The sequence below is a fragment of the Schistocerca americana genome, chromosome 3 (genome assembly GCF_021461395.2).
Source record: "Schistocerca americana isolate TAMUIC-IGC-003095 chromosome 3, iqSchAmer2.1, whole genome shotgun sequence".
NCBI classification, from domain to species: Eukaryota; Metazoa; Arthropoda; class Insecta; order Orthoptera; family Acrididae; genus Schistocerca; species Schistocerca americana.
The window spans coordinates 90580202-90652290 of record NC_060121.1 but is presented as its reverse complement, the minus strand read 5'-3'; the positions used below and the strand labels follow the sequence as shown (position 1 = coordinate 90652290).

The 72089-nt window shown below is 41.6% G+C and overlaps 1 non-coding gene across 1 annotated transcript; it reads left to right on the top strand.

The window, feature by feature from the left end:
- The first annotated feature begins 39441 nt into the window (after nt 1-39441).
- Trnas-uga lies at nt 39442-39516 on the top strand. The gene has a single exon. It is a non-coding gene; the product is annotated as a tRNA-Ser (tRNA).
- Nucleotides 39517-72089: the final 32573 nt, after the last annotated feature.

Sequence of the window (72089 nt, the reverse complement as noted above, 5' to 3'; positions counted from 1 at the left end):
TTATGACTATAAATACGAAATATGAAGAACTTCGGCAGAAATATCAAGAACTGGAAACGAAACACAAAGAGATAGAGCGAGATCATTGTCCAGCACAAGACAGTGTTGTTAAACGTCGTTCTGCGCAAAAGACGTGGCATGTGCCGAAAAAAAACAAATAAACAGACAATTCCATCGTAAATCTGGAGCTTGATAAAGTAAACAGACAGTTCAACAAAATATGCAAGTCCCAACAAAATGTAACATTTTTTGATGTTCCACATGCAAGAGATTTATTTACGAAACATGGACTACATTATAATAGCGCTGGCAAGTCATACGTTGGCAAAATGCTAGCGAAATTAATACAAAAAGACGACGACGTTGCAAGAAAACCAATTGCTATGCAACCAGTTTAGACCAAGGAAACGGATCAACGGGAAAACAATTTCAAAATATCAGCCACAGCGCTGTACATTTCTCACATCTTTTGATATGACTTGTGGCTATTGGAATATCAGTTTGGTATCGGAATCTAATGCCAAGTACAGGATTCTTACATGAAGGTAAGTGTTTAGTACACTGTGTGATGCCATTTGCTCTGTACTTGTCTGTGGTTGTTTATCAGAGCTGTTGACAAGATGCTGGGTGAGATATTAACCCATGAAATAACGGTCTATGTGGATAATATCCTCGAAGTGACTGCAGAATGGTTCAAGAACTCTAACATTTTCAATAAAGTAATGACAACTATGTACAGAGAAAGTATGAAACTAAAAATCAGTAAAGATGAATATGGATAGAAGGCGATTTCATTTGTGGGTTAGTGGATTAACAATAAGGGCATACAGACGAATGCAGAATAGCTTGCTACTACTGCAGGTATCCCACCACCGAAGCTGGAGTACAGCTTTCAGTTAGTAATAACACGAGCACACAACGGAAATGTTACCATAGTGTTGGACACAGAAGATTATAACAAACAAATGGGGGATCTTCTCAGTGAATCCATTTACAGAAACTTCATAGAGATCCGATGGCCAAGACAATCACACTCAAGCAAACACTCTGAAACTAAAATAAAACGAACTTCGACACCCCCAGAAGACTCATCCCACAACTTCCACAGGCAACAAGAGTATATGGTGTACAGAAGGTCCTTACACACTGTGTGTACCATTAATTCACCACAGTATGGTGTACCAATGGAACATTTGGTGGGCCACACAAATTCAAACATGAAGGACTCCACCCATTTTCTCTAACTTTTAAGAAGACTGTATGTGGCCCACTGACATGATGGTTCTGTTAGACGTGATGTCTTTCTTCATGAATGTACCTATACAAGACACAATGAACAAGGACTCATGGCACCTGGTATCTGCGATCTACTGCTCCACTCCTTAACGACCATGTATTTCAACTAGAAAGGGTAATTTGATGAACAGACAGGTGGAGTAGCAATCGAGTCCACTGTTTCGCCTATTGCAGCATACTTCTTCATGGAAGAATTTGAAGAAACAGCGATCCACTCCGCACCATTACGCCCAGAATTTTGGCTCCAATATCTTTAATGTACTTTCTTTATCTGGCCACATGGAGAGTAAGAGCTGCAAAATTTCCACCAGCACATCAAATAGTAACACGAAGTATCCAATTTACTATGACGATGGAAAAGAATCGGATGCTGCCTTTTCGCCAGTACAAACTGAGAAGACGGGCACCCACTTTTGACATCTTGGTTGCCAGCAATAACAGCACTACGGGACAACAGATAACCTGAAGCCACACAGAGGCGCACAGAACCCCACAGCGGCTGTAGGATAGGTTAGGTTATCTTACGTCGTAGTGGCACGCTCTGGCCAGCACTAAAATTCAGGGAAACAACGCAACGTCATAGTTGTCGCCTGGTTTTCCATTAGCCGATTTCCAGAAATCACAACCAGTAATGCAGACATCAAACAAAATGTACGGTTTCCACCAATTAAAGGAAATAATAGAAACACCAATAATGATTTCTAACATCCTTCCCTTTCATCTTAAACAGCCTATTACAATTACACAACATCCGAACCTACCCATTTATAGGAAACAGAGGTTTCTCACTCAGCAATAAACAAACAATCCGGAAAAATGTCGCTTACATTGACGACCAAAACATCCGTGGTCTTACATTTATCGGCAATATGGTCACAAGCCCAAAAAAATTTTACTGAATGTTTTACAAATGGTCAAAGGGATGAACTAAAAGGTATTCTCCTGAGCAACTGTAAGCCATTTACAGACAGGCCAGCTTTCGTAAAAAGTTGAAGCATCTGGAACCGTTTTCCAAGCAACCTCATATCACTCCAGTTACAAAAAAACAAATGGTGAGAAAAAAACATTCAATAGGTGCCCTCATGGGGGATCATTTAATGGTCAACAAGCGGGAATAATCAAGCCATTTTCAGAAAGGCCAGGCTTCATAAAAGATTTTGAGTGAAAAATAAAGTTGAAGCACCTTGAGCTGTTTTCCAGGAGGCCTTATATAACTCCAGTTAAAAAAACAAATGGTGAGAAAAAAAACATTCCATAGGTGCTCTCATAGGGGATAATTTAATGGTCAACCAGCAGGAATAATCAACCACTTGTAGTTCAATGAAGAATAACGGTGGTGTCAGGTTAGTTCTGGAAGCACGGAAGTTAAATGAAATTGTAGTAAGAGAGAGTGACAGACTAGCTAACATAGATGAAATTTTGCAAAACTTCCACTGCTGTACATTTCTCACATCCTTTCATGTGACTTGTGGCTATTGCAATATCAGTTTGGCCTAGGAATCTAATGCCAAGTATAGGATTCTTACATGAAGATAAGTGTTTAGTATACTGTGTGATGCCATTTGCTCGGTACTTGTCTGTGGTTGTTTATCAGAGCTGTTGACAAGATGCTGGGTGAGATAGTAACCCATGAAATAACGGTCTATGTGGATAATATCCTCGAAGTGAGTGCGAATGGTTCAAGAACTTTAACATTTTCAATAAAGTAATGACAACTATGTACAGAGAAGGTATGAAACTAAAATCAGTAAAGATGAATCTGGAAAGAAGGAAATTTCATTTGTGGGTTACAGGATTAACAACAAAGGCATACAGCCTGATGCGGAATACCTTGCTGCTACTGCAGGTATTACACCACAGAAGCTGGAGTACAACTTTCATTTAGTAATAACACGAGCAGACAAAGGAAATGTTACCATAGTATTGGACACAGAAGATTATAAGATACAAATGGGGGATCTGTTCAGTGAATCCATTTACAGAAACTTCATAGAGATCCGATGGCCACGACAATCACACTCAAGCAAACACTCTTAAAGTAAAATAAAAGTAACTTCGACACCCCCAGAAGACTCATCCCACAACTTCCACAGGCAACAAGAATATATGGTGTACAGAACGTCCATACAGACTGTGTGTACCATTAATTCACCGCAGTATGGTGTAGCAATGCAACATTTGGTGCGTCACCCAAATTCAAACATGAAGGGCTCCACCCATTTTCTCTAACTTTTAAGAAGACTGTATGTGGCCCACTGTCATGATCGTTATGTTAGACATGATGTCTTTCTTCATGAATGTACCTATACAAGACACAATGAATAAGGACTCATGGCACCTGGTATCTGCGATCTACTGCTCCACTCCTTAACGACCATGTATTTCAACCAGAAAGGGGAATTTGATGAACAGACAGGTGGAGTAGCAATGGGGTCCACTCTTTCGCCTATTGCAGCATAATTCTTCATCGAAGAATTTGAAGAAACAGCACTCCACTCCGCACCATTACACCTAGAATTTTGGCTCCAATATCTTTAATGTACTTTCTTTATCCGCCCACATGGAGAGTAAGATCTACAAAATTTCCACCAGCACTTCAAACAGTAGCACGAAGAATCCAATATACTATGACGATGGAAAAGAATCGGATGCTGCCATTTGTCAACCTGGAAGTTAACAAAAAGTCTGAAGGTTACTGCACCATACAAAACATAATAAGCCAACCTGTCCGGCCAGGCACCTGTATGCCTCCTCCCAATAACACCCTACACAAGAGACATCCACCCTGCACACTTTAACCAAGAGGGCTCTCAGGGTTAGCAATGAGGATATCTGTAGGTTGATCTACAAAACCACAAGCCCATTTTTTGTGCCAACGGTTAAGGAATGAATGTAGTATATAAAACTATGGCGACATAGTATGAAGGCTATAGAGGTTAACAAAAGGAAGCACAAAAGTGTTAAAACCTTTAATCACTAATAAATTGCGTGGATATACAAAATTAGAAACAATAGCAGGTTACATGCTACTAACGCCGTATCTGTCATTCGGCTGCCGTGCCGTGACATGCGGCCGGCGCCGTTCATAGCCAGGTGGCGCTCCCGCGCTCGGCCGAACTGCGGAGCGCCTCTATCGCCGTGTTCGCGTACTGACGTAGCGGCACTCGGCACTTTTAAATCTCGTGGCACTGTCACAACACTTTTCCCCCCTTGAAAAAAAAAAAAACACTCACTTCCTTGGAGACAAGGACAGTGCAGAGACATCCATGGCCTCTTGGGACTTCCCGAGAAGATCCCGTGGAGAAACACGAGAGTATGGCCGAGAATGTCCAGGAGGGAAGCTTGCGCGTGGAACGTGCCTCCTGGACGAGATGATGGGCGAAAACTCCGGAGCAGCACCCACAGGTGTCGTGGACCTGGGGGTGTGCTCCAGCGAGATGGGTCCCGGAGAAGGCGGCGTCGCGACTGGGGCCGGTTCCGGCGTACTCGGAAGCGGTAGCGACGTCGGCTGCAGCAACGCGCACGGAAGATAGGCAGCAGCGACAGGACTGGCTTCTCGGGCTGGTGGAGGCGAAAGAAGGGGCGGTGGCACTGGCGTGGCCACCACTCGTGGGCGCATCTGGTCGTAATGGCGAACAACCGTGCCGTCGTCCGTACGTATTGCACAAAGCCGGCGGCCGCGAAGAGCCTTGACCACCCCTGGAATCCATTCAGGGCGAGATCCATACCCTCGTGCCCACACGTCGGCGCCCACCGAGTGTTTTCCCGCACTAGGGGACACAGCACAAGGCCTGACAGGGTGAAGCAGGTGCAGTAGAGTGCGCGGTTGGCGGCCATGCAAGAGTTCAGCAGGGCTGCGATCACCCAGAGGTGTGAAGCGATAAGAACTCAGAAATTGCAACAGAGCGTCATCTGTGGAAAAATCACTAAGGAATTTTTTCATCTGGCTTTTGAAAGTGCGGACAAGGCGCTCGACCTCCCCATTCGAGTGTGTGTGTTGGGGTTTATGGGCGCTCAACATCGAGGTCATCAGCGCCCTGACACACAGTAAAAGGAACGAATGTGGAGAAACCTAATAAAACTGAAAAACACACTCAAAGCAGGAAAAGAGGGAAAATACGACCTGAGAAGGTAAAACCTAAGGTAAGGGATAACATAGCGACAAGAATGACATAGGAAACCGTCAGTGTCTGGCCACTTACATAAAATATGGGCGAGCTTGTCACACAGGAAACAAGCTAAAATCCCCTCCCTAAAATCTTTGTAAAAACATTCGACATGGCACAGAACTTTAAAACTTTAACCACATTCGTCCGAGTGTTGCCTAAAAGAGTTGGCAGGTCCGCTGGCAAGGCAGCCGCGGCCCGCTGGTCAGAAAATAAAACGCAATCCAATAAAACGTGGCGCACAGTGACCTGGACGCCGCAAGCACCACACAGTGGAGGGTCCTCCCGCCGGAGCAGGAAGCCATGCGTCATAGGGCTGTGGCCTATTCGAAGCCGAGTGAGGAGAACCTCGTCCCGTCGATGGGGCTGAAAGGAAGTACACCACACTCGCGTTGTGGGCTTGACTATACGGAGCTTATTGTCAGTCACTTCCAGCCACTCATCCTCCCACTGACGCATGACCCGTGAGCTCAACAGCGAGGTGAGTGCGTGCAAGGGGATAGCACACTGAGATACGTGTGGATCGAGACACGCTTCCTTGGCTGCGAGATCTGCCCCTTCATTCCCAGCAATGCCAACATGCCCCGGAACCCAGCAGAAAGCTACAACCTTCCCCAGTCGCTGTAGTCGGAGGAGGGTATCCTGGATGGTCTGGACTACTGTAACTGCCGGATACAAATGGTGCAATGATTGAAGGGCACTGAGGGAATCGGAACAGACAAGAAATTTAGGAGAGGAAGAATGTCTCATCTCCTCCAGCGCCCGCAAGATCGCAGACAATTCTGCATCAAAGACCGTGAAAGGCGGAGGCAGTCGGACCTTAAGGACACGATCCGGAAAAACAATGGAGCAGCCAACGGAATCCCCTTGTTTCGACCCATCCGTAAAAACCGCTACATAGTCGTGGTGCTCAGATAAAACAGCAGAAAATGCTGCATGAAAAACGGTGGCAGGAGTGCAACCCCTCTTGTACTGCAATAAATCTAAAATCACTCTGGGCCTCTTCAGTAACCAGGGTGGCAGGTGGTTAAAACCTTGGATTTGGGGTTGTACAGACTCCACACCAAGCGACTCTAGAACACGTTGCACACGGATCCCAAACGGCAACGTAGCCCGGGGACGGCGGGAAAAAAGGCGTTCCAGAGGTGGATGGGCAACAAGGCGGTGAGCAGGCGAGCTGGGAGCCGCAAGAAACTTACAAGCCTGGCGCACCAGAAGGAGCTGCCGCCGGATGGTAAGTGGCGGTTCGCCAGCCTCAGCACAGAGACTTGGTATGGGACTGGTCCGATAAGCACCCGTGGCCAGTCGAATCCCAGCATGGTGGACAGCGTCAACGATCCGCAAATAAGACGGCCTCGCTGACCCATATACTGTGCACCCATAGTCCAGCCGCGAACGCACAAAAGCCCGATAAAACTGAAGGAGACGCGCCCTGTCCGCGCCCCAAGACCTGTGGCTGAGGCACTTGAGGATGTTGAGTGCCTTCAGGGATCTGGCTTTCAAGTCACGTAGGTGTGGCAGCCATGACAACCTGGAGTCAAAAATTAGTCCCAGAAACCGCACTGCGTCTCTAAAATGTAGGACAGCATCCCCCATATTCAAGGCAGGCAAAGTAAAAAGACGACGAGAACGATTAAAAGGAACACAAACACACTTATCGGCAGAAAACCGAAAACCTGTCTTTGCAGCCCACTCCTCTAACCGCCGCACTGTTAGCTGCAACTGACGGCTCACGGTTGCAACACTGGAGGAGGAACAGAAAACAGCAAAGTCGTCCACAAACAAGGAGCACTGTACTGGACTCCTCACTGTAGACGTTATACTGTTTATGGCTATGGCAAAGAGGGTAACGCTTAAAACACTGCCCTGGGGGACACCGTTCTCCTGCTCAAAGCGATCAGACAGTGTGTTACCAACGCGGGTCCGAAAAAACCGCTGAGACAGGAAAGACCGAATGAAAATGGGGAGGCGGCCACGAAAGCCCCATTGATGCAGTTGTGCAAGAATACAGTGTCTCCAAGTAGTATCATATGCCTTGCTGATATCAAAGAAGATACCGATACAGTGATGCTGACGGAGGAAAGCCTGCTGAATAGCCGCCTCGAGGAGTGTCAGGTTGTCGACTGTGGACCGAAATTTTCGGAATCCACACTGAAAGCGGCTAAGGAGCTGCCTGGTCTCTAGCAGCCAGACCAGACGGCGGTTAACCATTCGTTCCAGGGTCTTTCCGACACAGCTTGTCAAGGCAATACTACGATAACTACTGGGACATGTGCGGTCCTTGCCTGGTTTGAGGAGAGGGATGAGGATTGCCTCCCTCCACGAGGTGGGGAAAACTCCCGTCCGCCATATGAGATTAAAACATTCGAGGAGGATTTCCTTTGACGCCGCTGGCAGATGGCGAAGCATGGAGTACCGGATGCGGTCGTAACCTGGTGCGGTGTCAGAAGCCGCAGTAAGTGCCGATTCAAGTTCCCACATGGAGAAAGGGGAGTTGTAGGCCTCAGAATTGTTCGAACGAAAGTCCAGCTTCGCTCGTTCGACAGTCGCACGGTAGCGACGAAATGCTGGATCCTGGGTTGCAGTGGCAGTAGTTTGTGCAAAATGCTCTGCCAGCGTCTGAGCAATGGCTCTGGGTGTTGTTTGGAGGCATCCCTGGTTCAGGACTGCAGCTATTGGTAGACGGCTGCGTTTACCGGAAATCCTCCGGATGGCTTCCCATACTTTTGTGGAACAAGTGGAACGGTTGATGGAGTCCAGGAACTCCTGCCATGACCTTTTCTTGCTCTCTTTAATGACACGGCGTGCCCTGGCTCTCGCGATGCGAAAGGCGGTAAGATTGACTGCTGTTGGGCGGCATTTAAATCGGCGAAGAGCCGCACGCCTGTCCCGGATGGCTGAACGGCACTCATCCGTCCACCAAGGCACAAGGCGCCGCTTAGGAGGGCCAGAAGACTGTGGCATGGACAGGTCAGCAGCATGATGGATCACAAGTGTGATGTGATCCACCCATTCCTGTACGCTGTTGTGGCGTTCAAAGACAGCCAATCGAGTGAACAGAGGCCAGTTAGCCCTGCCAACCATCCACGATGGCGGCCTCTGCTCCAGCAATACACCATCCAGGAGATGAATGAGGATGGGAAAGTGATCGCTGGAATGAAGGTCGTCAATGACCTCCCAGTGAACAGAGTCGGTGAGGGTTGGAGAGCAGAAAGATAGGTCAATGGCTGAGAATGACCCTGTAGCAGTAGAGAAATGAGTCGGAGTACCTGTGTTGAGGATGCACAACACTTGAGATGTGAGGAGGCTCTCCAAAATTCGACCTCGAGCGCAAAGAGAAGTGGAGCCCCACAGGACATGATGGGCATTGAAGTCTCCCAGGAGGAGAAAGGGGCGCGGGAGTTGGTCGATAAGATCTGTGAGAGCGTCTAAGGTCATTGCATCCAGAGGGGGTAAATAAAGGGAGCAAACAGTAAGCCTTCGACGGGAATGAATTGCAACTGCAACTGCTTGCAGGTCAGTATCCAGGGGGAGAGCAGAGGAGTGGTGGTCATTAGTGACAAACACGGCGACTCCGCCTTTGGCTCTGTCTCCAGTCAGGTCATCTTTGCGATACAACGTATAGCCCCTGAGTACAGGAGCATCAGAGGGTTTTAGATGTGTTTCCTGTAAACACAAGCACAGGGGGCGTTGCCGTGCTAGGAGGTTCAGTTCCTCCACATGTGCCCGGAATCCATTCATGTTCCACTGTATAATGGGAGCCATCGATCAGGGTGGGAGGACCTTCAGTCGCACTTTCTGTCGGGGAGGAGAGGCCACAACGGGTGGAGGCTCAGTTTTGGGGCGAGATGATTGCCCCAGTCTGACATCAACCTCCATCGCCTCTGAAGAGGAGTCGAGAGAGACGGCAGAAAGAACGACATCAACATCAGCAGACTGTAGAACTTCAGTCTCCTTGAGCGGTCGAGTCTTCACCTTTGGTTTGGGCTTCGATTTTCTGGCCAGAGGTGGCAGTGGAGCCAAAACCTCAGAAGCAGTAGGGGGTGTAGCAGCGCTGGGCATTGCACAAGACTGGACCTGGGAAGGGGCAGGAGGTTCCATAACGTCAGCGACCACGGCCCGGTCAGAAGGCCGGGGAGGAGCAGCAGGCTTCACAGGAACAGCAGCAGCACACGTACATTGACAAACGCAGGTGCTAGTGCTGACAGTAGCAACCTCCGTTTGTGTAGCGGCATCAGTTTTCAAGACTGGCTGTTTCAGAACGGAAGAAAAGGAAGCAGCGAACGTGGGCGGCTGCAGGGACTTGTAAATTTTCTTTGCCTCACCGTACGGGATGCGTTTGGTGGTTTTAAGTTCCTGGATCTTCCGTTCCTCAAGGAAAACTCTACATTCCCTACTCCACACAGGGTGATCCCCAGAGCAGTTGACACACTTGGGAGGAGAGGAGCAACCATCTCCCTCATGGGCGGCTTTACCACACTTCCCGCAAGTGGCTTCCCCTTTACAGCCGAGAGTAGTGTGTCCAAAGCGTTGGCACTTAAAACACCGCATGGGGTTGGGGTAATAAGGCCGTACACTGAGACGTAGGAAACCTGCCTTCACATACTCGGGCAATTTGGTGCTGTTAAACGTAAGGATGAACGAGTCAGATTTCAGGAGAGCACCATCCACCCGTTTCATAACGTGTTGCACGTCGACAATTCCTTCCCGGGACCATTCAGCCTTCAGTTCGTCTAGGGGAATATCAATGAGATCTCGGCAAGTCACAACACCCTTGCTGTAGTTCAAGGTGTTGTGAAATTCAGTCTCAATCGCAAACTCCCCAAGAAATTGTGCCTTCTGAAGGTTCTGGACTTGCTGGAAGCTAGATGTTTCAACCAACAAGGTGCCATTTCGCAAGCGCTTTACAGATTTTAATGTACCAGCAATACCTTCTAAGCCTTTCTGGATGTAAAATGGCGAAACTTTGTCGAAACTCCCATCTTTTCTTTTAATTATAAGAAACACATTCTGCGAAGCAGCATGCGTTCTGTTACTACTACTACCTGAATCAGGAGGACTGGCTACACGAGCCCTCTTGTGAGATTGGGTGTTAGAACCTACCAGCGGCCCACCCTTTCCGCTGGGGGGAGAAGAAGAAAAGTTCGAGGGTTCCATCTCGGTCCCACGAGCAGCTAGGGAACTAGGAGTCCACCTAGACAGAGCCCCGCATGCCTAGGTAAGCCTTATACAACTGAGGTGCGGCAGACTCCCCAGAGGTCGCCCGCTAACGACTGTTCCACCTCAACAGCCATGCATCTCATCGGCGCGCAGCACACCTTGAGATTGAGGGGTTTTTTATAGAGGTGTATTCCATCCTCGCGACCCGGGCGGTCAAGCCAAGATCCCCATTCCCTGAGACACACAACATTCCACCGCCGCGCCGCACGGTGGTCGTTGAAGTATGCTTAGAGGTTACGGTGACAGGGGACTGGCGGCGCTTACCAGTCCCCAGCTCAGGAACCCCGGGGTCGCCAAGCCCGTACCCAGCAAACGAATGCTGAGCCCCTGGGGGCACCCCATTCGATTGCGGATGGAAGGGCGGTGCTGTAACATGATGAATCCCTTGTCCAGTACAAAAATCACGGAAGACCTGCGAAGAGAACTGAGGACCATTGTCCGTGACAATCGCGGATGGAAGACCTTGTAGCGCAAAGATTTTGGACAAAGCCAGCGTCGTTGCCGCAGTGGTGGGTGACGGACATCGAACAACAAACGGAAACTTCGAGAAGCCGTCAATCAACAGTAGCCAATAAGTGCCGAGGAAGGGGCCGGCAAAGTCAGCGTGCACCCGTTCCGACGGCTGCGCCGGATCAGGCCACGGAGAGGGCATTGTACGGGGTGCAGCCAGTTGTTGAGCACACTGACCACACGCAGCGACCATGTGGGCGATGTCCGAATCAATACCGGGCCAATAAACGCGCCTGCGGGCCAGGGACTTAGTCCGAGAAATCCCCCAATGGCCTTCATGCAATAGTTTGAGAACATCTTTGCGAAGAGAGGCTGGCACCATGACCCGTGGAGATGCGCCATCCGTGGCCAGAAGAACAACACCCTCACGAACAGACAGACGAAGGCGCAAGGCATGGTAGTTGCGAAGGGGATCCGATGCCTGGCCCTTGGTCCTGTCCGGCCAACCCCGTTGAACAAAACCGATCACCTGACGCAGGACCGGGTCCCGCGCAGTAGCCGACACGACCTGCGAACCTGTAAGTGGAAAACCCTCGACCGCACAACGTTCTTCCTCATCAATGTGGAAACAGAGTAGTTCATCTCGATCGAAAAGCGGGTAAGGGCCCATCGGCAAACGCGACAACGCGTCAGCGTTGGCGTGCTGGGCCGTGGGGCGACAGTGAATCTCATAGGCCCAACGTTGCAGGTGGTGAGCTGCCTTATCCGGAAGCGACGCCGAGGGGCTGAACAGAGAGACCAGCGGCTTGTGGTCGGTGATGAGGTGAAACTTAGAACCATACAAAAAAAACGCTGAACTTTTTTAGAGCATAAATGATAGCGAGCGCCTCCTTTTCGATTTGAGAGTAACGCCGTTGGGCATCGTTGAGGGTCTTGGAAGCGTAGGCGATGGGTCGTTCCGACCCATCCCCATACCGATGGGCGAGAACAGCCCCTAGGCCATACTGTGACGCGTCAGTCGCCAGAACCAAGTGCTGACCCAGACGGAATGTGGCAAGACAAGGCGCCAACTGCAAATGAGCCTTCAGGCGGACAAAAGCCTGCTCACACTCGTCGGACCAACAGAAAGGAACGTTTTTGCGTAACAGCTGATGCAGAGGATGAGCCACCGCCGCCGCAGATGGAATGAATTTGTAATAATAAGCAATCTTGCCTAGAAACGCCTGAAGTTCTTTGACCGTAGACGGCCGGGGTAGAGCGGTAGTGGCCGCAACGTGCTGTCGTAGAAGACGTATACCCTCACGGGTCAAGTGGAAACCAAGATACACAATGGAGGGTTGGAAGAACTGTGACTTGTCCAGATTGCACTTCAACCCAGCCGAATGCAGAACCCGAAACAGTGAACGCAAATTGCGAAGGTGCTCCTCAGTGGAGGCCCCCGTGACAACAATGTCATCCAGGTAGTTGATGCAGCCGGGAACGGAAGCCGTCAGCTGTTCCAAAAACCGCTGAAAAATGGCCGGCGCGCTAGCGACGCCAAATTGTAACCGCTGGTACTGATTCAACCCACAAGGAGTGTTGATGACAAGAAATTCCTTGGAAGACGCATCCAACGGCAACTGATGGTACACACCGATAAGTCAAGTTTGGAAAAGAACTGGTCCCCAGCGAGCTTGGTAAATAACTCCTCAGGACAGGGAAGAGGATAAGTGTCAATGAGGTTCTGAGCATTGACAGTGGCTTTAAAATCACCACACAATCGCAGACTCCCGTTTGGTTTAGAAACCATCACGATTGGCGATGCCCATTTGCTGGAGGTAACAGGAAAGAGAATCCCTGAAGCTGTTACCCAGTCTATCTCAGCCTTGACAGGCGCAAGCAACGCCATCGGAATAGGGCGTGCCCAGAAAAACTTAGGGCGAGCTGTAGGTTTACGAGTAATGTGGGCTTCAAAATCCTTGGCACGACCCAGACCAGCAGAGAACACGGACGAGAATTCAGAACACAATCCATCCAGCTGTTGATACGGAATATCCTCAGATATGAGGTGCACATCATCAATGGAGAACCCGAACAACTGGAAAGCATCATAACCTAACAGGTTTTCCGTGCTCGCATGATCCACCACATAAAACGTGAGGGGGCCTAACAACAGACTTGTAGGCAGTGGAAGCATCAAACTGGCCAACGATGGGAATTTTCTGCTTATTATAAGTTCGCAGATTTCGCATAACTGGTGACAAGGGATGGGGGGATGGGGGGGGGAGCCCAACACCAAATACGTGCGAGAATTAATGAATTAATGAGAGTTACTGCAGAGCCAGTGTCCACTACCATGCGAATGTCTTTATCCAGAACACGAACAGTAACAAACAACCTATTTGTTTGAGAAAGCACAGAGTTAACATCCATGTCCGATGCCTCGTCCCCGTCGACAGGAACTTTAAGGGATTGACACACAGAAGCAATGTGGCCTTTTTCCCTACATGAATTACACATGGCCCAACATTTTGGACACGCGGCCCTGTCATGCTGTACGAAACAACGTGGACAAGAAGGAAGTGCAGAACGAACCTGCTTCTGTGGTTGCTGTTTTCGCTGCGAGCGTGGCGGCCCAACGCGACGTTGTTGACGCGAGTGAACCGCCGCCACATCGTCGTTCCCCTGTGAAACAGGCATATTGTCCGCGTCGAAAGTGGTCTGTACAGCGCCTACATCACACCACGCGTCTATTTGCGCACCAGCAGCGTGAGACACTTCAAAAGATTGAGCGATGCTGAGAACTTCCGACAACGACGGGTTTGGCAGTTGTAAGGCACGTTGCCAAACTTCTTTATCAGGAGCAAGCCGTAGAATAGCGTCCCAAACCATTGAATCAGCATAAGACTCATGATGAGTGTCCGTGACAAACTGATATTTCCGACTCAGACCGAGTAGTTCCGCCGCCCAATCCCGGTAAGATTGATGGGGCTGTTTACGACACCGGTAGAACGCCACGCGGGCGGCAACGACGTGGGTGTTTTTTCGGTATTAGTTAGACAATAAGTCACACATTTCTTGAAAGGACAGAGTGGCAGGTTCCCGCAGAGGGGCTAACTGAGATAGCAGCTGATAGATCCATGGGGAAATCCAAGATAGAAATAACGACTTACACATAGGAGCGTCGACAACGCCGAAAGCCAAGAAGTGTTGCGGCAAACGCTTCTCATAATCCTCCCAGTCTTCAGCGGCCTCGTCGTAAGGAGGGAACGGAGGAGGAGAAGAGGAAGACAGACGATGAGTAAGCGACGTCGACAACGCCTGAATAGCAGCTGTCAGCTGTGTTTGTTGTGCCTGAATAGCAGCCGTCAGCTGTGTTTGTTGTTCAATGAGCGCTTGCATAAGCTGTTCCATGTCTGCCCCGACACGAACACAAAATTCCACAACGCAGGAAAAAAATTATCCGACCTCGTCGCCAAAAAGTGTTATAACCTTTAATCACTAATAAATTGCGTGGATATACAAAATTAGAAACAATAGCGGGTTACATGCTATTAACTCCGTATCTGTGGTTCGACTGCCGTGCCGTGACATGCGGCCGGCGCCGTTCATAGCCAGGTGGCGCTCCCGCGCTCGGCCGAGCTGCGGAGCGCCTCTATCGCCGTGTTCGCGTACTGACGAAGCGGCACTTTCAAATCTCGTGGCACTGTCACAACAAAAACATTGCTTCATTACCATATGTTCAAGGTGTCACTCAACCAGTGGGCAGAATTCTCCACCCATAGAGGCGCACAGAACCCCGCAGCACCTGTAGTATAGGTTAAGTTATGTTACGTCGTACTGGCACGCTCTCGCCAGCTCTAAAATTCAGGGAAACAACGCAACGTCATAGTTGTCGCCTGATTTTCCATTAGCCGATTTCCAGAAACCACAACCAGTAATGCAGACATCAAACAAAATGTACTGTTTCCACCTGTTAAAAGAAATAATAGAAACACCAATAATGATTTCTAACATACTTCCCCTTCATCCTAAACAGCCTATCACAATTACACAGCAGCCAAGCCTCCTCATTTATAGGAAACAGAGGTTTCCCACTCAGCAATAAACATACGATTCGGAAGAATGTCCCTTACATTGACGACCGAAACATCCGTGGTCTTACATTTATTGGCAATATGGTCACAAGCCCAAAAAAGTTTTATTGAATGTTTCACAAATGGTCAAAGGGATGAACTAAAAGATATTCTCCTGAGCAACTGTACGCCATTTTCAGAAAGGCCAGATTTGGTAAAAGATTGAAGCATCTTAAACTGTTTTCCAAGCAACCTCATATCACTCCAGTTACAAAAAAACAAATGGTCAGAAAAAAACATTCAATAGGTGCTCTCATGGGGGATAATTTACTGGTCAACCAGCAGGAATAATCAACCACTTGTAGTTCAATGAAGAATAATGGTGGTGTCAGGTTAGTTCTGGAAGCACGGAAGTTAAATGAAATTGTAGGAAGAGAGAGTGACAGACTAGCTAACATAGATGAAATTCTGCAAAACTTCCACTGCTGTATATTTCTCACATCTTTTCATGTGACTTGTGGCTATTGCAGTATCAGTTTGGCCTAGGAATCTAATGCCAAGTACAGGATTTTACATGAAGGTAAGTGTTTAGTGTACTGTGTAATGCCATTTGCTCCGTACTTGTCTGTGGTTGCTTACCAGAGCTGTTGACAAGATAGTGGGTGAGATATTAACCCATGAAATACCAGTCTATGTAGACAATATCCTCGTAGTGAGTGCAGAATGGTTCAAGAACTCTAACATTTTCAATAAAGTAATGACAACTATCTACTGAGAAGGTATGAAACTAAAATCAGTAAAGATGAATTTGGAAAGAAGGAAATTTCATTTGTGGGTTACAGGATTAACAACAAAGGCATACAGCCTGATGAAGAATACCTTGCTACTACTGCAGGTATCACACCACACAAGCTGGAGTACAGCTTTCATTTAGTAATAACATGAGCAGACAATGGAAATGTTACCATTGTGTTGGACACAGAAGATTATAACAAACAAATGGTGGATCTTCTCAGTGAATCCATTTACAGAAAGTTCATAGAGATCCAACGGCCAAGACAATCACACTCAAGCAAACACTTTTAAACTAAAATAAAATGAACTTCGACACCCCCAGAAGACTCATCCCACAACTTCCACAGGCAACAAGAATATATGGTGTACAGAACGTCCATACTTAATTCACCACAGTATGGTAGAGCAATGGGACATTTGGTGGGCCACACAAGTTCAAACGTGAAGGGCTCCACCCATTTTCTCAAACTTTTTAAGAAGACTGTATGTGGCCCACTGACATGATCGTTATGTTAGACGTGATGTCTTTTTTCATGAATGTACCTATACAAGACACAATAAACAAGGACTCATGGCACCTGGTACCTGCGATCTACTGCTCCACTCTTTTAACGACCATCTATTTCAACCTGAAAGGGGAATTTGATGAAAAGACAGGTGGAGTAGCAATGGGGTCCACTCTTTCGCCTATTGCAGCATAATTCTTCATCGAAGAATCTGAAGAAACAGCACTCCACTCCGCACCATTACACCCAGAATTTTGGCTCCAATATCTTTAATGTAATTACTTTATCTGGCCACATGGAGAGGAAGAGTTACAAAATTTCCACCAGCTCTTCAAATAGTAGCACGAAGAATCCAATTTACTATGACGATAGGAAAGAATCGGATGCTGCCTTTTGTCAACCTGGAAGTTAACAAAAAGCCTCATGGTTAACTGCGTCGTCCAAAACATAATAAGCCAACCTGTCCGGCGAGGCACCTGCATGCCTCCTCCCAATAACACCCTACACAAAAGACATCCACCCTGCACCCTTTAACCAAGAGGGCTCTCAGGGTCAGCAATGAAGATATCTGTAAGTTGATCTACAAAACCACAAGTCCATTTTTTGTGCCAACGGTTAAGGAATGAATGTAGTACATAAAACTATGGCTACATAGTATGAAAGCTGTAGAGGTTAGCAAAAGGAAGCACAAAACATTGCTTCATTACCATATGTTCAAGGTGTCACTCAACCAGTGGGCAAAATTCTCCATTGCGCAGGCATCAAACCAATTATGCGAGGCAGCAACAGTATCAAAGATGTTCCTCACACAACGAAACACACAGCTGACAAACTACACGCTGCTCAAGTTCAAAACATCGGGTGCTAATGTGGATTAGTGTATGTCGGTGAGATGGGGTGACCCATCAGCACACAGATATCTCAACACTAACGACATGTCCGAGTATGACACCACACCAGGATCCGTGTGGCAAACAGTCGATTTTGGTAAAGCAAGCATGTTGTGGGAACACCTCTTACTTTCAGGAGGAAGAATAGAGAGGCAACAGAAATAGCCAGGCGACTGGCCAGTACAAACAGAGAAGACGGGCACCCACTTTTGACATCTTGGTTGCCAGCAATAACAGCACTACGGGACAACAGATAACCTGAAGCCACACATAGAGGCGCACAGAACCCCACAGCGGTTGTAACATAGGTTAGGTTATGTTACATCGTACTGCCACGCTCTGGCCAGCACTAAAATTCAGGGAAACAACGCAACGTAATAGTTGTCGCCTGGTTTTCCATTATGTGATTTCCAGAAATCACAACCAGTAATGCAGACATCAAACAAAATGTACGGTTTCCACCAATGATAAGAAATAATAGAAACATCAATAATGATTTCTAACATCCTTCCCCTTCATCCTAAATAGCCTATCACCATTACACAACAGCCAAGCCTGCTCATTTATAGGAAACAGAGGTTTCTCACTCAGCAATAAACATACGATCAGGAAGAATGTCACTTATATTGACGACCGAAACATGCGTGGTCTTACATTTATTGGCAATATGGGCACAAGCCCAAAAAAAATTTATTGTACGTTTTACAAATGGTCAAAGGGATGAACTAATAGATATTCTCGTGAGCATCTGTACGCCATTTTCAGACAGGCCAGATTTGGTAAAATCAGTAAAGATGAATTTGGAAAGAAGGAAATTTCGTTTGTGGGTTACACGATTAACAACAAAGGCATACAGCCTGATGCAGTATACCTTGCTACTGCTGCAGGTATCACACCACACAAGCTGGAGTACAGCTTTCATTTAGTAATAACACGAGCAGACAGTGGAAATGTTACCATTGTGTTGGACACAGAAGATTATAACAAACAAATGGGGGGATCTTCTCAGTGAATCGATTTACAGTAACTTCTGAGAGATCCGATGGCCAAGACAATCACACTCAAGCAAACACACTTAACAGAAATTTATATATGGGAAACGTAATGCTCTACGAAAACTCGCCGAATGCATTATTTTGGTAATTAATGGAAAAAAATATTTTACTGTGATTTCAATAGTTTTTCAGTAATGATGTGATAAGTTAGAAGCTGTTTGCGAAATCGAGAATTTAAATGGTATCAAACAAATCAACGTAACTCTTGTCCTAATTAAAATTAAGAATAGATATTTGACAGTTTGAGAGATATTGTAGAGATATACATCATACGTGGGTTTGAAATTTTTTACTTACTTTTTGTAGAAGTTACAGGCTTTAAACGATTTTCTACCGCCGGGGGTAGCGATGCGCTGAGATGGCTACCTCCAGCCAATGCTTGACGTGACAACACCGCAACTTCGCAGCGCAAACTTCAAGTGACATCTATTTTAAATCAGACTATAGTCAGTGTATAGCAGTCATATATAAACAGTTCTTTTTGTACTCTGCACCAACTACAAACATATATTGTCATTCAAGTCAACACCTAATGCATCTAAGTTAGTTGGTTGATATGGGAGAGGGGAACAAACAGTGAGGTCATCGGTCTCATTGGATTAGGGAAGGATGTCGGCCGTGCCCTTTCAAACCAACCATCCTGGCATTTGCCCGGAACAATTTACGGAAATCACGGAAAATAGTAAAATAAACTAATATTACATGTGCACTGTTGCAACGGCTCAACCTCCACCTGCATTAACTATAGGATTGCTACAACTCACAGAAGTGGCAAAATAATTCTTTGCTTTCAGGTAGTGTGGTTATTATGACAGAACAATCATAGCAAAAACATAAAATTGTATGAAATAAACAAACAAATAAAATAATAAAGAAGCAGCAGCTCTATGTTAGCCTACCCTGTGCATGACTCTCTAAATCAGTATATCTATTGAAACCTACATCCATCTGAATTCACTTATCACTGTCAAACCTCAGAATTTGTCTAAAATTCTTAGCTGTCACATACAAATTAATTTTTGCTTCATGCCTTTGGACACGTCCTAACAACCAATATGTTCTTCTAGTCAAGCTACACCACAAAGTTTTACTCTCCCCGAATCTATGCAGTACCTCAACAATACTTACTTTATCTACCCACCCAATCTTAAACATTCTTCTGTAATATCTCATTTAATAAGCTTCTGTTCTCTTCTTAAATATGCTGTTTATTTTCCACATTTCACCTCCATATAATATTGCACTCTTGACTAATACTTTCAGAAAAGACTTTATAAAACTAATATATATTAGATATTGACAGTTTTTTCTTTTTCAAGAACGCTTTTCTGGCTACTGCAAATCTGCATTTTATGTCCTCTTTTCTGTCATTCATTTTGCTGCCCAAGTAGGAAAACTCATCTATAACTCTGTAAGAGTCGGTGGGTTGTCACCTTTACAGATGCTGGACGATGAAGTGTGGAGCACAGTAGTGAGCACCTGTCATGCACATTGACTGCTAATGAGAGAGACAGCATTAGCGGTTTAGACATCAAGGCTGCTAGCACAGCAGAAGTGATGTCACGCAGGCCACTTTACTAACTGGCAGCAGGCATCGTTCGTCCGGTGGTGGTGCCCTACAGCTTGATGACACAGTTTACTAGGGCACACTCGTGGATAGCTAATGAGCATTCTAGAAAGCTTCTTGTAGCTCTGTACGGTATGGCGGTGGTGGCAGTGTCAATTAACCGGAGGAAGGCAGTGGATGCCATTGTCCACTTACAAATGCAAGTGGGGGTAGCAGCAGCTATCACGTCTCCCCAATACAGTGACAGTTTGACAGTGTGCCACACACCGTCAGTTTGCCCCCAAGCCAGCTGGTGGTAGAAGACTCCAAGTCTTCACATCAACAGAGAAGAGGCGAGCAGTTCATAACAGTTAAGTTCAACAGACGGGGCTGGCTGCAGTCTCGATGGTAGTAGTTGCAAATGGTGTCAGCATGAGAGTCACTGGTCCTGCCTCTGTGCTGGCTCACTGCAACTGGAATAGAGAGAGGCTCGGGGGCCAAGTATAACTGGCTGTGGGAGGTAATGACATTATCCCTCGGCGAGGATGACTGAATGTGGCCCAGTTTTCTGGGCTCGTCAGCATTCTTAACCACTCTTCTAAGTCTCAACTGTGGCTTGCAGCTCTTCAGCTTGGCACCTTCTCCAATGTCAGCAGGTTGAAAGGCATTTTTGTGTAAGATTTACATATAGTTACTGCACCTTGCAGTGCTGTCAGAATGACATTATGTTACCTCCAAAGCAAAGTCATACTGCCGAACTGCCAATTCTGACATCTTGTTCAACCGATGTGTGGCAATGACCTCGGCTGTGAGTCACAATATTTGCAGTTCTGGTTCTCCTGCCTGTTTGATATTCCTGACATTCCTGTTGTGATACTGAGCTCAAGCCTGTCTTGGCTCGGATCAGCGCTGGCTGTGAAAAACTTTTATAAAAATTATATATTCACCCAGTATATCTTTCTGCAATGCAACAACTTTTAGCATTTCATTTCCTAATTTCATTCCATCAACATCAACTGATTTAATTTGACTACTGATCTTCAAAGTCCTCCACTGTCTTTGACAGAATTGCAATGTCAGTGACAAATCTCAAACCCACAAATTTAATTTCCTTTCCGTATTTCTCGCTGGTTTCCTTTACTGCTTGCTCCAAGTCATATCGAATAACGTGGAAGACATGCTACAACCCTGTCTCACCCCTTGCTCAACTGCTGCTTCCCATTCACGTGTTTTGATTCAGGGCTGCAGTATGGTTGTCAAATATGTTGTAGACAACCTTTTACTCCCCACAGTTTATCCCAGATAACATTATAACTCCATGGAGTGTACACAGACAACACTGCCATAAGTTTTTTCTAAACCTACTAATGTTGTTTCTGTTCACAGAATGTGGAAAAAAATTATTTGAGATTCTAGCAACCAATTGTTCACCAAGTGGTGTACTTCTTCTTTGGAATGGAATTTCTTTGTGTTGTTTGCTTCTATGGTGGATCCAATTACATGGAAATCAGTGGTGTGAGGTCTCATCAGTATAACCAATGGGGAAGTACTGCTGGCCATGGAGTGGATTTTCTGGAGTATTGGTTGGTTGGTTGGTTGGTTGGTTGGAGGGTTAAGAGACTAAACAATGAGATCATCAGCCCTACGGTAAAGAGACAGGTCATCTAGAGTTGTGACAGCAGACAGAAATTTGACTCAATTATGAAAGTATGTAGGAATGGTAAAATTGAGTCACTGAAACAAGATGTCATTTAAAGAGATGTAAATTTGTAAGGCCAATATGAAGCTCAACGAGTAGATGAGGATGGCTCCAGCATTCATCTGTGGTTAGAGAAACCTCACTTGCACCTGAACTCCACCAATCAATTAAGGGCTATAACAGTTATGGAGTAAGGAATGCATTCTAGCGTGGAAATTCATAATAATACAAGTGAGACGTCTAAAACTGCATAGAATATCAGTTGGACTGACAATGATAAAATAAGGTGAGGGAAATATTCAGGTCAGTGAGTGTTTCCTGGCACTAAGCATATAATGGGACCCGTCCCACCCATAGTTGTCCTACCCCAGCTCCGTTATAGCAAAAGTATTAAAGACACGAATAATAATAACTATTATGAAGGGAACATAAAAACCAGCTCAGCTGTCTTTCCTCATAAAATAACATCAAGGATAAGAAACCCTTAACACGCTGTGTTTGTCAGAGTGCTACCCTTATAAAGTTACATGGGATGCAGCAGTGAAAAGAGCTAACCCCATTGAAATATGATTAAAATTGAGTAAAAGAGGAATGACAAAGGTAGATGATAAAGGACACAGGGTTGAGGGTCCCCCAGGCCCAGCAAGCAGTGGGAGATGACCCAATCCCATTCACACTGTCCCCACCCCAGCAGTAGTTTAAAATGTTATATCCATGAATAAAAACCACTTTCATGTAGAAAACACAGAAACAGATTAGCTTTCCATGAATTGTCTCACAATGTTAGAGGCAAAGGATCTGGAAGACAATGCTTGGCACAGAGAGTGAGAATAGGAGTCATACCATGAGGATGTGAGCTACTGTCTGTAAGGTTCTGCAACCATAATGTGGTGGTGTTTCGTTAAATAAAATAAAAGTATCAATGTGGTGAAAACATAGGACAAGGAATAGGAGTATGAGCGTCATGCTGCAGTAGTCTCCTTGATGGTGCAGAGTTTATTAAAAGAGACAGCAATCCACCAGATGTTCCAACTTCAAGTGAGGACAGGTCTTATCTGCATATGGAACTCTGTTCCTGCAATCATCAAAGAAAATATACGAGAAGTAATTGCATCTTGTAAAATGGAAAGCCTGTTCATTCTCTGGGATACCCATATGACCTGGGATCCAGAGAAAAACAACTTAGCAGGCAGTATGACTGAGGCCCAAGAGAAAGCCAGCAACAGCAGATATCACTGGGTGACACGAGTAACATCGATCAATAGCCTCGAGATTGCTCACTGAGACAATACAAATTAAAAGACATTCAAGGGAGATCTGTTTAATATAATGTAGGGTTCTGTCAATGACCATCACCTCTGTCATAATAAAGACTATCTGATCCAGCAAACAAATGTTGTTCCTGACCACTTGGAGATGTATCCATGGCTTCACAGCTGTCAGGGTAAATGATGGTAGGACCCTACTACTCCTGAAGCATCAAGAGGAACAGGCGCTGAAAGGTCTTGGGGGCAACAAACTTACAGAACTGAAAATAGATCAGTTCCAATTCATTGTCTGGATACTAACCAAGGAAGGGTGGAAGGAGGGGGGCGAAAGGAGAGGAATTGCAGAAAGGGCTTTGAGCCACATTTCCACTGGTAATGCCACCCGAGAGTCAATGTCTTGGGGTCAACACCCCTTCTACGCAAAAAGACTTTAAGAATTTGGATAACTGTGAAGTTTTTGGATGGTGATTGCAGAAGTGAGCAAGGGCTGCTAGCAATCAATTGAAGTTGGAAAATTTCCATTTTGGCAAAGAGACTTTTTAACAGACTAGTCCAGAAAGCACCAACAGCCACTCACTACATGATGATGAACTGACTCCCACAAACTCAAAACTGAAGTTGCAGCTGAGCCGTAAGTCCAGCAACTGTAGCCCAATCAGAATGAGACCAGAGCCCGATAAATAGAGAGTAGAGTGGTGTGATTTGCACCCAAAGAGTTATGGGTAAAGATGCAGAGCTCATTAATCTTTCCCATGAAGCTAGTTTTTAGTTGAATATTGGACAGCATATCCACTTTTTATCAAAGAAGGGTCTTAAAAATTAGGACTGTGTGACAACACCCCAACAGTAGACTCCCAAGTACAGCTCTATGTTAAATGGACTGTTGTATGACAACAGAAAGGCATGACTTGTGCTTTCACCAGACAGAATTACAACCCATGGGAAAGGATCTGAGCAGGAGCCATATGGACAGCATGTTGGAGCTAGCGTTCAGCCAAGGTAAATGGAAATTCCATGTGGTTAGGGCTTCCCATCGGGTAGACCGTTCGCCTGGTGCAAATCTTTCGAGTTGATGCCACTTCATCAACTTGCATGTCGATGGGGATGAAATGATGACGATACGGACAATGCAACACCAAGTCCCTGAGTGGAGAAAATCTCTGACCCAGCTGGGAATCTAACCCAGATCATTAGATATGACATTCCGTCACGCTGACCATTCAGCTACCACGGATTCAGCCAAGTTTACAGACTGCGAGCTACACTACATGCAAAATTCTTTGAGATTGTTGTATACCATGACATTTCATTAGGAAATGCCATGGTACACTCATAGGCCCTTTGAGAAATGGAAGACTATACGTGAATATGCAGAAGAACTGTTACTTTACGTTAACCAAGCTAGAGTGCAGCAAAACATTTTTGCTAGGCTTCTGTTTACCTAGAGCCACCAATATAAGCAGTTGCCTCTCCCTTGGGAATGAGTGGTGCATAGACGTCGTCACTTGCTGTTGTGGATAGTTATTTTGTGCAGCTGCTGATGGAAGGTGTTATGGTGGCTCGCCAAGCAATAACCAAAGAGGCTGTATTACCAATTAATGTTACGTAAAACCTACTCATTTGACATACCCTGTCACTATGGGAAATTAGAGAGACCTCTGGAGAAAAGAGAACCACTTGCACGAATACCAAGAGCTCAGATGGATAACTGGCCCTAAGCAAAGAAGGAAATGCTGAAAGGTGGCTGCAGTATATAGAGGTCTATACAAGGGAGATGTACTTTAGAGCAACATTATAGAAATGGAAGAGGACATAGATGGAGATGATATAGGAGATAAGATACTGTGTGAAAAATTAGACAGAGCACTGAAAGACCTAAGTTGAAACAAGGCCCCAGGAATAGACCACATTCTATTAGAACTACCAACAGCCTTGGGAGAGCCAGCCATGACAAAACTCTTTCATCTGGTGAGCAAGATGTATGAGACTGGCTAAATGCTCTCCGACTTCAAGAAGAATATAATAATTCCAATTTCAAAGAAAGCAGGTGCTGACAGATGTGAAAATTAACGAACTATGAATTTAATAAGTCATGGCTGTCAAATACAAACATGAATTCTTTACACAAGAATGGAGAAACTGGTAGAAGCCAACCTGGGGAAAGTCAGTTTGGATTCTGAAGAAATGTAGGAACACAGGAGGCAATACTGACTCTATGACTTCAGATAGAAGATGGGTTAAGGAAACAAACCTACATTTATAGCATTTGTAGACTTAGAAAAAGCTTTCGACAATGTTGACAGGAATACTCTCTTTGAAATTCTGAAAGTAGCAGGGATAAAATGCGGGGAGCAAAAGGCTATTTACAACTTGTACAGAAACCAGGTGGTAGATATAAAAGTCGAGAGGCATGAAAGGCAAGCAGTGGTTGAGAATGGAGTGAGACAGGGTTGTAGCCAATCTACACTGTTATTTAATCCTTACATTGAGCAAGCAGTAAAGGAAACAAACGAAAAATTTGGAGCAGGAATTAAAGGCCAGGGAGAAGAAATAAAAACTCTGAGGTTGCCATTGCCATTGTATTGCTGTTAAGAGACAGCAAAGGTCTTGGAAGAGCATTTGAACAGCATGGACAGTGTCCTGCAAGGATGATATACGATGAACATCAACAAAAGCAAAACAAGGATAATGAGTGTAGTCAAATTAAATCAGGTGATGCTGAGGGAATTAGATTAGGAAATGACACACTGAAAGTAACAGATGAGTGTTGCTATTTGGGTAGCAATTTAACTGATGATGGCTGAAGTACAGAGGATATAAAATGTACACTGGCAATGGCAATGAAAGCTTTTCTGAAACAGAGCAATTTGCTAACATCGAGTTCAAATTTAGTTGGTTGGTTTGGGGGGATGAAAGGGACCAGACTGCCATGGTCATCGGTCCCTAGTTCAAATTTAAGTGTAAGGATGTCTTTTCTGAAAGTATTTGTATGGAGTGTTGCCACATTTGGAAGTGAAACATGGATGATACACAATTTAGACAAGAAGAGAACAGAAGCTTTTGAAATGTGGTCCTACAGAAGAACGTTGAAGATTAAATGAGTATCACGTAACTAATGATGTGGTACTAAATATAATTGGGGAGAGGAGAAATCTGTGGTACAACTTGACTAAAAGAGTGGATCGGTTGGTAGGACACGTTCTGACACATCAATTTGGTAATGGCAGGAAGTGTGGGGGACACAAACTGTAGTGGGAGACCAAGAGATGGATACAGTAAGCAGATTCAGAAGCATATAGGTTGCAGAAGTTACTCGAAGATGAAGAGGCTTGCACAGAATAGAGTAGCATCGAGAGCTGCATCAAACCAGTCTTCGGACTTAAGACCACAACAATAACATTGTATACAGACCAGAGAGAAGGAGCAGCCTCGTGCTCATTGTAGAGTACATTGTATTAATGGTTAATTTGACAATATATCGTTGAAATGATAGAACTCTAGTTATGAATGCCTTATGTTATTTGAGGAGAGAAATGAGCTCTCATCCCAGCCAATTCATTAAATGTTCAGGGAAGAGGATCTGAGCATTGTGAAGAAAATTATTAGCTGAGACTGAATAGCAGGACCATTTATAGACGAGTGTAGTATCCAGAAGATATCAGCAAACAAATCAAATCTACAAAAAGTGTGTGATACTCTGGGAGGACATATGTAACTTGTAGGTTTGGCATCTCCCCAAAAGTAATGGGCACATGACAACATACAGTGCAGAAGTGACCAGTGGCCTGGCAGAGGTCACAAGCCTAGTGATGGTGATGTGAAAGAGCGTACTGCTCAGTGCAGAGCCCCAACAAACATTGTTCTCCTGGACCCAAGGAGAGCTCAGTGATGTATCAGTACAGTCCTGAAACAACTGACATGATAAAAATTGATGAATAAAAATTAATAGGGAGCCTCCAAAGCCCTAGTCGTGGAGGATAAGTAAAATGTAATGAAACACAGTGGTGTCATATTTCTTATGTAAGTGTAGGCACACTGGAAAGAGGAGTTGGCATTTTGAAAAAGCCTGGCAGATTATTTTTTCCAATCTAACTAGATGGTTGGTTGTGGATTGTCCTTCCCAGAAAACACACTGATAGGGGGAAAGAAGGTCCTGTAATTTGAGAACACAGCATATAACTAGGTTACCACCCTTTCAAGCAGTTTGCAGAGCATGTTGGTGATGCTAATCGGTCACTAGCTACAGATGGATTATGGTTTTTTGACTGGTTTGAGGATTGGAATGATGATACATCTTGCCATTGCAAAGGGAAGACATCTTCTAGCCAAATACAGTCAAAGACCTTGAGTAGGTAGAATCCTTTGAGTAACATTTGGATGTTGGATCCGCTGATTATGAACCAAGTCAGGGCCTGGGACCACAGCATATGGTGAGTCAACAGCCTGAAGCAGCTTCAGTCAGTGAAATGTTCATTGTATAATTTGGCATGATGAGAGTTAAAGGACATGGGGATGACCTCAACTTGCTTTTATGCCATTTGAGTGGCAGGCACGTAAGACCATGCAGATGCTGTCACAATGTGGGCCATGTGGTGTTCAGCAAGAATCAATGTATGGTAGAAATACCACCATTAACGAGGAAACTCTGGACAGTAGACTATGCAGCTTGAGATACATGTGGGATAAAGAGGCATACATTCCTAAGGGGACATAATGATCCCAGCATTCCCTCTTACTGTGCTTAACTTTTTAAATGACACTGGTAAGTATATATACCACTGGTAAATGACTGGAATTACAATGTATAATTTTTTTCCTGATTTATTGGTATGAATATTTGCTACCACTAACTCATGCTACACTTAAGAATAAGTATAAAACTGAGTAGAAGTATTCATTGGCATTACCAGAGTACACACCGATATGTATTGAATTGTTAGGCTGGGAAAAACCTCTTGTCACTTAAAGGGTAATATAGATAGAGGGTGGCCTGTGAAGGATGTAGCTTGAGATACTGTATGCTCCTTTGATGAGCCTGAATAGTTCTTGGAATGTTTCTAGTATGCAATGGCACCGACCAGCATGGGGTTGGCTCAAATAAAGGGGGAAAGCAGATCTTGCAGTGCAGATGATCACACTGGAGACATATCCTACAGCCTCTTCAGGGCAATTTGACAGAGGGATGGTGAAAGTACAGCAGAAGTATATAATTGCCAGTTGGCTCTTTGAAGAGACCACTGTAATAACTGGTCCATTAAGTGATGACGAGGAAGTGACAATATCCTCAAAAAGTCACAAAGATCCCCATGCAGTAATCACTTACATGGAGCCACAAGACAGGGAGAAAAGACTGTACAGTCGATAGCCAAGAAGGTACCAAGGATGATACTAAAGTGGATAGAGTACCATCAACCAGGAGACGGAGATCAAGCTCTTCACTTTTTCCATTAGCACACGGTAATCGGAGGCTGGAAATAATGAATATTATTTAATTTATTCTCGCAATATCATTAAGAACAGGGATGTCACAACTGAGAGCAGTGATAACTGTTTACTGATAGCAACATTACTTATTAATAATGTTAGTGATTTTCTTCTTCAAATTAATAATTGAGTTGCATAAATGTCTCCATATTCATTTGCAAATTCTCAATAGTGTTCTTATCTAAGGCCATAAACTACCTACTCTGTAACTGTCATGACAGACTTGGAGACTAAGAGTAAATTCAGCAAAACAATATGCATTGACGAGATTGGTGACTTTTCCCCTCTGTTTATACAGGACAACAACCATCAGCCTAATCATGTGACTAACAGTCTATCAACCAGAACAGTGATACTATATAGTGGGTAAACAGTGCATCAGCAAATGAGTGTCCCTCTGATGAATTTCACATAATGGCTATCTCATTCTGTATACATTATTGCAGCTGTAACGAGCTTTCACATCTGCTTCATACTCCTGCATTACATTGTTATATTACATTGTTATATACAAGCAGAAAACTTGTGGTGGGGGAGAGGAATAATTAAGCATTCACACCAACAGGAAAAGAGAGATTCCAAACCACTTCACAGTACTGTGAGATGAGAACCAGCTGGTGGGAAAATGGTGTAATGAGACTGAAAGCTTCTTGTAATAATTCTGAACTTGTCTTTGTAAGCGTCTAGTTGGTATCTGAGAGATTTATACAATTTATTTTGATATCAAAATGTATAAATTTTGATGCTGGGCAACATAACTACGAGAAAATTTAATTCTGAACAGAAATGTTGGGAGTTTACATTACACCATGGGAAATCCAGACTTGCCGGTGCATAAAACAGTTCATCTGCAAGGAAACAATTCATTTCCAATGAAATTTGCACGTGCCATCTGACTGCAAAAGGAAATGATTCAGATTAAAATGTTGGACCTGAACATTCCTAATCTTTATACTTAGTCTTGCAAACAATAAGTGTATCAGAACTGTTACTGTAATTACTGAACAAATGAACATAAAATTAATGCCTCTGACTTTCTGGTCAAACTGCTTGAAAATTCACAAGATAGCATTTTACGGAAATTTGCTACTGGTATTAAGCCTGGGAACTGATACATTATTTTAACAAATCACTCTAACACTCACTATACCTTACAGTGGACACAAACTTAGATGATAATTAAATTTATTGGCATACCTGTGCGCACGGAACACTCATCCACTCTGAAACACATTCCTATTAGGGATATATTGAGACTGTCAAAAATCAAATTTAATTTGCTATACATGTGATGTGCATTGTGAGATGGTATCTTACCATCTGTCATAAAATGCTTCTCAGTACAGAACTGACAAAGTGCAATGCAAGTATGCAAACAGTCATGAAAGTAAAGAATAAAAAATAAGGAAATAAACTTGAACAACTTAGAAATGAGAACAAAGATTGAAAGTATAACTATGCTTCATTAAGCCATAACAAAAATACACCTTTTCATAAAATTCTCACACCTTAAGCAGCAAAAGTATTTCTTAATAACTCTCTTGTGTACAACTGATTGTTCAACTATCAGAGAAGTCCATGTGGTCCACTATAAAATTTCTACAGCAAACTTTAACCATATACAGCATCCTAACAATAAGAAACTATAGTCACAAATAATTAAAAAATGGATTACCTTAAGAATTGGCTTTGTCATTCCTGCATTTTGAATCCTCTCATATCCTCAAAATTTTTTCTCAAGACATATTACTACAAAATCCTTTTTAAATAATTCTGCCTCCACTATATGGCAGGCCAGCTTCCACCCTTTTCAAACCAAGTACATAGTCAGATTGTCCAACACACACTGCTACACTCTTTGAAAGAAGTAACCTCTCTGACCCAGTTGGATGACTCTTGTTTCATAGGTTTCCAATTTCTGGCCAAGTTTATGCCCCACATCTGAAACACGGAGGGGGTTCGATGATGATTTGGGCAGCCATAAAACGGTACTCCATGGGCCTCATGGTGACTCTGCAATGTTGTGTTCCTGCCACGGATTATGTGATCATTTTGGCTGATCAGGTCCATATCGTGGTACAATGTTCCCCAGTGGTGACACTGTGTTACAAGACAACAGGGCCCTTGTTCACAGAACTCACATTGTCCAGGACTCGTTTTGACAACACAGAGATAAATTGTTGCATTTCCCCTGGCCACCAAGGTCATCATATCTCAATATTATTGAGCCTTTATGATCACTATCCATCCACATTGTCACTGCCTAAATTTGCACAAAAAATGGTATAAGATTCCCGTAAAAACCTTACAGAACCTGACTTTATCCATACTGAGACAAATGGAAGCTGTTTTGAATGCAACTGTTTCCCTACACCGTATTTGGCATGGTAGTGTGTTGTGTTTTTGGTGTTTTATAATTTTTGTCTACCAGTTGTATGTTAAGTTTGGTGATACCTGTGACAGGGCTAAGAAAAATTACTGTGTCATCTTATGTTACATTTGATGAGCACATTATGTTAAATGCTGACTTTGGCAGTTGCTAACATGTGTGAGAATTACTGAATCATAAAACCTGTAACTCATGGTAACACATTTTATGCACACAAGAATGGAACAACTGGTAGGAGACTATACTGGAGCGGATGAATTTGAGTTCTGGAGAAATGTAGGAATATGACAGGCAATGCTGGCTCTGTGACTTGTCCTTGAAGGAAGAGGTAAGAAAGGCACATTTAGGTTAAGAAAAAGCTTTTGCCAATATTGTCTTGAATACACTCTTTGGAATTCTGAACTTATCATGAATAAAATTCTGGAAGACACATTATATGTACAACTTGAACAAAAACCAGACATGAAAGGAGGCCAGCAACTGAATATTTAGTGAGACTGGGATGTACACCGTACTCCAAGTTATTTCATCTTACACTAAGCAAGTAGTAAAGGAAGCCAACGAGAAATTTAATTTTTGGATAAAACAAGGGGTAAATTCAATAAATTAAAATTAATTGACCAGAACTAAAAACATGAAAGTTCGCTGCTGATGTTGCAATTTTGTATGAGATATCAAAGAGTTGGAAGATTAAATTACCAGAGAAGATAACATCTAGAAAAGATTTTATAAGATGAACATCAACATATGTGAAATGAGGATAATGGAGTGTAGTTGAATTAAGTCAGCTGATGCTGAGGGAATTAGAATAGGACCAAGAGGCAAAAAGTAGTAGATAACTTTTGCTGTTTGAGCAGCATAATAACTGATAACAAAAGAAAATGAGAGGATATAAAGTGCAGACATATAATAGCAGCAAAATCACTCCTGAAAAATAAAAATATCTTAACATTTCAAAAGAGTCATCAGATTTCACAAGACCATATCTTCTACATGAATGAAGGTGGAAACTTAAGGTGAATTTTAACTTGCATCAGATTACGAAAGTTTTGTTTTCAGACCAATTTATAATTTTGCAAGGTTTTGTCTTCTACATGTGTGTGCATAAAATCTGCGAATACTTTTTTAAATTATGTTTATTTATGAAACTTTTCATTACTACCACAAATATTCCATGTGCCCTCCAGCAGAAGCATGACAAACATCAAGATAATAGTCGTACTTGTCCCACAGTTTTGCAAGCAAGTCTGGAATTCCAGCATTCAATGCTGTTGCTAGGCAGTGTCGCAGTTCATCCAAAGTCATTGGAAGCAAAGGTACATAGTTGGAGTCTTACAAAAAAAAAAAAAAAACCACAAAAATAAATATTATACTGTGCAATCAGGAGATCTTGGAAGTCAGAGGCACAACGTGAGAACCTTATGTCATAGTTGCACTAAACTGTATCTGTTGAGATGAAGAATACAAAACACCCTCTGCTGCTGTTATATTGCCATCTCAAGTCAACACACATCACACAATAAACGAGCAAGCATGTGATCTAGGTGCACCAGGAAGAACCCTACAGCAATCACATTAACTGGCAAGTTACAACTGAAACCGAGGTAAACTCTTAGTTTCAGTGTGACACACTCACCTCTTTCTTGATGCATCAGAGGTCCTGTGCACTACTGAGACTGTCAGGAAACTCCCATTTGTTTAGAAATTGAAAAGGAGTTACTCCCAAGTGTGCATTCATGCACAAGTCATGTCATGACCACCATCGAGATGTTTTATCTATAATGTGCACCAAATTACAAATGCAGAGTTGGCTCTACATAATCTCGTGCCCTCGGCAATTAGTATACTTGGTATTCCCACTGAAAAAACTAAGTTTTAGTATAATGTTTCTTCCAGAGCCAAATAATCGACTCTACCTTAACTGGACACCAAGCTGTAGCTCTCTGAGTGTTCCAGCAAAAAATACTCTTACTTAGTCTCTGCCATGTTGTTGTAAGACAACAAACAAAGTGGGACTAAGGCAAAAAGAAAATATTCGAACAACTTACGGGTTTGCTGCCGGGTGACGTCGTCGACCACCACCGATATTTCAACAGGAGCACACCCTGCCATGCTCAAGGCACAAATGTAAGGAGGAAGAAATGTGCCAGAAAATTTAATACCTCAGTTTACAGAGGAGAAACAAGGAAGATGCCACACACAGAACAAGTGTCAACACAAACAGAGATGACCAACACCAGAAATATCGATAGTGACTAATCAACAGGTGAGGTAGCACTAATTCTGTCCCTCTGTTTTTTGATGAGAGACAGAGCCGGATTCCAAGCAGCATTTAAACAAAATCCACCATCTCTGTTAATAAGGTTGCCTGATAGTTTGATTTCAACAGCTTCCTTAATAACACTATCCCAATACCTGGACGTGCAAGCCAGAATCTCCGTGTTGTTGTATTCCATAGGATGACCAGTGTCAAGGCAGTGATCTGCAATAGCAGATTTGCTCGGCTGTTGTAAGCATGTCTGATGCTTATGTTCAATACACCGGTCTTCCACAGTCCTGATTGTCTGGCCAATATATGACATGCCACAACTGCAAGGAATACGGTAGACCCCAGCCTTACGCAAACCAAGATCATCTTTTAAGGACGCCAACAGGGCCTTAATCTTGGAAGGTTGTCGAAAAACACATTTCACATCATGTTTCCACAAAATACGACCAATCCTGTTGGAAATGATTCTTGCATAAGGCAAAAAGGCCGTAGACTTAGGTGGCACTTCGTTGCTATCATCACTCACCCGTTGCACAGAAGGCTGATAGCGCAATGCACGTTTGATCTGCCTCTCACGATAACTATTCTGACGGAAGGTGATTTCAAGATGTGATAGCTCAGCTATCAAACTTTCAGGGTCTGAGATAACGTGGGCCCTGTGAACCAAGGTACAAAGTACTCCTTCATGCTGAGCAGGACGGTGACAACTATGAGCACGCAGATACAAGTCAGTGTGAGTAGGCTTCCTATAAACAGAATGTCCCAACGTACCATCAGTCTTCCTTTTGACCAACACATCAAGGAAGGGAAGGCATCCATTCTTTTCCACCTCCATAGTGAACTGAATATTAGGGTGGATTGAATTCAGGTGTTCCAAAAACCGATTTAAATTCACACTACCATGAGGCAAAACAACAAAAGTATCGTCTACATATCTGAAAAAACACGCAGGCTTCAAAGTCGCTGACTCCAATGCACGTTCCTCAAAGTCCTCCATAAACAAATTGGCCACATTAGGTGACAACGGGCTTCCCATTGCAACTCCATCAGTCTGCTCGTAGTACTGACCATTGAATAAAAAGTAAGTGGAAGTCAGCACATGTCAAAACAAATTTGTTAACTCGACACCAAACTTAACCTCAAGTGGCTGTTTGGTCCTGACTATTATCAGTAACAAGAATAGAGGAAAGGCCTTCCAAAGAGAAAATACGAGCTAGAGCATTGGTGGTTGCCGCGGTGGTAGATGACGCGCAACGGACAATGAAAGGAAAGTTAGAATAGGCTTCAATAACGAGAAGCCAATAAGTACCTAAAAAAGGTCCCACAAAGTCAGCATGAATACGCTCCTAGGGCTTCTCAGGCAAAGGCCACGGTGACGAAGATGACTTCAGGGCGGCGGCCTGTGATGCACAAGGGCCGCAGGCAGCGACCATGTGTGCGATTTCAGAGTCGATGCCGGGCCAGTACACATGATGGCACGCCAGAGATGTTGTGCGAGAGACACTCTAGTGCCCTTGGTGAATGAGGCGCAAGACCGAAGCACGCAAAGACACAGGTGCCACGATACGTGGCGAAGCATTGTCAGTGGAAAGGAGGATAACACTATCCATAGCCATGAGGCGGTAACGCAAAGCATAGTAGTTCTGTAACGGATCAAAAGTCTTAGCGGACGGACGATCTGGCCAGCCCTTCTGAACACAGCGTAAAGCCCGGGAGAGGGTAGGGTCAGAACCCGTAGCAGCCACCAGCTGGTCCCCGGTGATGGGGAACCCATCCACAACCCACTGCTTGGCAACATCCAAGTGGAAACACAAAAGTTCGTCCCTATCAAATGCCAGATCCGGACCCATGGGAAGGCGAAACAGTGCATCAGCATTCGCATGTTGAGCCGTTGACCAGAAATGAACCTCATAATTTAAACGAGACAAGTAAAGAACCCAATGCTGGAGGCGGTGTGCAGCCTTGTCGGGAAGTGACGTTGATGGATGAAACAAGGAAACAAGTGGTTTGTGGTTCATAACAAGATGAAATTTGGATCCATAGAGAAAAATACCAAACTAATGAAGAGCATAAATAATGGCCAAAGCTTCTTTTTCAATTTGAGAATATTTTCGTTGGGCATCCATGAGCGTTTTGGAGGCATAAGCAATGGGTTGTTCAGAACCGTCAGAAAAACGGTGCGCAAGGACTGCACCAACCCCATATTGAGAAGCGTCCATGGCAAGAACAAGATGTTAGCCAGGTTGATAAATAGCCAGGCATGGGGCCTGTTTCAGCATAGTCTTCAATTTCTCGAAAGCCGCATTGCATGACGCGGACCAGTGAAAGGGCACGTTTTTATGCAACAGGCGATTTAACGGCTGAGCCACCGAAGCCGCAGACAGTAAAAACCTGTGATAGTATGCTATTGTCCCCAAGAAGGCCTGCAGTTCCTTAACAGATATAGGGCAAGGAAGAGCATCGATCGCAGTGACAGTTTGCTGAAGCAGACCAATACCATCCCAAGAGAGTTGAAACCCCAAGTACGTGATAGATGCCTGACCGGAGTCTGTAAGACATGAAAAAGTGTGCGGAGATTCTGAAGATGTTCTTCAGTGGTGGAGCCAGTGACAACAATGTCGTCCATGTAATTTACACACCCAGGGACAGGGAGCAATAATTGTTCCAAGAATCGCTGAAAGAGGGCAGGGGCGCTGGCAACCCCAAATGGCAATCGTTGGTACTGATAGAGGCCGAAGGAGTGTTAAGGACCAGGAACTGCCGGGAAGCAGAGTCGACAGGAAGTTGATGATAAGCTTCTGACAGGTCAAGTTTAGAAAAATACTGACCTCCAGCAAGTCGGGGCATAGGGTAAATGTCGAAATGTCGATCAGGCACTGAGCATTTACAGTGGCTTTGAAATCGCCACAGAGAGGAATATCACCATTGGGCTTAGCAACGACAAGGACAGGAGAGGACCTCTCACTGGAAGTGACAGGAAGCAAGACCCCTGAAGCAGTGAGATGATCCAGCTCCCGTTTGACCCGATCACGAAGGGCCACAGAAATGGGCCAAGCCTGAAAAAACTTTGGCTGAGCAGTGGGTTTGAGCGTGATATGAGCTTCAAAGTCATTTGCACGGCCTAACCCAGGAGAAAAAAGGGACGAAAATGTCATCGACAAGGAATCCAATTGAGCATAAGGAGTGGCATCAGAGACAATATTGACAGATTCATCTATGAAGAACCCAAAAGCACAAAAGGCATGGAAACCAAAAAGATTCTCCGCATTACTATGGTTGACCACAAATATGGGAACAGTGCGAACAATGGATTTGTAAAATACCTCAGCATTTAATTGTCCCAAGAGAGAAATCTTCTGTTTATTGTACGTCTGTAATTGCCTAGTGACAGGTAATAGGATTGGAGAACCCAACTGAAGATACGTCTGAGAATTGATGATAGTGGCAGCAGAACCAGTATCCACCTGCATGCCAACATACCGACCAAGGATTTGGACAGTGAGGAACAACTTCCCTGAAAGGGAAGAAGTACCATCGACAGACAACACAGAAGCAGAATCAGCGTCGCATTCATGAACGTCAGGTATGCGGTCAGATTTGCAAACGGATGACACATGACCCTTCTTTTTGCATGTGTAACACACGGCCCAACGTTGTGGACAATCCTCCCATGAATGTTTCGTAAAACACCGCGGACATGAAGGAAGTTGTGGTGGGTTTTGCTGCAGTTTCTTAGAGGTTTGTTTATGGTTAGGCTGAAGCTGCACTTGGAAGCATACTGCGGCCACTTTGGCAGGCGGGGACACGCCGCATGCTTCGTCAACAGCGCACAGAGGTTGTACTTCCCCGACATCACCCCATGCCTCTATTTGCGCTCCAGCGTCGTGAGAAATTTCAAAAGACTGAGCGATGGATAGGACTTCATCTAGAGTAGGATTTGCCAACTGAAGGGCACGTTGCCTAATTTCTTTGTCGGGCGCTGACCAGATAATAGCATCCCATACCATGCAGTTGGCATAGGATTCTTTGTGAACGTCAGTAACAAATTGACGCTTTCGACTGAGGCCATGAAGTTCAGCAGCCCAAGTGCGATAGGATTGATTCGGTTATTTTTGACAACGATAAAAGGCAACACGAGAGGCTACCACATGTGTATGCTTTTGAAAATAGACGGCCAGAAGAGAGCACATTTCAGCGAAGGACAAAGACGCAGGATCTTTCAAAGGAGCCAATTGCAACAACAACCGATACATTTGAGGTGAAATCCATGAAAGGAACAGAGACTTATATGTTTGGTCATCCGCGACATGAAATGCCAAGAAGTGCTGTTGAAGACATTTTTCGTAATCAGACCATTCTTCTACCATCTCGTCATGAGGAGGAAAAGGAGGTAGAGACAACGATGAGAGATGCCCCGCATTGGATACCGCGACGAAATCATGAATCGCAGATGCGAGAAGCGTTTGCTGTTCAATGAGACCTTGCAATAGTTGCTCTAAAGTAGCCATGGAAACCTGTGGGTCAACGATGCAAAAAAGAAAAATTCACTACCTCATCATCAACTGTTACAATGTCAAGTTGAACAAATATATTTCTAGGATGACACAATACATGTAAGTCACACATCAAGTAAACAAAGTAAGACATGTGTACACTGTAACAGTCAAATCAGCACTGAGTCCAAGTCTAGCGGCCGCTGGCTCGCTGGCCGCTTAGGTGGCGTGCCTGCTGCATGGCTGGCAGACAGCGCCGTTAAGTAGAGGGCACGCATAACTGCGCAGCGGCACTTTGAAAGATCGGCGAGTCACAACAGAATTATTCTGGTTATGAGGCAGTCAACTGACGAAATATCGCTATGTATTTATGTTGATCTGTTATGTATTTTACCTACAGTTCTTTCACAGTTAGGGACAACATTAATGAACAGTAATAGGTAAATACACTCTAACCACATACAGACCAACTGAAACTGTTTGCTTAACTGCAATGTGACACGTGATGGGGATGTCAGACATGGAGAAGTTCTGTGCTCCGAGATCAAGTAATACAACAATTATGATGTCTCACCATTTATTTTAGTAACAGTTTCAGAGATCTGATTATTGAAAAAAAGGGGAGCAGCAGAACAGCAGTAAATCAACAGAGTAAAATGATTCTTAGATGAATAAATTATTAATATTAATATCAAATATGCAGGCAGTAAAGGTACCAACACAATGTACAGTCGTCTATCTGCTATCATCCTGGCATTTGGACTGATGCACTGCAACTAATGAGAAAGCAAGATAAAATTTAAGTGAAGCATAGAAACAGTGTGTACTAAGATCTGATGAGATGAATGTGGACAATCATATCAACATGTTCAAGAGACTGACACCACCATGGACCACATGGTGGGCTACATGTTGTTTGGCACATGGTTTACGTGAAAACTGGCAGCAGCCAATAGAGCCAAAAGGACCTGCACACTGGAATACCTGTACACTAAATTAAAACATCTACAGCAGGCTTTCGAGAAAAATGGCTACTCAGGGAAAGAAGTAACCAGAATTCTATGACTAAATAATGGAAGGTCAAAGGACAAGCATGGAAAAATACAGTTTCTCTGCCTTTTGTTAAAAAATTAATAGATCAGATCGAAAAGATTTTACAGAAACAGGACATCAGACTGGTTTTTACACCAACAAAGAAAATAGGTCAAGCACTCTGAGCTGTGGATAAACACCCTTCTCTATTGGCATGTGGCATGTATAAAATTTTGTGTGCATGTAGCAAAATTAATATTGGAGCAACCAAGAGAAGTGTGAATACATGGGTAAAGGAACCCAAAAGTCTTTGCCAATTAGAGAAAATAGTCAAATTGGCTTTAGCAGGACATGCTCTTCAGCCAGGAAGTCACAAAGTGAAGTTTTCTGAAACAAACATTTTATCTACAACAATGAACTATTATCCACAGCTATGTAGAGAAGCCATTGAAATACATAAACATAGGCAAAATTGTAATAGGAAAGCAGAGACCATGAAACTTGGCGACATTTGGACAGTAACTCTGCACAATTGCCAAACAGTTTTTGTCTTTGACAAGATGACAATTCCAGAATGAGGTTTTCGCTCTGCAGCAGAGCGTGCGCTGATATGAAACTGCCTGGCAGATTAAAACTGTGTGCCGGACCGAGACTCGAACTCGGGACCTTTGCCTTTCGCTGGTAAGTGCTCTATCAACTGTCTCCGCAGTATCCTTTCTTTCAGGAGTGCTAGTTCTGCAAGGTTCGCAGGAGAGCATCTGCAAAGTTTGAAAGGTAGGAGACAAGGTACTGGCAGAACTAAAGCTGTGAGGACGGGGCGTAGAGTCGTGCTGGGGTAGCTCAGTTGGTAGAGCACTTGCCCGTGAAAGGCAAAGGTCCCGAGTTCGAGTCTCGGTCCGGCACACAGTTTTAATCTGACAGGCAGTTTCAAGATGACAATGAATAAATAAGTTTTATCTTTGACAAGGGTCATCATTGATTATCACATGTAACTCCGGCCACATCCCTTATTCTCCAGTATATATCGAGACAATACAGCAGACTGACGGTGCCTTAATTTTTTTGGTAATTTACCTAATTTTCACCTTGGGTTGTTACAAGTGTAGAAAATTGTCAGTCAACACTTTAGGCCAAATTCAGCACTTATTGTGGTCGCTAGATGAGTTACAGGAACAAGGTGAAAATTGTGGATTGACAGGACAACCCTTTTATAAGTTGCTGTATCCAAAGCATGCAGGGCAGTTAATGTGTTCTGATAATACAGCTAGAAAAGCACAATGTAGCCTTAGTGAATTTTGGGGCCATTTGTGTATGAAACTGACACCTTCTCTGTAGATGCTGTACGAATTAGTGCAAAGGGACTACTGGTGGTTATAAGAAAACAGGGAGCTGTTAGCACAGTACATGCGGGATATTAGGCACGTAGTAAAGGCATTATATTTACCACAGAGTGAAGCAGAGGTTGAAGGGGTAAGTCTAGAGGATAGGAGTAGTTTATTGTTTGTGGAAAGGCCAACTCATTCGTGGATTTACAAGGCAGACACCTATGTACACGATCCATTTCACAGATATGAATCTGAAAGATATGTGAGACAAAAAGGAAACTCCATCTGATACGTAGGGACACCTTTGATACTAGCATTACAGCTCATTACAAAAATTACTGCAAAATACTGAAGAAGGTTATCCAGAAATCTAAAAACTTGCATTATGAGAAGAAGTTAAATACATCCAGCAATAAAATAAAAACAATATGGGATATAGTTAAGTCAGAGACAGGTATGACCAGAAACGAGGAGGAACAAATAGCTATAAAAATAAATGAAACCCTGGTAACAAATGCATATTGTGTTGCAAACCATTTAAACAAGTATTTTTGCTCTGTTACTGATAGCATGGGGCTGTCAGGTTCAGTAAATAATGCAATGGAATATCTGAGATCAGTGCACACAAGCAATCTCAGTAAAATGGAATTGACACTTACTTCACCCAAAGAAATAGAATCCATCATGAAGTCCTTGAAATCAAATCATTCTAGTGGTTATGATAACATATCAACAAAGTTAATAAAAGAGTGTTCATGTGAGCTTAGTCATATCTTAAGACATTTGTGTAATCAATCACTTGTCATAGGAACATTCCTGAACTGCCATAAATATGCTGAAGTTATACCTCTCCACAAGAAAGGGCACAAAGAAATGATGTCAAATTACCAACCGATCTCAATTTTGCCAACTTTTTCAAAAATCTTTGAAAATGTTATTTTCGAGCATCTACTTAAGCACCTTAGTGAAAATAACATACTGTCAAAGTCACAATTTGGGTTTCTTAAGGGTTCTGATATTGAGAAAGCTATTCACACTTACAGCGAAAATGTCCTTAATTCATTGGACGAAAATTAGAGGCAACTGGCATATTCAGTGACCTGTCAAAGGCATTTAACTGTGTGAATCACAGCATTCTTTTAAGTAAATTAAAATATTATGGCATCACTGGTAGTACTACAAAGTGGTTTCAGCCATATCTTACTAATAGAAAACAAAAGGTGTCATTATGTAACACTTCAGCAGTAGAAAATCAGACATCAACTGACTGGGAAGAAATTACATGTGATGTTCCCCAAGGTCCCGTACTAGGTACACTACTGTTTCTTGTGTATATTAATCTGTTACATTACCAGATGCCAAGTTTGCCTTATTTGCAGATGATACAAACATTGCAATAAATAGTAAATCAAATATAAATTTAGAAAGGGCAGCTAATCAAATTTTTACTGGCATTAATAAGTGGTTCATAGCCAATTCACTGTCATTAAACTTTGAAAATACCCACTATATGCAGAACTTCCAACAGATTTCCTTCTGGTGTGTGTATAAAATATGATGACATGGAAATAGGAGAAGTTGAGAGTGTAAAATTCTTGGGATTACAACTTGATAATAAATTCAGTTGGGAGCAACATACTAACGAACTGCTAAAGTACCTAAACAAGTCTGTGTTTGCAATGTGAATGATGTCAGACATAGGAGATATAAATATAAAAAAAACTGGCATATTTTACTTATTTTCGCTCCATTATGTCATATGGTATCATATTTTGGGGTAACTCCACAAATAGAGAAAAAATTTTCAGAGTACAGAAGCGTATAGTAAGAGGAATGAGTAGTGTAAATCCAAGAACATCATGTCGAAACCTATTCAAAGAATTGGGCATATTAACCACAGCTTCCAACTAACTGCTTAGTACACAGCATCAGTATTAGGAATAAGAACAATATACATAAAGATTTAAAATCACTTACTCTTGCCCAGAAAGGAGTCCAGTATTCAGCAAGGCATATTTTTAATTAGTTACCAGCGACCATTAAGAGTTTAGTTTCAGACAAGGCACAATTTAAACATAATTCAAAAGAATTTTTGGTGGCCAACTCTTTCTATTCCATCCATGAGTTTCTCCACAAGTGCAGTAGACCATTTTAATGAAAATTTATTATACTTTAATTTTTGACAATACTTGGTTGTAATAGCCAAGAAACTAAACTTCTAATATTTACAGGTTTAATGATTACATCTGCTTTCATTAAATCCGTAATTCCGACTTTTTCTAAATTTAATTCATGTACATAATTTTACTGTTTATTGACTGAGGATCATTAAAATTAATGAAACTCAAGATTTTCTAACTCCATTTTTGTAATGTGTTTATCTGACATGTTCCACACCCAGGAGGATTCCCTCTTTTATGGGTCTATGGAATGAATAATTAATCTAATCTCATTTAATCTAAAGGCCGAGACCGGGATACAGGATTCAAAGGTGTCTTTAGGAAGCAAAAAGGGCTGCCATACACATAACAGCATGCCATGTACACATTTTGTAGTCATGACCATTTCAGATGAGACTGTCCAGGCATCCAGCCAAAGAAAAGTGAGAATTCTGACTGATTAGAGGCCAGTAATAGGAGCGAGGTTAAGGAGTAGACCCTCAGTGTGTAATAAGACAGTGGCTCACAGTCAAACCTTCTAAGGTAAAGTTTGCACAATCACAGATGTCATTTTTGGCACACACAGTTTCTCCCCAGGGTATTATTGTAGACCAAAGCTGCTTTAAGACTGTGCACAACTGTTTGTCACCTAAGAGTCCCAAGGCTATGGCAAGGTTCATTGGCATGATTAATTTTTTCCAAAAATTCACACTTAACTTTGCACAGATCGCTAGTCCACTGAGTTAAATGAGAAAGAAAGGAAGGAAATTTGAATGGGGTCCACAGAGGAGTGGAGGAGGGGGAGGGGGACGGGTGGGGATTTCTCAGAACGGTGGATTATCTGCAGGAGGTGTCATAAATCAATTAGCAGGGCAAAAGGTCAAGAGAACAGTAGGGGGAAGGGTCAGGGTTTTCTCAGGGTGGATTATTCCCTGGATGCTTCTATGTCAGGTGTAGCACCTCTTCTTTTATTACAACACTGGTCAAGGAGAAGACCGATATGGTACACCTCTCTGTTTACAAGATTAGAAATTTTATATTCAGTTTACAGACTGGAAAGGTTGGCTGTATTGTTTGCTTTGCAGAAAATCCATACATCCCGGGAGCACCGTCCATTCATTGTTGGAAGTGATAACCATGCCCTTATTTGGTACGGGGACTACCGAGGTGGATGGGGTATATTGCAAGAGAAGCAATTCGGATCTCTGCCTCCAGTTTAGAGTGTGTCATATAGGTGGAGGGTATAAAGCTGTTGCTGACCAACATAATTTTATGTTCGGGAAAGGGGATATTGAATCATACAGTGAGTGGACATTTCAAGGAGGCAGTAAGCACAAAGCAGACTTCTTTGTGGCTATCCTCACCTATCTCCTGCGGTTGTTTATAGACAGTGCAGAACATCAGGATTCCAATGTTAGGTTACAAGAAATTAAAGAGATGATAAAGGAAGGAGAAAAGGTTAAGCCCTACTGTTTAACTGTAAATGTTTTGAGCTGTCCTGTCAGGGGAAGTAAACAGGACAAAATAGCTTCATCTGTCACTCCTGGAGTAGTATCTTTACTATGTAAATATTACCGAGAGTTGTTACTCAGTAGCCATTTAGGAATATTTAAAACACAACTGAAAATTCTGGAAATTTTTATATGGCAGATCACATACAAGGGAATTATGGGGTGGGTACAGTTTTGCAAAGTCTGTGCAATGAGTAACCAAATGACGAGTACACGGCACAGAGTGACTGCTAGCTTCTGAAATAGTGACGTCACCCATGCAGATATTATACATAAATTATGTAGACAATCTTCTGCAGTAGCAAGTCAGGAATAGGTTCATATTTATTTGTGTGGATATCTTTACCTGCTTTTGCTGGTTATTTCATAGCTGTGATATGACTGCACATGGTGCTATAAACTGCTTAAAGTCCTTGTTTGGTACCCTTGTGCAATTGCAATATTTAGTCTCTGATAATGCTGCATCGTTCAAGTCAAGACTGTTTCAGAGTTTTTGTTTCGAAAGGGGGACTGCACATACTGCTACAATGCCTTTCTGTCCCAACCCATCATTTGAGGAATGAGTCAATGGCAATTTGTGTTCTGACCACATAGCACACCAATATCAAGACCTTTCCTGGTGGGTCTATTCACTTCAATGGTTAGCTTTTGCCTTCAACATGATGGTACAGGAGTCTCAGAAACAGATCCCACTAGCCTTATGTTCACATGTAAGCTCAACATGCCACTAGAAAATGTGTGATAAATCAACCCACTGTTAACTGAGAAAAGTGATATAATGCTGATCTGAGACTACTGGAAGAGGACAAGAGCTAATTTGAAGAGCAAGAAGCCCAGAATTATATCAAGGGGAGATGTCCTACTCACCTCAAACAGGGTGATAGAGTCTGAGTGCAGAGCTTTCAGGCAGTCAGTAAAGCGAAAAATAAAATAATGATGAAGTTGTTGCCCAGATTGAAGGTGATGGTATAACTCTTCCTGTTTGCAACTCCAGTCACCCTTCACATCAAAAACCCACATTGTAATTGAATTTTTTTGGGTATATTTATCCCAAGTTAAACACAATACTAATGATGTAATAAAACGTAATAAGTGATATGTATGAATTGAAGCCTGTATAAAGAAGGGGAGCAAATGTTTTGATAACCAATGTTCAGTAATAGTGTTCAATGAACTGGTGCAACTGTGAGCAAATCATCATCTCCTATGTATATTACTTACGTACAATACAAACTGAACTTTTAAGCAAGGCATGGGTAGATCTTCACTACCTCTACTCCTGCTATCTTCCAATTTATCCGTAATTGGAGATGTAACAACACTAAAGAAAAGAACCTTTAGCAATTTAATTTAACTGTAGTATCCCGTGCAGTGGTGGCACTAATATTGTCTTCTCGAGTTCCCTCACTAGGAAGCTCCTACCTCATCTAGACATTTTGGGGACAGGAGTATGTGCTGTGATGGACACAAGCACCATTCTGTAGCTGCCAGCTGTGCAAGTTTTTAATTTTGCAGTGGCCACACAGAGTGACAGTAGTTGACTGGCAACAGAATGATTGCTGTGGCTGAACTGATGGGACACTGACACTGGACAAGCAACCAGGCTGCTGATATAGAGCAAAAGCTTTATCCTGGATGATTTTGGAAGTCTTGCCGAATGTGATGGGACCAACCTATGTGACCATGACAAGCAACCAGGCTGGTGATATAGAGCAAAAGCTTTATCCTGGATGATTTTGGAAGTCTTGCCGAATGTGATGGGACCAACCTATGTGACCATGTCAACAGTCATCCTAATGTAACTCAAGAGGATATCTGAAGAGTTTCTGTAGAATAAGGTGGGGAAAGCAATCTCTCAATTTGCATATCTGTAAAATGACTGATCAAATTTGAATGTTAAATTGTTTCTCTGTTTTATATTGTTGCCAATGGCAGTTTTAATGTAAGATTTTAATTTCAGGATTGTTGTGCCAAATTCTTAAAGGTTTTTGTTATAATTTTGATAGTTGGGGACAACTGCTATTTTTTCCTGTTTTCATAAGCAGCCATAGCTCCTAAACTACCTTCAATGTGTTTTTTAATTGAACCCATGGAGATGATTAAGTTTAGTTCTAATTAATTTGTTTTAATAAAGGTTGTTAAATATAAACCACTTAATCAACCAGCCCTTCCACTCTCCTGTCACACTCCTACTCACATTCTTTATTATTTCAACTGCACTGTCCACTGCATTATAATGTCAAACATGTGATACTACACTAGGGTGCAGATGTACACCAAATCAGTCAGCACTGAGCCACAGTGGTTGGTAAACTGAAAGGGCCACAGCTCCCAAACATTCTCCAAAGACCAGAAAATACATTCCACCTCAACATAATAGATGAGATAGTTTTATAAATGAATCATTTGCAGTCGTGAAAACTTATTGATTAATCCCTGTTGGGTCCTACATAAAATCCACAAGTGAATTACTAAAAACTGTTATTTGATGAACATAGTTCACACCATTGTAATAAATGAATAAATAAATAAATAAATAAATAAACAGCAGAACTGATCCACAGAATTGCTACAAATGGCCTATTCAAGACAAAGTAACCTTCTCTACAGCGATGAGTCTGGGTTCCCTAAACAGTGAGTGATGTGAAACCTATCCTGTACTCTTCATACGTGATACTCCTACAATGGAACCACAGTAGCTTGGATGAGTAACACTGAATAAAAATTAGATTAAAATAAAGAGATATGTATGGTCTATCACCCATCAAGGTTATTTATCCATAAACCTTAATATTTTAACACTACCAATGTTCAAAGGTTAACGAATCAATGACTACAGAAGCATACATTTCATAAATTAGATATCGTATGGAAAAAGCTAAATATTTGCTTGAAAAAGCATGCAGTACCTGAAGACTCATATTCCCCAAAAGAGATGCTGCTGGGTTTCTGTACAATCTTCCCCTATTAGTAACTGAAATGTGACTGTGGAGATTCAAGGAGATGATTGAAATACCCCAAGTTCTGTTTTGAGAAATATAATACTAAATATTGCATGTGTTAATTTTTTTGCCAAATCACTTATGGTTCTTATGAACCTTCTGTGACTTTTGCTTCTGCAGTATTCAAATTTGTTAGCCTTTGATCATTGATTGTGCACAAATGCACAGTTTCACAGATAAATGACACTGATGAGTGGTAGGGAAGACATTTCTCCAAACTTAAAAACTATTTTTATTTGGGTTAAGCCATGTCAGCTGGGTTACTTTCCTTGTGAGAGTTATGGATATGACTTGGATTTGGTATTACGACACTTTTCAGAAGTTTTTGACTCAGTACGTTTTTTTGGAGACCTAGTCATGAATGTGACAGTCATAATATGTCATGAATGGATAAAGAAGCATCTACAGTAACTGAATTTCATACCTAGTATCCTCATGGATGTGTAATAGGATCATTACTGTTCATGTTAAACATTAATTGCTTAGCAGATAGTATTAGTTGCTGGCTCAGCTTTTAGCAAATGATGTATCTATGACAAACAGTCATTCAATAAAGAATTGTAGGAATGTCCAGCTGGTTTTCAAACAAACAAATGCAGTAATGAAACTTCCTGGCAGATTAAAACTGTGTGCCTGACCGAGACTCGATCTCGGGACCTTTGCCTTTCGCGGGCAAGTGCTTTACCGACTCATGCCCGGTACTCACAGCTTTACTTCTGCCAGTATCTCGTCTCCTACCTTCCAAACTTTACAGAAGCTCTCCTGCGAAGGTAGGAGACGAGATACTGGCAGAAGTAAAGAGTTCGAGTCTCGGTCGGGCACACAGTTTTAATCTGCCAGGAAGTTTCATATCAGCGCACACTCCGCTGCAGAGTGAAAATCTCATTCTGGAAATGCAGTAATGTTGCACTACGGGGTTAATGAGTCACAGCAAAAGTCAGACCTGTCCTACCGGTGTCTGAGCGTAAACAAATTGTAGAGATAAGAAGTTGAACTACTAGATAATCTTAGTCTTAGGTGAAACAAATGGCAAGATTTAATCCATCGATTGGCCACCAGGGATTTTCAGTTTGGCTGTGAAGGAGACTGCTAATGCCATACATTAGAGTACAGTTTAATCCAAAACTGGTTGAACTAACAGGGACCATTAAACTTGTGCAAAAGAAAGGGATAGCAGAAATGGTTACACACCTGTCTGTTTTGTGGAAGATGGTAATGGAAATTACGGGTAAAGTATACTGATAAGATAACAAAATCCCATGAAATACATTTACAAAAATATAAGACTCAGTTATCAGGACAAAATCTTCACATACCTTTTGAACACCATATATATCTGCTGAAGAGACAGCAGAAATAAAAACTTACAGCAGGGCATGGAGAAAGGCATGCAAGTAATCATTCTTGCAAGCTTCATCTATGAGTGGAACTGTTAAAGAACCGCCTACAAAGTACTTTGCCATCTTAGTATATAGATACACAAGGGACATTCCAAAAGCAACTTCTGTCATTGTTTTTGAAAGAGAACGTGGTACACCAGGTGACACAAACAAGTGCCATACAAATTGACATCTATTTCTAGTTTAGAAAGAGAAGGGGTGCCAGTGGAAGAAGAATGAGTATGCACAGAGCACCAGAAAAGAGAGAATAGCAGTAAACTGGCGTAACTAAGGTTATTAGAGCACCTATCACGATGGCAGACAGATGTGCACTGACAATATGGTCACCAATGGAAACGTGTGCTGTTATCTGGTGTGAATGGGTACATGGGACTAGTGTGTGAATGCCTACAGGCTACCCCATCTAGTCTCGGGATGTCACTTCCAAACCAATGCTGAAGTGCAGCAGGCTGTCAAAATTTTCTTGCATCCCGAGGCACCAAGTTTTACCAGAGTGGTTTCTTCAAACTGATTGCACGCTATGACAAATGTCTTAATATTGGTGGTGACTATGTCGAAAAATAGTGCAAGATGTATAGTTTTTGATGCCATGGTGTATTTGATTTTGGCAATCAAGTTTCATCATTGTTTTTCAAACAGGACGTGTTTTCAGAACATCCTTTGTAGTTTACTTTACTTTTTGGGTATTCTATGAATCACATCCACAACAACTCAACTGTGATCTGGAAAGCATCAATAGTTTCCAAATAAGATACATTTTCTGTTGAAACACTGCTACATTATGACCATTTATGTATCCAGATTTTTTATCTTAATGTACAACAAAATTTGACAAATGTAACCCAAGCACATTCAAAAATTCATAGTTGTCAAATGGAAAGGCTTTCAATTGGTTTTTAAAACTTTCATTATTTACCAGCAACTTTAATTCATAAAGGTGATCAAATATTTTTGTTGTAGCATACTTCGTAACTTTCTGTGCAAGAGTTAAGGTAATATTGGAGATAGTGGAGGACATTTTTGTGCCTATTTAAGGGTGCTGCTATTTTCAAATAATGTGACTAACTCTGCACAACAAATAGGTCATAAAATACTAAACATACGTGAGGCTGTTGTTACTATGCATAATTTTTTAAACATCTGTGTACATGAAGTTTGAGGATGGGCACTTACGTTCACAGTTCTTTTCTGTATGATGGATACTTTATGTGTACATCCAGAAATGACCCAGAACGTTACTCCATTTGACATCAATGGATGGAAGCATGTAAAGTAAGCTAATTTTGCAATGCTTTTCAGTACCAAATGTGGACAACACTGAACCCAAGGGTTTCAGAAGATATATCATATTCAATAAAATGCACTTTGCTACCCAGGAACACTGAACAGTCAGTTTTACATCTTTCCTTTCTCCTGTGATGTCCTTATGTTGATAGTGACCTATTTGCCTTGCACTGTACAGGATGAACTGTGATTCATAAAGAGTACGTCAAGCAATATACCATTTACTGACAAATAATAATACTTCTGGATATTTGATTTATAGTTCCTTTTACCTCAGCATGCCAGACTGAAGGAGATCGAGGGAAGGAAGCAAGACAGATTGGGGCTCAACATCTTGCAGGTGTCAAGATCTTTACAGGGAAAGGATGGGAAATAAAATCAGATGCAACCTTTTCAAAGGAACTGTCCTGCATTTGGCCTATCCAAATCCGGGTGGTCATACAGGACTCTCAACTCCTGTCCTCCAGTGTCTTAACCAGTGTTCTACCTCACTCAATCCAGTTTAGAAACCAGCAGTTCAGATAGACTGAAACCCAATTCCTGTATCTCTATCACACAAGACACACCAGAAGTTTACAAATAAGGTACAAGGCTAGGATGTGTGTGGGGGCCAGTAACATTCCTGGCGGATCACCTATGAGTGAAATAACAAGACAAGGAGTTAATATCCACACAAGTCACCTTCCATCATGCTGTGCAGATTGGTTTGCAGACAATGTAAAGACAGATGAATTTTGATACTTACCAAAGTTTCTTCCTTTATGAATATGTCTTCAATCTCTTGATTTGGAGATGTGGATGGGTCAGTTGCAACCTGAATGAAAATAGATGAGAGGTCCAGGTGCAACACAGGCTACAAAAATACAGAAAAAAATGGGTCTAAACAACATAAATGAATATGTCATGACAACTGAAAGTCTGTGACAGACTGGGACTTGAACCTAGACAAAATTGCCACAATAGTCAGATTGTCTGACAAACCGTCCTAGCCTGATTGAAACTTTCATTTGTCACTGAAGTTCCCTCCTACAATTTCACAATCCTATTTCCTGAGGTTCTGCAACCAAGACATGTGTGGTACAGAACACAACAGCAGCTCTAGGGGAACAGAGTCGGTGGACCACTGTGGCTTAGCCTCACACAAAGGATGTACATGAAGTTACTTAAATGCTGCGACATTAAATAACTGGGTCATTACAGATGAAATCAATGCATCATATTTCAAACACTCCTACTTTGAGGGAATCAATGAGATTGTATATATGCTGAATTTAGCTGTACATGCAGTTTACTCAACAAAAAATTTACAACAAATTTAAAATTATTCAAGAGCAAAAAGCATATCCTTTGCTTTACTCATCTTTACGGGTCAATGTTCTCATCTATTGTTGATTTCAGTCATTCCATTATTTACTTAAAGCACTGGATTTTGCTATTTTGTATGCATCAAATATGGAATTGGTGATTTCTGAGTTAAATCCAATATGCAATTTTACTCATTCCTGGGTTTGTTTATATTTTCTTGAAGACATACCATTCAGAATGTGTTTCCACTCTACCACTCAGAATGTGTTTCCACTCTACTCAAGTTACCACTTCACATACTGCTGGCCATACTATTACCATCATGCCTGCTACCCAATGAACAACAACCATAATGTAACAACATCTCATTCCAAAACCCAGAGTAAAAAACCATATCTAACAGTACAAGTTCTTACATAAGTCAACAAGTAGTCATTGTGCTAATCTTGACAATAATTTAAGGTTCTGAAAGCTAATTCTGTGAAGTGAAACTATTATTTCGGAATCTTTTTTTTTATTCTATACTGTAATTAGAAAAGTCAAATATAATTTTGCTATAACTGCTTTTTGCGTGTGATACGATCACCCACATAGCTACTATTTCCATAACCCATACAATAAAAGTAAATCTGTAATGGTTTTGTCTGAATTTTTTTAGTACGAAAATGACAAATCAAACTTATCAATACTGTACAGTGACATAAACTGAAGAGACTGTTGTGTACATAGTTCTGTGTAGTCAGTGCGTACACAACTTTCCCACTAGAGTGTGCCCCGCTAAGCTCGTCCGTCTCCGCACTACGAGATGACGCTGTCTTAGAGACGGACCAAATTCTGCTTCCGTCAATCCGCGTATTAATGTGTCTCGCAGCCAATGAGATTGCTGCTAACGTAGAACCTTTTCTCCTCACGGATCACACTCGCGTAGTGATACCTGAACGCTCGAGGTATTATAACGAGTGTACTGACCTCCGATTAGTCAGTCTGCATTAGTCTATAATCAAGTTTCAGTCTGTGCCTAATAAGATTATCATATTCCTGTACATAGACATGAAGATAAATGAATAGACACTTTGTCAAGTATCAGAGATATGTGAGTATAAGATTAATGTACCAAGACCAAAGGAACTTCAGATTGTCACTTGTAAACAGCATCCAGAATCAAGTTAAGTAATTTCTATGATTTTTATTATTTTAATAAGTGTGTGTGAAAATTAATCAAGTTCTGTTTAAAGTTGGTCACCGTCAATCTGCTACTCTAAGCGTGCAAGTGGCATTTCTGTTGTCTGACCTAACGGCAGAAGATGAACACGCCACGATAAGACCACGAGACATATTGCTGACACTCGCCTACTTTGTTAGAGCGACAAGTGAAATAATCTGAATATTTCACATTGTAGGTTCAGCATATCCTGAAAGTTTTCACTGGCACAATTCATGTTACTCTATATACACCAATTTCATCTGTACGGATCTCTCCACTCATTTCTGCTCTTTTAACTCATTTCAGTTACATAATATACACACAGCTCCTGCAACACAAGCATGAGAAGTGTTCAGTACCCACTGTATTAGGCACCTCACTGTGCAGTTGCAGGTTGAATGTCTGGAATCAGGTTGTATGCAGGTTGCAGGGAGTTGGCTTACAGAGATACAGTATGGCTCTACAACAAAAGAAGAGTAGACCATTCACACTGGGGCACCACTGGGGTGTGCCTCCCATTTACTCAAACCATATTGAGGCAACCTTTGTGACTAGGAGAAGACTTGTGCTCAATCTGGAGCCAATCCCAGATTTTGCGTGTCTGAACACAACACCCAGCTTCAACTTGGCAGTTGCTTCCAGTTTTCCAACACTGTGTACAGGTTCTCCTCTAACCCTCTATTGAGTTAGCACTCCTAGGTGGAACAATATTACGAGGACTATCTCATCCAAAGACTGCCAGTTGATTCCTGGAAGAATCTTTCATTTTGGAGCGGCACTTGTACTGAAATTCCATCTCAGTGCCTTATAAGTGTACCTCAAGTTTCACCACAAAGGGCCACAATTTATAGCATTAATGGAGGGAACTACTTTCAACTACAACATATGAAACCATATATAACAGTACTTTACAGTGCAACTATATTATTTTTAAAGTCCAATAATACCCACATATGTCTCGTAACATTGAAAATATTCAAACTAACAATCCCATCCTTTCATTATCACCATGGCCAATCACAAGTTAATGGCTCTGAGCACTATGGGACTCAACTGCTGTGGTCATTAGTCCCCTAGAACTTAGAACTAGTTAAACCTAACTAACCTAAGGACATCACAAACATCCATGCCCGAGGCAGGATCGAACCTGCGACCGTAGCGGTCTTGCGGTTCCAGACTGCAGCGCCTTTAACCGCACGGCCACTTCGGTCGGCCAATCACAAGTTAGGCAATTATTTTCTGGGGTCTACACTCACTACGGATGTAATGGAGTTGGTTTTCACAGAACTGAAGTTGAAGGTGGTATTCACTTCATTATCATTTCTGAAATGGTCTAAGACTTAATTTACTCATTTACCTGATAAAATTGGTTTTATTGTAAATTACTTATGTAATTAATGATGGCAATTTGTATACCGCAGCATTCCTCTGTGGAGGGCCAAGCTCACAGTGGCGCTCAACCGTCCACAGTACAAAGCTGAGAATACCGATGTCACTACTTGATAATTTTACTTTTGGAAGTTTCAAGTTCAAATTTTGAGCCTTCACCTTCAGTAAAACTTGCATTTTCAAAACTATATGAGCCAGAGATGCAACTTCAAATGCAAGCTCCACTACATCCTGGATCAGGAATTAATGTGTGAATACCAGAAAGGTTTTATGTACAGGACTATTTTTCCACCTTATCACATTCTGGACACTGAGGTACCTGTCTTAACAGTGTACATGCTTTGGGATGTCCATTAACTAGCTGAACTCAAAACCTCACCAAATCTCATTTAATGGTGGAGGGGAGGGCAATGAAACCTCACATCAGTTTGTTAATGGAAAGAATATACATTATTATAGTGGATAACATTTTCATTTACAAAATTACCGTATTTACTCGAATCCAAGCCGCACTTTTTTTCCGGTTTTTATAATCCAAAAAACCCCCTGCGGCTTACAATCGAGTGCAAAGCAAGCGGAAGTTCTTAAAAATGTTGGTAGGTGCCGCCACAACTAACTTCAGCCGTCGAATATATGTAGCGCTACACAGGCATGCTTTGTAGGCTCAAACATAAATACTGGCGCCAAAACCTCTGCGTCAGTAAATAAATTTAAAAAAAAGGTGGAAGACGAGCTTTTTTTTCTGCACCCCAAGTTTCGACCACTGCATTTTCATACATTATCCAACGAAGTAAATACAAATTTCGTATTGTTCATCTTCGAATGTAGCAGAATTTCAATGTACTATGAAAGTCCGACTGGTAAGACTGTTTGGGATGTTTGTCAATATGGCCAACTCAGGGTTACTACGCCAACTCTACGTCCTGGAATTTTTCCTACCTGTGAGAAGAGGTGGTTGCTAATAGGAACCTGATGAAATGTGAATCACATGCAGTATTCTCCTCACCATAAGAATAATACGAATATAAACATTTTGCCATGTATTCTTTTGTGTTTGCTGCTATCTTATTTAAATCCTGTCTGCCCAATAAACTACGAAACTAGAGTGAGACAACAGCAAACGCGGAAGAATATACGTATCGTGTCATGTTTATATTCGTATTATTCTTATGCGTAATAGTGATACTGTCAGAAATGAAGCACGGCAACTGACTAGATGACTAATTTCTGTGCAGAACTTGATGTATTAAAGAAGTGGCCGCAAAGATTTTCAAACAGAGAAAAATTTTCGCTAAACTCTCATTCAGAACATCCTCTATCATTTGGTTCTTGTTGATCATTATCATAGAAAGCAGCAGTGTAAGTACAACAAATAGCAGTCTCTTGCCATTGTTTCGCTAATGACATGCCGCGAGCGGCGACAGGCCGTAAACACGCACTATCAGAATGCGACAAACAATGCATGACACAGTACAGTAATGCATTTTCAGGTTAGAGTGAAGTAAACACCTATAACAAAGAAAACGGCATTTATCAGATCAAAACAAAATAAGTAAATCGATTCAAACCCGACGAAGCACGTGAAAAAGGAAGGGTACCCGTATAAATACAGACGGAGCGCCTGACGCATAGCAATGGCAACGTGGTATAGCTTAACTGCTAAGCTTACGACTCGAACCGAACTACTGTAGCTGTATCATCATTCATTTGACCTAAATTGTGTCTCATATTACAATGGATCAACTTTGTTTCGATTTGAAGGTGCGGCCTAAAACTTTTCTCCCCCCATGAATTTCGAGTCTCAAATATCAGGTGCGGCTTAGATTCGGGAAATTTTTTTTTCCTTTATTTCGAATCTCATTTTTCAGGTGCAGCTTAGATTCAAGTAAAGACGGTACTCTCCTGTATAACAATATTAAAGTGTCCATCAACCTCTGAATTCAATGCTATCATGCCAGCAAGACGTTAAGCATTCATGGGCGGATGCTAAGATGAAGTGCACCAACGTGACCTCTCTAGTGATCATACAAATGAAGTGAGAGAAAAGCTAAGTAATCGCACAGTTCAAAGGAAAGTACAAACAATGTCGTCTTTCATTTGCAAAGTAAGTAAAGGATCAATGAGATTTAATGTATTGTATAAAATATATCAATACAATACTAGTTTCTTACCTATTCATCAAAACTATGAATACTATATTTGCAGAGCCTTTTCATCTGTCTGACTTGTCTGTCCATCTGGATACTCCTCAGAGTTGGAATGTTTAAAAACATTTTAAAACACTTATTTTAATCACGAGTTAAAAATACTATTTAATACACTTTCTAAATGTATGTACTACATTTTTTCTGCAAAATTAGCTGTCAAATGACAGCTACATTTACAATGGAAAACAACAATTTTAATTGATTTAACTTTCTTGAAAGCTGCCAAATGGTGGAGAATATTCAGAGAATATCTGTTATCACAATACATGACATTAAGTCTTATAAAAATAATTCTGAGCATTGCATTAGGTATTTTTAGTGGTATAAAGCAAAAACATGAACATATCAAATAAATTTAATTATTTAAAAAGTATAGGGTAAACTTCAAGTGAGGGAAAGGGAGGGTTTCACCACATCTCATCTAGGGAGGAAGGTGGGTCCAAATTTTCTTAAAAAACCCTCACACAATTAATGGACATACCCTTTCCTATATCCTCCATAGACAGGCCTGTTTATAGAGATGCCTCTCTCTACATCCACATTCCTGTTCCTTGTTTCCTTATTTTACATAATTCTTAAGATAATACTGCATCATCTCCACTGATAGTCATGTGTGACAACATTTATTTCTATCAAAGGACATAAATAAAGAATGAAGTTGGAGATACCACACATTGTCAAGTTTATTACTTTTGCCATTTGTACCATGTGTATTGATATTTACAGAGCATTACAAACAAAGTGCCAAATAGATTGAGAAGTGATGTTAGTCATCAAAACAAGTAAAAGAAGTCCAATTAACATGTGCCAAGAGAGGCATACTGTCTGAAATCTGCGTGAGGCACTGAATGACTATTGGTTGCTGATGTGAGCACAGTCACCACTTGGTGCTTCATAAAGTGTGTCAACAGTACACATCACTCTGATGTGGTCAGTAGTCAGTTATGTGGCTAGAGTTGTGTTGTAGCATAGCTTGTTTTGTTAGTCTTTGTAACTGTACAGTAAACAAAGATGGTGTGACTTACCAAACGAAAGCGCTGGCAGGTCGAAAGACACACAAACAAACACAAACATACACACAAAATTCAAGCTTTCGCAACAAACTGTTGCCTCATCAGGAAAGAGGGAAGGAGAGGGAAAGACGAAAAAAAAAAGAAACCCCACATACTTTCGTCTTTCCCTCTCCTTCCCTCTTTCCTGATGAGGCAACAGTTTGTTGTGAAAGCTTGAATTTTGTGTGTATGTTTGTGTTTGTTTGTGTGTCTTTCGACCTGCCAGCGCTTTCGTTTGGTAAGTCACATCATCTTTGTTTTTTGATAAATTTTTCCCACGTGGAATGCTTCCCTCTATTATATTAACTGTACAGTAAATTACTCACAACCCTTGGTGTTTATTGTGGTGTCTTAGCTACTTATACAGATTACTTTCATACTGTTTTTAAGTACAAATGGTCCAGTGCATTTTCTTTTCTCTCCACAAATGATATGGCAAATACGATTTTATGTTGCAGTTTAGCAAATGTAAATAACTTTCAAGTATGTGAACTTCATGCTGAAAAATATCTGTACCTCAGAGTAGCACCTAATAAACTGTTTGCCAAACATTTCCACAGTGCTAGTCACACAGGTTCTTTGGCAACCCAAAGGGTAAACAGTCGATAGCCTTGTCCATTCCATACACCTGATGTGGATGGAACATGCCATCCTTAGCGGACAAAAATTCTATAAAATGTGTGACGATTAGTGGGCTGTGTGGTTCCTACCCATTTATAGACAGTACTTCATACACAATTTCTGTATCCATACCATCACAACCAGACATCAAGGCAACAAGATCACAATTGGCGACTTGCAGTTCTAGCGATGGTGCAAGTAAGTGTGTATTGCAGATCCTTTGTTTGTATCTAACATTTCACTTACAGGTAAGGTGCTCAGCTTACATCAATTTGTGTCATAAACTTCCAATATAAGCCTGTGTGGGCTGATGAAAACCTCATCCACCTGCACTAAGACAGGATAAGCACTGTTTCTCAAACAACAAAACGGCAGGTGTTTTTGGGCAAAGATTAATAGGGCCACAGAGATTAAACGGCGCTCTTTATCAGTATTTTCTCATTAGTACTGATGAAGAATGAGTCGTGTCAGTGAAGACTACAGATAGGGTTGATGCACAATGGCACACCAGCACATTCTCGCAGCAGTGTGGTAGAACATCTAGCACTGACAATTCAGGACCACCACTGGTTTGGTTGGGAAGGCCCCACTCTCCTGGTACCCCACACCTCAGTCATTAATACTTTCCCTTATGGCAGCAACTGAAGAAATAATGGATTTAGTTTCAAAGGAGTGTGATTCAAAATCCTGGAGAACAAAGGGACACACTGTTGTGGTTAGTAATAACACTGATCCCCTCCCGTAAACAAGAATTGAGATCTAAGAAAGTATGTGATTCCACGAGCTCCTTTATAGGATCTGTTTTCTTGTTTTGATTATTACTACCACTTCTTAAATTATTATAATCCTTTTTTTTAAAAAAAAAACACCTGTTTATTTTGTGTACTGTATTGTTCCAGATGTAACCAGAACATCTGAGTAACATCAACAGCTCTGACACTTCTACGTGTCAAAGATTTCTGGGGTGTGAAATAATAAAAAAAAGAAATGTGTTGACAGGGAGAACCAGTCTGTTGATTTGTTGTTGCAATCATACAAAATAAGATTGCAGGGATGCTGCAAAAAATAAAGTAAATACATTCTCTACATAAGAAAGCATCATAAGATAAAAAATATTACAAGCTGACAGCCCATAAATGTACAACATGCCAAATAGTTGAATCTGAGTCATAAGTAATGCACTTTAAAGTGAGATATCACTTCAAAGATTGATGCACTTATTACGGTTTTAGACATAAAAATAACAGTACACAAAACCTGCCAAACTTGTACTACATTTCCAGAAAAGCAAGACCCACTGAAGGTGGCTGATAGCTGTGGAAACAATTGGGTAACAAAAGATCTGAACTTGGTCAATGATTGCACAAACCAGTAATTTACATTTGAAATTTTGTGTGATTGTGCTGGACAATAACCCATTTTAAAAAGGCTTATTTGTTTCCCTATCTTTGGTTTTATTTTTTAGATACTGCTGCAATCTTAAAAAACAAAAAACAAAAACATAATTGCTCATATTAACATTACTTACTGACTCTTGTTTGATGGTAGTCACACCACAGGCAAAGCTTTTATGTTGTTCTGCTTCCATCTTCTGGGGGAAAAAATTAAAAAAAATTAACACAAAACAAACAACAAAGAACTGACAGCAGTTAAACCATGCACTACAAAAAAGTGGGTGACTAGTTCCAAATCTGTTATTTTGTTTGACTGGAGCTTCAAAACATGCACAGTTATTGCATGGGAGTTGACAATTAAACCAATTGTTGAAACCTTGTTTCACATACACACACAGATTCAATCTGTACTTGACGAAGTTTAAGTTTATTCAAATCATTTTCTGTATACATATTTTTTATAATATGTACATTTTTTATAAGTTGCCCTTATATGTAGAGCAAGATAATCAGAGCTCAAAGTGGTGTTAAGATTGACAACTTGTTTTCAGTGTTCAGAACTGTAAAATTGTGCATTTCACTAAACAAACCAAAAAAGTGATATTCTATGACCACAACATCAGTGAGTCAGAGCTGGAAGCAGTGATCTTATGCAAACACCAGGGTGTAACAATTTCTAAGGGTATGAAATTGAATGATCACATGGGTTCTGTCATAGGTAAAGCATTTGGCAGACATCTGTTCACTGGTAGAATATTGGTGAAAGATGCAATATGTGTGTAAATGAGATTTCTCACAACACTCTCACATGACCCATCCCGGAATATTGCTCAAGTACAAAATGAGGCTAAAATGGGATCCTGAATGTATACAGATAAGGGCAGCATAAATTGTCACAGGTTGTTGACTTAAAGCAGCATGCCACAAAAATGTTACAAAATCTGAATTGGCAGACTCTTGAAGATAGATGCCATATTTACTGAGAAACTGAGCTGTGATGTTTCTGGAAGAATCTATAGAGACAATGTTCAGCTCTCTGTGTATCACTCCCACAGAAACCGTGAAGACAAGATTAAACTAAGTACAGAATGCTCAGAGATCTTTAAATAGTAATTTTTCTCATGCCCCCGGTGTAATCAGAATTTTAGAAAACCCTAACACATGGTACGGCATAAGGTTTCCTCTTCCATGCACTCCACAGTGGTTAGCAAGTATGCAAAATGTAAATCTTTCAAACATTTATATCAAAATCAAAGAAATATTTGTTCATCACTAATTCTGTAAATTATCTGAACATTTGGAACACGGATCCATAAAATGTTTTTAGTGCTGTAGAAAAGCAAATTCGTTGTGTATAACCTTACATGACACAGCTTCAAGTATTTTCATTCCTTCATCAGTAGTTAGTATACTCATGAAACTTCCAGGCATCTAGTTGTTCTCGAACCTCAGCTGAATAGCTCATTAAGAAAATATTTCACATTAAAGATTACTTGAACAACTAAGGATAATGCTATAAACTTTAAAAGGTTATTGTTAATATTGAAGACTAATAATCTCACAACCCTCCCACCCCCCTTGAACCATGGACCTGACAATTGGTGAAGAGGCTTGTGTGCCTCAGCGAAACAGATAGCCGTACTGTAGGTGCAACCACAATGGAGAGGTATCTGTTGAGAGGTCAGACAAATGTGTGGTCCCTGAAGAGGGGCAGCAGCTTTTTAGTAGTTGCAGGGGCAACAGTCTGGATGATTGACTAATCTGGCCTTGTAACATTAACCAAAATGGCCTTGCTACGCTGGTACTGCGATTGGCTGGAAGCAAGGGGAAACTACAGCCGTAATTATTCCCGAGGGGATGCAGCTTTACTGTATGATTAAATGAAGATTGTGTCCTCTTGGGTAAAATATTCCAGAGGTAAAATAGTCCCCCACCTGGGCTTTCTGGACGGGGGCTACCCAGGAGGACGTCGTTATCAGGAGAAACAAAACTGGCATTCTACGGATCACAGCATAGAATGTCAGATCCCTTAAAAGGGCAGGTAGGATAGAAAATTTAAAAAGGGAAATGGATAGGTTAAAGTTAGATATAGTGGGAATTAGTGAAGTTTGGTGGCAGGTGGAGCAAGACTTCTGGTCACATGAATACAGGGTTATAAATACAAAGTTGTAGGGGTAATACAGGAGTAGGTTTAATAATGAGTAAAATGATAGGAGCACGGTTAAGCTACTACGAACAGCATAGTGAATGCATTATTGTAGCCAAAACAGACACAAAGCCCATGCCTGCCACATTAGTACAAGTTTATATGCCAACTAGCTCCACAAGATAATGAAGAGATTGATGAAATGTATGATGAGATAAGAGAAATTATTCAGATAGTAAATGGAGACGAAATGTTAATAGTGCCTGGAATTCGATAGTAGCAAAAGGAAGAGAAGGACACATAGTAGGTGAATATGGAATGGGGGTAAGAAATGAAAGAGGAAGCCGCCTGATAGAATTTTGCACAGAGCATAACTTAATCATAGGTAACACTTGGTTCAAGAATTATGAAAGAAGGTTTTATACATGGAAGAAGCCTGGAGATACTGGAAGGTCTCAGATCGATTATATAATGGTAAGACAGAAATTTAGGAACCAGGTTTCAAATTGTAAGACATTTCCAGGGGCAGATTTGGACTCTGACCACAATCTATTGGTTATGAACTGTAGATTAAAACTGAAGAAACTCCAAAATGGTGGGAATTTAAGGAGATGGGACCTGGATAAACTGACAGAACCAGAGGTTGTAGAGAGTTTCAGGGAGAGAATTAGGGAACAACTAACAAGAATGGGGGAAAGAAATACAGTAGAAGAAGAATGGGTAGCTTTGTGAGATGAAATAGTGAAAGCAGCAGAGGATCAAGTAGGTAAAAAAGACGAGGGCTAATAGAAACCCTTGAGTAACAGAAGAAATATTGAATTTCAACGATGAAAGGAGAAAATACAAAAACGCAGTAAATGAAGCAGGCAACAAGGAATACAAACATCTCAAAAATGAGATCGACAGGAAGTGCAAAATGGTTAAGCAGGGATGGCTAGAGGACAAATGCAAGGATGTAGAGGCATATATCACTAGTGGTAAGATAGATACTGCCTACAGGAAAATTAGAGAGACTTCTAGAGAAAAGAGAAACACTTGCATGAATATCAGGAGCTCAGATGAAAACCCAGTTCTAAGCAAAGAAGGGAAAGCAGAGTGGTGGAAGGAGTATATACAGGGTCTATACAAGGGAGATGTTCTTGAGGACAATATTATGGAAATGGAAGAAGATGTAGATGAAGATGGAATGGGAGATATGATACTGTGTGAAGAGTTTGACAGAGCACTGAAAGACCTGAGTCGAAACAAGGCCCCGGAAGTAGACAACATTCCATTACAACTACTGATAGCCTTGGGAGAGCCAGCCCTTAAACAGCTCTACCATCTGGTGAGCAAGATGTATGAGACAGCAAAATACCATCAGACTTCAAGAATAATGTAATAATTCCAATCCCAAAGAAAGCAGGTGTTGACAGATATGAAAATTACCAAACTATCAGTTTAATAACCCACAGCTGCAAAATACCAACATGAATTCTTTACAGACGAATGGAAAAACTGGTAGAATACAACCTCAGGGAAGATCGGTTTGGATTCCGTAGAAACATTGGAATGCGTGAGGCAATACTGCCCCTAAGACTTATCTTAGAAATTAGATTAAGGAAAGGCAAACCTACGTTTCCAGCATTTGTAGACTTAAAAAAAGCTTTTGACAATGTCGAGTGCAATACTCTCTTTCAAATTCTGAAGGTGGCAGGGGTTAAATACAGGGAGCAAAAGGCTATTTACAAGTTGTACAGAAACCAAATGGCAGTTATGAGTCGAGGGGCATGAAAGGGAAGCAGTGGTTGGGAAGGGAGTGAGACAGGGTTGTAGCAGTTGTGGCGTAACAAGACAGCTACGCCACACTGAAGTAGCCGAAAGGCACGCGTAATCTCACTTAGGCTAGAGAGAGGTTTGAAACAGGATGCGTAATAAATAGTAACAAGAAAGGTACGTAGCTGCTTTTATACTTAACTTTTAATCCTTCATGTGAATACAGCATTCCTTGATGATACAAGTGTGACTATCTTAAAATGGTTAATGGCGCCTTGCTAGGTCGTAGCCATTGACTTAGCTGAAGGCTATTCTAACTGTCTCTCGGCAAATGAGAGGAAGGCTTCGTCCGTGTTTTCGCTAGCAAAGTCTTCGTACAACTGGGCTATTCTAACTATCTGCTCGGCTAATGAGCGATGCTTCATCCATGTAGTTGCTAGCAATGTCGTCCGTACAACTGGGGTCGAGTGCTATTCCGTATCTCAAAACCTGCCTTGTGGTGGCGCTCGGTCTGCGATCACACAGCGGCGACACGCGGGTCCGACATGTACTAAATGGACCGCGGCCGATTTAAAGTTACCACCTAGCAAGTGTGGTGTCTGGCGGTGATACCACAGTAGCCTCTCCCTCATGTTATTCAATCCGTATATTGAGCAAGCAGTAAAGAAGACAAAAGGAAAAGTTCGAGTAGGACTTTAAATCCATGGAGAAGAAATCAAAACTCTGAGGTTTTCCGATGTCACTGTAATTCTGTCAGAGATAGCAAAGGACCTGGAAGAGAAGTTGCATGGTATGAACAGCGTATTGAAAGGAGGATATAAGATGAACATCAACAAAAGCAAAATGAGGATAATGGAATGTGGTCAAATTAAATCAGGTGATGCTGAGGGAATTGGATTAGAAAATGAGACACTTAAAGTAGTAAATGAGTTTTGCTACTTGGGGAGCACAATAACTGATGATAGTCTAAATAGAGAGGGTATAAAATGTAGACTGGCAACAGCAAGGAAAGCGTTCCTGAAGAAGAGAAATTTGTTAACGTCGAGTATAGGTTTCAGTGTCAGGAAGTCTTTTCTGAATGTATTTGTATGGAGTGTAGCCTTGTATGGAACTGAAATGTGAATGATAAATAGTTTGGACAAGAAGGGAATAGAGACTTTCAAAATGTGATGCTACAGAGCAATGCTGAAGATTACATGAATAGATCACGTAACTAATGAGGAAGTACTGAACTGAATTCAGGATAAGAGGAATCTGTGGCACAACTTGACTAGAAGAAGGGATCAGTTGGTAGGACATGGTCTGAGGTATCAAGGGATCACCAATTTAGTATTGGAAGGAAGTGTGGAGGGTAAAAATCGCAGAGGGAGACAAAGAGAAGAATGCACTAAGCAGATTCAGAAGGATGTAGGTTGTAGTAGGTACTTAGAGATGAAGAAGTTTGCGCACAATAGGGTAGTATGGAGAGCTGCATGAAACAACAACAACAATCTTACAACTTTACTGAATTCAACATCTAACTCATCACATATAGATGTTGCATCAGTTTTTCAGATAGGCAGAAAGGACTACATGGGCATATGAAAGGCATGTACTGGCTTGCTCATGCTCCTAAAATCATCTGAAAGTATGTATGACTGTGTGCAATGAAAAGCATTGAGAAACTACATGAGCAGTATAGTGCATTAGTTAATTGTTTTGTTGATCCATACTAGAATATTTTATTCATTCTGAATGAAAGAAACATGCAACACTGGTGTAATATTGTACCATATTTATTGTGTTTGGTTGTTGTGCCATTGTCAGATACAAAATTAAGTATGCATTGCTGTGAAGTTTCTATGGGACCAAAGACTTTAAACTTGTGTATCTCACAGAGTAACTCAGTTTTCAAAGATCTATGGGATACATTAAATAAAGAAGTCAATGACAAATGACAACAACTGTTCTGAAAAGAAAAGCAAGTTGAGTAATATATACTAAGCTTTCATAACATGTTCCAAGGGGGTGACTGAACAACGTAATCGTGCCCTTAATCGGTCCATTATTACAAACAGGTAATATATTATGATCCATAATTTCATAACATTGTTACATTCCATCCAAGAATTTACAATGTTTAATATAAGTGAGACTCAACATGTAAGCAAAACAACTGTAATCATACTAGGTAGTGTTCTTTTTAAGGGGGCAAGTGAAACTACAGGAACTCAAATAAAGGACATAAAGGAAAAATGGAACTTAGGAGTGGCAGGGGTAATTTTGCAAAGTGGTCTGGATGAGATTATTAGCAGTACTGCAGTTAGAATGGTGAGTAAGGAATCTGATTACTTTGTACTAACCTTGGGAAAATAGTTATATTCTCATTAATTTCCATCATAATTTCAAGGTACATTATCTTCCCTCATTTATTATGTATCACCTCATGTTACACTTGTAACTTGTGGCCTTCTTTACACAGGTCGACTGCAAAGGTAGAGTCCCCTTTTCCAAGTCTTCAACTTTTATGGTGTCCCATTGATTGGATGAAAATTGTGCTGCCAGACTGTCCTGTCTACTATTCATGACAATTACAAGTGATTCTGTATGTACTACTCTCTTCCAAAGTTGAAGATCCGTCTTGCCAGAGGGCAAAAGGGTGTCTAGTACTGATGTGAACATAAACAACTGTCTGTTTCAAAAATCAACTGAGCTACTCTGTAGATGCATTAGTTTCAAATCACTGACCCACAAAAATTTCACAGCTACACATATTTATGTTTGTAACTGATGGTGGCGTAACAGATGAAAATTAGCTTGAAAAGTAATAAATATTGTACAATATTACATCAGTGTAATGCATGTTTTCATTGACAACAAATAGTATAAATTGTCCATTCAAAAAGTTGTGACACTGATGTTATTCCTAGCATACAAGCGCTATCAGCACAGCAACGATAGTGACTGTAAACAACAGTTGTGACATGTGAGCTGTCAGTTATGAGCAGACAGTGTTAAGTAGTGGACATGTGGCCATAGCCCATCAACATTTTTGTATCACAAATAACAATAGAGTAACAGCTGAACTTCTCTAAATCAGGTGTTATGGGTATTCTCCAGAATGTTTTGAACAGAAGAAAATAGTGTACAAAGTATGTGCCCACCTCGACACCCAATCATAAACAACAATGTACGGACATTTGTCATGACCTGATTGAAATGCAAAATGTGGACGATTTTGTTCTGGGAAAATCATCACACATGATGAAACTTGGCATTATCAATATGAACATATCACAAAACGACAAAGTGCAAGAATTCATAGAATTCATAATGCTCTGACACCACAAATCAAGCCATAACACATGAGTCAAAGATCCGACAGAAAGACTTTTCTGACACTTATATATGGTTGTATGAACGTTCTGTACATTGCACTCAATTCTTTGTGTGTGTGTGTGTGTGTGTTTGGGGGGGGGGGGGGGGGGCAACTATGCAGAATACCTGAGGCATTAACACCACCATCTTAATCTTTCTCTATTTTTTGTTAATCTAGTCTCAAAACTTTTTGAGCTGATGGGGTGTATTACATTTTATGTTATTGGACTAATTTGCCCAAAATAAACAAAATATGTACAGTATAAACAAATCTACATCTACATTTACATCCATACTCCACAAGCCACCTGATGGTGTGTGGCAATGGGCACCTTGAGTACCTCTGTCAGTTCTTCCTTCTGTATGTTAAGAGGAACTGAATGAGCTCATATCAGTTGGTAGTCTGCGCTCTATGCTGTGATCCTGATTTAGGTTTACCTAAACAACTTTAGGTGAACTCCAGGATTCCTTCAGTAAGACCACGGGCAACCACCTGTCCACTCTATGATAAAATACTTGTGTATATTCACATGTCTGTATACAGTGTGTGTCATAATTAACTGGTAAATCCGATTCTTTATGGAATCGAACTCCCATATACCAAACAGCTTCAAACATCTGATCACTTTACAAATGAGTTACCGTGTTAAATATATGATATAAGCATGCAAGTGAAAAAGCTTAGAAAAGGTTTAAAATTATGATTACTTTTAAAAAAAAACTTTGTGGAATGTGCTACATACCATCCACTGTAATGTCAATGTGGCATATATGATAGAATCGTAATGGAATAGAATCTATAACAACAAGTTTTTGAAGATGACAGTCTTAAGTGTTGAAACCAATCGTCAGGAACAAACAGAATTGAATGCAATCTTGGCTATTAAAAGTTTCTTCAAGGCAAATACAGATTGATCCTTCCAATATCCAATTACAATAAATTTTGAAAAATCATTAGGTGTTACACAGGAGTAGGACTAACAGAGAACAACAGAATAGGAGTATGAGTAAACTACTACAACAGCAAAGTGAAACAATTATCGTAACCAAGATATAAGAAAATATAGCATGTGTGTTAAACAACAACACAATGCAAGTCAGTTAAAAATATCAATAAAGTCCTTTGACTGTGAGCATCGCCTAACCTTTGACAGTGACCTTTCATCTCAGTGAAAATAGTAGAAACCATAGAAACATTTGAACCACCTAAACAAGAAAATTTTGATCTCATACCAGTGTCACTGAATAAGTCTATATCACTAGATTTACAGAAAGAAAAAGCAAATAGTGAAGATGAAACAAACTACAAATCCAATAAAGACTGAAACAAAAAGATTTTGTTTCAGTAAAATGCTTCCTGATGTGTGATTGTGTCATATGCAACAAAACTATGAATGGTTTCACTGGTGTTGTATACAGCCTTCATAGGGTGCGTCTAGAGTACGGAAAGACAAAACATGTTTACTTTATGTAGGCAGGCAGTGTGGAACCCTTTCAGGACCAATTCATGATATTTTACACAAATATTATCTACCCTGTTTTCACCATATTGAAACTGGAGCTATGCCAAGTACTGCAGTTGAAAACCTAAACAAAGAAAAAAACTATCGGAAAAAGATGTAATCATAGGCAGTGCCAACAATGTTGACCAAAAATAAGAGTCAGTCTGCACTTTAGAGGTGACAGGACATTATTGCCAAAACTATATCAGACAAACGAGACAATAATGAATCTAATCCAGTGCAAAATGTTCCACCTAGTGGCCATAGAGTAATACAGAAACTCAGCACTAAATTCTGACTTACTGAAACTGCGTAAAAAATTTAGTTGTGAGTAGTTACTACGTATAGCTAAAATGAACTGTGAAAAACATACCAGGCAGAGACTTCACTTAAACATAAAAAGAAAGCTGAAGTTAGCCAACCAGATTGCATGACTCATCGATGTGATTAATTGTAGCTTTTTGTGGCATTTCACGAACTCATAGACCAACTGTCTCTTTTCAGTCTAACATTGGCCTCTGATGACGCTACAGATCAACCCACCTGGTTAGCCGTGCAGTCTAATGCACTGCCTTCCAGGTGCAAAGGCGTGCCGGTCCTCGGCATGAACCCGCTCGACGGATTAGTTAAGAGGTCCAGTGTGCCGGCCAGTCTGTGGATGGTTTTTAAGGCGGTTTTCCATCTGCCTCAGCGAATGAGGGCTGGTTCTCTTTATTCCATCTCAGTTACACTATGTCGGCAATTGCTGCACAAACACTTTCTCCACATACGCATACACCATAATTAATCTACCATGCAAACATTGGGGTTACACTTGTCTGGTGTGAGACATTCTCACAGGGTGTCCTCTGGGGGCCAAACTGCACAATAACCCTGGGTTCAGTGTGGGGCAGTGGAGGGGTGAGAGGGCTGCTGTAACCTGTTATGGGATTGTGTACCACTGCGATTACAGCAGGGACGAAGCCTCTGTGCCGTTTCTAGGTCCCCTGTTCAATACAATACAATACAATACAATACAATACAAGGCTACAGATCAGAAAGTCACTGTAACTAAGGATTTGTAACCAAATTCATTGACTTTACCAACTCACAACCAAACTGTTAGTTCTAACCCAATCTAGACCTCGGGCTGCTACGAGTCAGTCTGTCATCACAATTTATATTCCAAAAATTAATGTAGATACAAAATAAATATTATCAGTATTCTGTCCTCTTTCTGTTTGTGTATGTATGATATAAAATGCCACATCTTCATTATGTCACAGGTCAATGCTGAAGTCTGGTATCGGTAGGTTCAGTCAACATCTCTGTTGAACTTCAAAGAAACAAGGAGCCTTGCGAATAACTGCCAGACTGTTAGAGATGCAAGGAGGCACATAATGGTATGAAACTGAACACTGTGGATGTATATGAATCATGTATTTTAGGTGAAGAATCAAGAACAGAATTGAACAACTTATCAGTGCATTGTGAAAGTTAACTGATTTAGAATTGCTTATATCAAAGTGTTGTGATTCACAAAAACCTAGGGCTTCACAGCAATGAAAATGTAACTTTGTATTTTTAAAAGTTCAGAGGCTTGATGGTAAAGCTTAAATCTTGGAAGAAACATTACCATAAAAGGAATACTGTATACCAGAGGGTTATAAATACAAAAATCATTCATGCGGGTCTCACTATCATAATGGTAGTACTGTTAACTACACATTTCCAGTGACATTAACTTAAGGACACTTGAGTTTAGTTGGGAATGGATGGAGAAAAATTTTGAAATTACAGGAATCATACACAATTGCAGGCAAGTTATTTTTGGTGTTTCTACCACGCCGCTGGTGCTGAGAAAAACATATTTCTAGATAACGTACGCAGCTCACTCAGGTATCTGACAATGTAAAAATAATGTGTTACAATAATCTATGGGAGATATAAATTCAGACTAAGACAGGCAATGCAACATATCTAATACAAAAATTATATAATGATAAGGCAGTGTATTGTGCATGGTGTGAATTTATAGCTCACCAGGCTAAATGCATGAGTAAATAAGATGCGAGGTGTCCAGAAAAGGACTCCCTGATTTCAAAATTAAATATCTCGAAAACAAAGATCGATAGAGGAATGCAGTAAACGGTATGTTTATTGTGAAAGCTGTAAGAAGTTTTTACAGCAGTTTGAAATAATAGTTACAAAATCTGCTAACAGGTGGCGCTGTAATCGCCATATGTAATGCCTAGTATAAATAGTGATCCGAAGCCCAGAGAGATCAGTTCCACTATTGAAACGTGAGAGGAGGTTAGCGTACCGAAGGAAGAGATTAAAACCATGTACTCCATTGAACAACGCGTTTTTCTGGTGCTAGAGTACCACAGGTTAGAAGGGAGTCCTACGGCAACTAGGCGAAGTTTTCAAGCACCATTTAATGTTCCAAGATGACCCGATGCGAAAACCATTCGTAGTACGCTCTTCGCAAAATTTCAACGAACAGGCAGCGTAACTGATGATCTAGTGGGGCATGTTGGCCGCAAGCAAACTGCAGTTATGCCTGAAAATATCGCTACAGTTTCTGGAATTATTCAGCGAAATCCAATGTCATCCGTCCGTAGAATTGCATCTGAGATTCGTTTGAAGCGTTCCAGCACGCAGAAAATACTGAGAAAGAGCCTACACATGTTTCCATTCAAAATCCAAACGCACCAGCCCATACCCGTATGAGCTGTGCAACAAAGGGTTGCCTTTGATAATCAGATGCTCACAATGATTGATAGTGAAGGATTTGATGTTGGCTGCATCTGGTTTACAGATGAAGCACACTTCCACCTGAACGGATAAGTGAATAAGCAGAACTGGCGATTTTGAGGTTCCGAAGAGCCCCATTGGTGTGAAGCGAAACCCCTGTATTCTCCTAAAGTTACTGTGTGGGCTGCAGTATGCATCAGAGGCATTATTGGCCCTTTTTTCATTCGAGAAACGGTCACTGGTGCACGTTACGTTGCAATTTTGGAACAATTTGTCGCCACACAGCAAGCGTTAGAGGATCGACCAGGTACTGAATGGTTTATGCAAGATGGAGCCCGACCACATCGGACCGAACAAGTGTTTCGCTTTCTTGAGGAATACTTCGAGAATCGAGTCATTGCTTTGGAACATCCCAAATTTACTGGTGCAGGCATCGATTGGCCTCCATAATCGCCGGATTTGACTCCCTGTGACTTTTTTTTGTGGGGCACAGTGAAAGACATGGTCTACCCGAAGCATCCCGCCACGCTGGACGAGCTTGAATCGGCGATCTCTGTGGCATGTGAATTCATTTCGGTTGAGACACTACGAAATGTGATGGCGAATTTCATTCTTCGTTTGCGCCACCTCTGTAGTGCCAATGGTGAACATTCTGAAAACATTGTGATGTGATTGTTTGCAAAGATTGTTTTCATATGATTATTTCACTTACGTATGCTGATATGAGCTGTACAGCGCCATCTGTTAGCAGATTTTGCAACTATTATTTCAAACTGCTGTATAAACTTCTTACAGCTTTCACAATAAACATACCGTTTACTGCATTCCTCTAACGACCTTTGTTTTCGAGATATTTAATTTTGAAATCAGGGAGCCCTTTTCTTTATAAATACTGTCTATGCAACATGCCAACTACAGAAATCAATGCCTGAGTAAGAAAGATGTACACACTGACCCAAATAACTATAGTTGTGCTGTCAGAAACACAGAAGATATAAAAATAACTATAAATCATCACACTATAACACTAAATTCTTTTTTTCTACTACTTAACTAGGTTTGAAAAATTCTTCATTACATTCCTCACAATATTAAGGCAGCTAGGCGATCAAGTGATGTCATACAAACTCACACTATTCAAAATTATGACAACGAACACTTTGTCTACACATAGCTAAAACATTTGTTGTGCATCTTGGGTCTAATCTGTGAATAACACAGAATCATAAACTACTCAACACCAAAAACCAAAATGTGGGGGGCCTATCATCACGCATATTTCACAATAACAATATTTAATAGTTTCGACCTGAATTTATCACTAATGCAGGCTCATGTTGATAAACAAATTACACACAATATATACAATCACTTATCATTGCGACAAAACTAACAATTTCCAACGTAAATATTGCGGGGATGCGCTCAAGCTGGGTCAGTTCTAGTGTCCGATACCAGCCGTCGGCTTTCACCAGTGACGTAATGTGTGATGTTATTTTGTTTGTGCCGCAGATTGCTGTCGATGAACGTTAAATGATTTTTCTGGATTTCCTCGTTACCTGCGTATATTAAAAATTCGATGTAGATTGTTTTCTTTTCATCTCGTAATTTGTTTTCGGCATCTTTTGTTAATGAAAGTAGTCGTGATTTATAAGTAGCCGTGATTTATAAGGTCTTGATTTCTCACGCTGTTCGTTATGGATGAGTCAACTGTTTTTACTGATTGACAGGAAATCAACTCTAAAATTCTTGCAATCATTGGGCGTCATTGCTGAATTTTGCAAGTGCAGTGTCTGTGGAAATTATATGGTTTTGACGAAGGTCGTGTTATCAAGTGCAGCAAACATAACATATGGAGATCCATACGCAGGGAGACGTGGTTCGAAAGATCGGGGTTGAATTTAGAAGTAACTGTCATGCTAACCTACTATTTTTGCTATGATTATTTTTGCAAATCTGTCATGCGTGAATCAGGGGTTTCGTGTGGCACTGCAGTCGACTGGGTCTCGTTTTGTAGAGAAGTCTGCGGGGAATTTATAAAGTATAGGCGGTCAATTGGGCTGGGGGGGGGGGGGGGAGGGGGGCAGGGGTTATAGTTGAAGTAGATGAGTCACATTTTGAAAAGAG